Source organism: Zalophus californianus, chromosome 3 (assembly GCF_009762305.2).
Source record: "Zalophus californianus isolate mZalCal1 chromosome 3, mZalCal1.pri.v2, whole genome shotgun sequence".
In the NCBI taxonomy this organism is placed as follows: Eukaryota; Metazoa; Chordata; class Mammalia; order Carnivora; family Otariidae; genus Zalophus; species Zalophus californianus.
Window position 1 is genome coordinate 87,932,729 of NC_045597.1, and position 72,089 is coordinate 88,004,817.

Genomic DNA, 72,089 nt, shown 5'->3' on the forward strand with positions numbered 1-72,089 from the left:
TTCCTTCCAAATTTCCTCTTGTGATTGAGTTAAAGTTTCAAAGCATTGTGGTCTGAAAATATGCAGGGAATAACTCAATCTCTTGGTATCGGTTGAGACCTGATTTCTGACCCAGTATGTGATCTATTCTGGAGAAAGTTCTATGTATACTTGAGAAGAATGAGTATTCTGTTGTTTTAGGATAGAATATTCTGTATATATCTGTGATGTCCCCTGATCCAGTGTGTCATTCAAAGCCCTTGTTTCTTTGTTGATCTTCTGTTTAGATGATCTGTCCATTTTCGTGAGTGGGGTATTGAAGTCCCCTACTATTAATGTATTATTATCAATGTGTTTCTTTACTTTGGTATTAATTGGTTTATATAATTGGCTGCTACCATGTTGGAGGTGTAAATATATACAATTGTTAGTTCTTGTTGGATAGATGCTTTAAATATGATATAGTGTCCCTCTTCATCTTACTACAATCTTTGGTTTAAAATCTAATTTGTCTAATAGGAGGATTGCTACCCCAGCTTTCTTTTGATGTCCATTAGCATGGTAAATGGTTTTCCACCCCCTCATTTTCAGTCTGGAGGTGTCTTTAGGTCTAAAATTCATCTCTTGTAGATAGCATATGGATGGGTCTTTCTTTTCTATCCAATCTGATACCCTATGTCTTTTGATTAGAACATTTAGCCCATTTACATTCATACTGTTGAAAGTATGAATTTAGTGCCATTGTATTGCCTTTAAAGTCCCTATTTCTGTAGATTGTCTGTTTCTTTCTGGTCTGTTTTACTCTTGGGCTCTCCCTTTGCTTACAGAATCCCCTTTAATATTTCTTGCAGGGCTGGCTTGGTAGTCACATATTCTTTCAGTTTCTGTTAGTCTTGGAGGCTCTTTATCTCTCCTTCCATTCTGAATGACAGCCTTGCTAGATAAAGTATTCTTGGCTGCATGTTCTTTTCATTTAGTACCCTGAATATGTCATGCCAGCCAGCCCTTTCTGGCCTGCTAGGTTTCTGTGGATATGTCTGATGTTAATGTGATTTTCCTTCCTCTGTAGGTAAGGAACCCCCTGTCTTGAGCTGCTCTCAGGATAGTTTCTTTTGCTCTAAAAATGTGCAAATTTCATTATTATATGTTGGGGTGTTGATCTGTTTTTATTGATTTTGGGAGGGGTTTGCTCTGCCTCTTGGATATGAATGCTTATTTCCTTCCCCAGATTATTGAAGTTCTCAGCCATGATTTGCTCAAATATACCTACTGCTCCTCCTCTTCCCCCCTCAGGCACAGCAGTAATTGTGACATTGATTCACTTCAGGGCATCATTAATTTCTCAAAGCCTTTCTTCATGGGCTTTGAGTTGTTTTCTCTCTGTTCTTCAACTTCCTTCCCTTCCATCCACCTGTCTTCTAGATCACTTACTCTCTCTTCTGCCTCCTTCACCTTAGCTGTTAGAGCATTTAATTTATACTGCACCTCATTATAACATTTTTAAGTTTGGGCTGATTAGATCTCATTTCGGAGATTCGGAGATTCGGAGACTCGGAGATTCTCTACTGTCATTTATGCTTTTTTCAAGCCCAGCTGTTAACTTTATAATTGCTATCCTGAATTCCACCTCTGACATCTTACTTATATCCATATCAATTAGATCTTGGGCAGAGAACATTACTTCTGGTTCTTTCTTTTAGTGTGAATTCCTCCTTCTAGTCATTTTGCCCTGAGAAGAATGGGTGAGCAAGTGAGCAGAATCCAAAATATCAACCACAACCCAAGCAAAATACACACTAGACAAATTAGAGGCTCTCAGAAACCAAAATGGGAAAGTAAACGAGAACAAAGCAAAACAGAACAAAAAGAAAAAGAAAAAAAAAGGGGGGGGTAAGAGAGAGATTATAATCTCACAGAGTGGAAAAGCAAAGTGATTCACTTATTCCTGAGTGTATTTTGTCCTGTATGTTAGAAGACACTAAATCCCAAAAATGCAAATAAAACAAAACCTATATATATATATACAAAAATAAAATTGAATAGAGTGAAAAAAGGACAAAATGAAGCATATGTCTATAAAATATAGATGTAAAAAAATAAAAGCTAAAAAGCAACTTAAATACAGTTGGTAAAATAAGAGACTAGTTGAAATGGGAAAAAAGAAAAAAAAACGAAATGGAAAATTTTAGACTGAAAGATAAATGAGTCATGAAAGAAAAACCTTGAGCTCAATATAGTATTGTCCCTGGTGCTGGAGTTTTACAGTCTTCTGGGATCCATAAACTAGTTATCCACCTGTTCTTCCAGTTGGTCTCCTGGGGAAGGAGCCTGCTGAGCTGCTTCTCAAGAGTCTTTGCCTGGGTGGAGTTGCACCACCCCTTGTTCAGGCGCTGGGGTCAGTGTAACCTGGTCCTTTGTGTGTTTTTTTTCCCCTGGGGGCTTTCTGCGCCTCCTCAGAGGATCACAATAAAAATGGCCATGCCTCAATCTCCAGCCCTAGAGACGAAAGATCCCTAACCCCACTTCTATAAACTCTCTGGGACAGTCTTCAACTTTTGTGTGTGCCAAAATCCTCAAACTCATGCAGTGTGTGCCCTCTGCAATCCTCCCGGGGGAGTTCGATGGTCAAACGTCACTGCCCTTTGTGCGCACTGGAGCTGAGTGCATATCCACTCTGCTGCTCCTGGGGGAAGGTTGTGTGTTGCCCTACTGTCCTTTCCGGGGCCACTCACCCGAGAGCTGTTGCCCAGTCATGGGCACACCTATTTCGCCCATGTGGGGGGATTGCAGATGACCCACACAGTCCAGTCCTTTTCAGGATGCTCAGGCAGAAAGCAGTCACCCCACCAGCCCAGCTTGCTGTTTATGGTGACCCAAGTTGAGAGTTCCCTCCTGGGCTCTCTGATGGTAGCCAGTTTCCCCCTCCATTCTTGGGCACTCTATTCGCTTAGGCACCCCCATTCCTTCTGTGACTCCTGGGATCCTGAGACCACACTGACCCTAGAATTCTGCCCTTTTCATCCCCTGAGCTCTTTTCAGACAAGGATGTCTCTCAGTGAAGCAGATTTCCTAAGGGTTCTGATTTTGCCCTCCAGGGCCATATCACTTTCCAGTAGCCAGCTTATGGAGGCTCCTGCCCCCCTCCATTTATCTTCCCATATCTTCCTACAGATTTTTTTTTCTTACATTTCAGGCTGAAATCATGGGTGTTCAGAATGGTTTGATAGATATCCAGCTAAATTCAAGGGACCACATAAAATGAAATCCCCTACTCTTCTGCCATCTTGGCTGTCTCTTTACCATTTCATTATTCTTTCCTGTATGTCTTATACCTTTCTGTTGTTTCTCATTTCTTCTGTTACTCCCTCCCTTTTTTTTTTTTTTTGGCTGATTTTCTTGGAGTGACACACTTAATTCCTTCTTTCCCTTAATATGTATTTTGGTTCCTTTGATGGTTCCCATAAGTTCCTTAGTCTCTGTTTACTTTGCTTCTTTATTTTTTTTCCTCCTCGGACTAAAAATTTCCAATGACTCCTTTGAAAATTGTCTATTTCTTTCTTCTGCCAGTTTGAATTAATTCTTGCACTTTTCTATTTTTCAATTCAGTCATTTTATTTTTCAGCTCCAGAATTTCCCTTTGGTTCTCTCTCTCTCTCTCTCTTTTTTAAGATTTTATTTTTATTTATTTATTTGAGAGAGAGAGAGAGCACAAGCAGGGGGAGGGACAGAGGGAGAGGGAGAAGAAGACTCCCTGCTGAGCAGGGATTTCCCCATCTGGGATCATGACCTGAGCCGAAAGCAGACACTTAACAAACTGAGCCACCTAGATACCCCATTGTTCTATTTTTATATTTTGAATTTTTGTGGATTTTCTTGTTGTGTTGATATATTATTTTCTTGATTTATCTTAGTTCTTTGTTCATGTTTTCCCTTATCTTGTTGAATATATTTGAAATAGTTGTTTTAAAGTCTTTGTCGAGTAAGTCCAATGCATGATGTGTTTCTTCAGAAAGTTTCTAGAGATTTATTTGGTTCCTTTGAATGGATCATGTTTTCCTGTTTTTTTTTTCTTTTTTTTTTTTGCATGATTTGTGATTTTTAGTTGAAAATTGGACATTAACCCCTTTACTGGTCTTTGTAGAGTGGCTCTATACAGAGAGAAATCATCTAGCAGGGCATGTTCAGAACCTGGAACCAGCCTTGCGTGAAGGCTCAAGGTCTTCTCAGCACTTTTTAGGGCATACGTCTTTCCTGTGTGTGTGTGTGTGTGTGTGTGTGTGTGTTCCTGATTCCTTCTAGACACAGTTGTTTATAGATGTCTTATTTTCACTGAGAATCTCATCCCTGCTTCTTCTTCTCTAGGTGTTAGGTATGCTATTGTCTTCCTCAATTATAATCACTTGCCCTAGGCATTCATAGGTCTATAGTATACTAGTGGATTCCATGAGCTTTGTCTACTTCTTCTCATGGCTTTTACTGTCCTGAGGTTCAAGCTGCACTGGTTTGACCTTCTGAGCTCCAAGTTAGGTGACACACAAACCAGTTCCTCAAATAATCCCTGTATAGGTTAAGATGTTGCAGATTAGGACTGCTGTACTTTCTCTGGAAGGGAACTGGGAAATAGGCCACAGTTTCTCCCAAACCAAGACACACCACACTGGAGAGGGAGGGGGCAAAAGCAAGTAAGAAACAAATGAAATTTCCTAGTTTTTTAAATTTTTTTCTTGATTTGTCTTTCACGTGGTTGCTATAGATCTTTAACTGATTTGCACAAGTCCCATAAAGTTATTTTAGCCAGTACCTAGTGTTTATTTACTGTTTCAATTGGGGGATGAGGGTGTGCAGTTTCCTAGTCTGCCATCTTGCTGACATGACTCCCCAACTGATTCCTAAAATAAGACCATAACATAGGTTTTATAGCTAATGTTCATTTTTACAGATAAGAAAACCACAATATAGGGAAGATGAGTAACTTTGCCAAGGTCACAAAGGAAGGAACCAGCAAAAGGGGGCCTTGAAGCATGTTCCGTAATTTCAATAATTTATCAGGCTTAGTTTTATTATAAGATAGAAAAGGAGACTTGATGTCCCCATTCTGTTTTCTAATCTTTTGTTATGATCTAAATTTAGAAACCACAGAGGATGTGATATGCTGATACTTAAATTCAATTGCTATGCCATAGCTGAGCAGAAGAAATCAAAGTAGAGCCAGAAAGAAAAAAAAAATGGTGCATCATTGATATAAATAACACACAAAAGGAAAACTAAGTTTACCCTTCAGGTGTGCAAAGCATCTGTGAATAATGACTTTTTATTTTAGTTATTCTTTCACTAAGTGTTTTGAAATCCACTGAGTAAGAAGGGTCACCAGAAGGATGATTTAGTGGAAATTGGAAAACAACAGTTTTAGAAGAGTGTTTGATTTCAATATATATCTTATGCTCTCTGGGAACCTCTTTCTTCTTAGCATTGAGACCACGTCTGGCAAACAGTTGGCAGGAGGCAAAGGTCTGCAGCAAGAGACTACAAATAGACAATTACTGGAATTCAGAAAAGCAAAAAGGCTTTCCCCACACAGAGAACTGAATATCAAACAACAGTTTTATCTTCCACTCTAAATGAAATGCATCTGTCTATTTCTCTCTAGCTTGTGTCTAAATGCCTGTGGTGGGAGGTTTACTCAGAGTAATTGAACACTATTTTTTTCTTAATATTCATTTAAAAAGCAAAGGGTTGCCTGAAATGTGATAGCACTTGTAATAGTGGCTTAGAGGGCTTGCAGTATGATCAATTAATAATCAATCGCTAATCATTATTAATAGCTTATGGATCAATCATTCTCACACATTTATGGATGTCACAAAATTCAGTTTAAAAAATCTTTAATGAATATCTAAAATGGACCTAACTCTTCTAGTTTGTTGGAACAATGTGATGAATAATATATATTTAGTTCAAGTTGATTAATAAGCAAGACTGACATGAAAATGAATAGACAGAGTATGACTAGATTCATGAGTCCAGATGCATTTGCTGAGGGTTTGTTCAGTTCCTAATACTAGGATGGGTGTTAAGCTTAAAAACAAAAGTTGAATAATATGTTGTCCCTGCCCTTAAGGATCTACAGAGAGGTACAGAAGACTAAGACACAGGAGTAAATTAATAATCACAGTGTATGTGGTGCATGTTAAGGTAGGAGTGCATAACAAATGATGTCAGAACAGAGAGGTGAGGCTCTTTTTGCAGGAGGACAGAATTGTGTTCTGGAAAGTATAAACCTTATTTACTGTTGTAATTCAGCTATGGGCTGAATACTACTAGTGAGGTACACAGACAGAGTCTATATGCTAGCTTTAAGAAAAGAGCTTAAGTTAAAGGAGAAGGAAGCTACTAAAAGATAGACCAGGAACAAAGCCTCAGTCTTTGAGATGGCGCATGTGCATAGCCTTATGGAAGCCTGTGTTATGGGTTCTGCAGTGTGGTGGTTATCATTCGCTCTGTCAGCTCTCTGGATACATGTTCTGAAAGAGATGGCCATAAGAATTTAGAAAGTTCTTGCATTAAAGTGCAAAATACCAGTGAGCCATCACTTATATTTGCCCTAATGGAATGAAATTTGAGAGAGTGGGTCATTTTTTAGCCTTCGTCTTAAACTCCAATGCTCACTTGGTGGCACAATGTACCATGATGAGGCTTAGACTCTAGGTGTGTTCAGGGAGTCTAATGAGGTGCCAGTACCCCCGCAGGGATATCTCAAGGCAATGCAGCAGAGACAGAGGTACAGTGAAGAGAAACAAAGGCACCCCACATGGAAGGGCACACCCAGAGTAAGAGCAGCATCAACTCCTAGTAAGACAAGTGGAGCCAGCAGCAGACTATAGAACCAATGGAGCTCTGTGGAGCCAAAATAGCAGTGAATGGGAGATACCATGAACAGGGTAATGCATGGAGGATACCTATAAGGAGAAATCTATTGGTGGACATGTGGAAGAAATTCAGATATATTACTCAGGAACATGACTTTGGAGTTAACCATAGCCCCACTTGAACAACTAAGAACTAAAGTCACAGAGACCTATGTGTTGACATGTCCTCTATCTGCACCCATATTAGATGGTAGAGAAAATTGAGGCAGCATATATATACACACAAAATAAAGTGCCTTACATAAAGTGTAATGCATAGCAATTTCTTTTTCCTCTTTCTTAAACTGCTTTACTGAGCTATAATTCATATATATACAATTCACCCACTTAAATTACACAATTAAGATGTTTTGAGTATGTACACAGTTATGCAAGCATCATCACAATCTAATTTTAGAATATTTTCATAATACCAAAAATAATACCTTTACCCATTAGCAGTCATGCCCATACCTACCCTGCATCCTTTGTCTCCCTGTCTCCTGGAAGACACCACTCTTCCTCTGTCTGTCTTATTTCATCTAGTCTTGACATTTCATATAAGTGGAATTATGCAATATGTATTCTTTTGTTACTGGCTTCTATCTCTTAGGAAATGTTTTCAAGTTCCATTCACACTGTAGCAGGCAATAGCAATCCATGTTTTTTTTGTTGTTCAATAATAGTCTATTATACTGATTTACAAAATGTTGTCTATACTTCCATTATTTGATGAAAACCTGGGTTGTTTCTACTGTTTAGCTACTGTGAATAATGCTGCTGTGAACATTCATGTGCAAGTTTTGGGGTAGAGGTATATTTTCATTTCTTTTGGATGTGTACCTGGGAAGGAAATTACTGGGTCAATGTTTAAGATTTTGAGGAATTGCCAAATTATTTTCCAAAATAACTGCCCCCTTGAACATTCCCAGAAACTATGTATGAGAGTTTCACATCCTCACCAGCACATGCTAATGTCTTTCATTTGTTATAACCACTCTAGTGGGAGTGAAGTGATATATCATTGTGGTTTTAATTTGCATTTCCTAATGACAAATGATGTTGAGTATTTTTTCATGTCCTTATGGAACATTTGTATATCTTCTTTGGAGAAATGTCTACTCAGATGCTTTGCCTATTTTTCACTGGATTATATCTTTTTATTATTGAGTTGCAAGTGATTTGCATATATTCTGGCTATAATTCCCTTATCAGATAGATGATTGGCAAATATTTTCTGAAACCCTGTGGTTTGTCTTTTCACATTCTTGATGATACAGTTTGCAAAAGATTTTTATGTTGATGTAATCCAATTCATCTAGTTTTTTTCTTTTGTTGTTGATTTTATTGTCATATCAAAAAAAAAAAGAAACTAAACTAAAATAAAGTCCAATCCAAAGTCATGAAGATGTATTTTTATTTTTTTTGCTAAGAGCATATTTTTAGCTTTTATGTTTTGCTCTACAGTCTATTTGGAGTTCTTTTTGGTGCACGGGGTGAGGAAGGGGAAAAGCTGAACTCTCTGGCATATGGAGATCCAGTGTCCCAGTACCATTTGTTGAGGAGACTATTAATACCCCCATTGAATGGTTTTGGAATGCTTGTCAAAAATCAATTGACCATAGAGAAATGGCTTTATTTCTGGACTTTAAATTCTATCCCATTCATCTATATGTTTATTCTTATGCCAGTATGATACTGTTGTGATTACTGTATCTTTCTACAGTAACAAATAAGAAAATGTGATATGTATGTGTGTGTGTGTGTGTGTGTGTGTATGTGTGTATATATATATGCTGTACTGGAATATGATTCAGCCTTAAAAAAAGGAACCCTTACATTTTGACCACATAGATGAACCAGAAAGGCATTATACTAAGCAAAACAAGCCAGATAGGAGGTCAATACTGCATGGTTTCACTTATATATAGAATACATACATTTTGAAAAGTCAGACTCTTAGAAACAGAGTAGAATGGTGGTTTTCAGGGTCTGTGGGGTGGGGTAGATGAGGAGAGTAAATGTAAAAAGAACACATTTTCAGATTTAAGATGAATACATTCTGAAGCTCTAATATATAGTTTGGTGACTATAGTTGATAATACTGTATTATATAATTGAAATTTGCTCAGAGTAGGTCTTAAATGTTTTCATTAGTTAATTAATTAATAAGAAAGAAAGAAAGAAGAAAGAAAGAAAGAAAGAAAGAAAGAAAGAAAGAAAGAAAGAAAGAAAGAAAGAAAAAGAAAGAAAGAAAGAAAGAAAGAAAGAAAGAAAGAAAGAAAGAAAGAAAGAAAGAAAGAAAGAAAAAAGGTAACTATGTGAGGTTATGTATGCTTTAATTAAGTTGGTTGTGGGAAACGTTTCACAATATCTATGTACATCACATTATCATGTTGTAGTCTAAATATGTCACAATTTTATTTGTCAGTTATATCTCAGTAAATCTGGGGTAGGGGAAGTCAGGAATTGTGAATCCTCTGGCTTTGTTTTTTTTCCCAAGATCATTTTCGTTGTTAGACATTCCTTGAACTTCCATACTAACTTAGGATCAACTTGACAATGTCTGAAAAAGAGGCAGCTGGGATTTTGTTAGTGAATATGTGGCATCTTCAGATCAATGTAGGGAGTCTTGCTATTTTAAGAATAATAAGGGAACCCCAGTCCTCTTGGCCACATCTGTCTGCAACAATAAAGCTTTTGCAAGATAGAGCTGGGGAGAGGATGAGAGATGCTAGTGGCCTGCCCTTTGTGTGTTTAACTGTTGCCCTAGACTGCAGCTGGTGTGAGTGGGAACCTGGTGTTCTTGGCCACATTCATCCAATATAGAAGCCTCCTTAACACTGAGATGGGAGCAAGTGGAAGTGGGTCACACCACAGACTCTCATTTTACCAAGATTTAATAGATTTTCTTAAATATATGTGGGTCTACTTTCTGCATGCCCTTAGGGAAATTTACAGAGACTAAGTGGTTATTTTTGTTTTCTTTTACTTGTTATTTTTTTTAAATAGTTTTCAGCAGTTAAGTGGTTATTTTACTCGAAAGAGCACCCACTGAGTTTCTCACACCGTCTCTCTCTAGGGTTTCTTAAACTCATCTTCCTTTCCTGGTTTCTCTAAAAAAAGTCATTATGGCCTTACAGTACTGCTATAAACCAACAAATAAAATGTGGGCCTGTCTGGTCTTCCACATAGTAGTTGTACTCCCCTATGTGTATATTCTTGGAACAAACTATCATTGTATTAATCACTTAATAATATTGCAATAGTTTTCTTAGAACCTCAAAGCTATGACTGTGACAAATTCTTCAGTGTGACATGTGTGCCTAACACATACCTGACATGGACATGCTGTTCAAGATGCATTTATTGAATAAACAAATGAATCCATATATGCATGAATAAGGTTAGACAATTGGGACAGGAAAGTAATTAGGCTTTTATCTTTATAGTTTATAGTACGAATAATGAGAATAATATAATATATCATATTATTCATCTGAATACTTTCACTGACCCTTCTTCCATTCAGCGCAAATATAAATGCCAAATCTCAAATGTAATTCTGAATGTAATTCCTTCTCCCAGGGTAACTTGGAGTTATCCCAGCTTGCTGACTAAAGGCTATTTAATGGTAAAGTGTTTTATAATACGGGAAATGAAGCCAGGGAAACTTTTCAATAAAGGGACAATTTGCTGTGAGAGGAAAATTAGAATCAGCAAATTTTTTGACCTGACAAATTAGAAAATATTATTACTATTTTTCACCCAGTGTACTTAATAATTGCCAAGTACTTACTCTAATGTACATTACAGTCTATTAAATCATCTCTGTGCTACCATTGTCTGTATTCCTATTATTTCACTTATCACACTGGACTGTAATTACTGCATTTTTTATGCATTTATTTCCATCATTAGCTGGAGTTCTTTGAGAGTCATCACAAAGTATTGAATATCTGCAACCCCCAGATGCATAGCATATAATCAGTGCTCAATAAATATTTGTTGAATACATCATTTCATGTACTGTAATACTGTGTTTTTATGTTGACTCCTTCAAGCTTCGCAAAGGCAGTCTTTTATCTTCATGACAATATTCTCAGATTGAATAATTGGATTACCAAGTCAATAAATAAATGAGGGAATTAATGACTGGATAAATACACTGAAAACTGTTTTAAAATTCACAGCCTTGGATACCAGAATGGTTTTATTAACACACATGTCAAAATCTCAAAGACTAAATTACCTCCTGCTTGATTACATAGTCTACTTTCTCATGGTGTTGCCAACCCAAAGAGAACTCTCCAAATTCATGCATTGCTGCAGTATTTGGTTCATTTGATGACATTTGTTACCTTGTGGTGAAGTTTCTCTGTGGGCTTTCATTCCTTTTCTTATACTAAGCCCTCTGTTGGGTCGACCGAAGTCTTACAATAATCCAAAGGGGAATCTGACTTATCTGTGTGTTTGTTGGTTGGTTGGTTTGTCTAGATATTTGGCATTTAAATGTTCAAACAAAAAATTTTTTTGAGAGAATCCACAACTATGCAGTCCTGTTGGGAGACAGGTACCCTCTACCACCACAAAACTCTAGGAGCCAGTTCATCTCTCTTCTCAGTTCTGCCAACAAAGAAAAGGACAGACAACAATGTCTTTGCCAATTTTATAGTCTTCTATGGAAAGTTAAAACAGGATTAAGTGAGGTGAGCGTTGGTTAGACTTCATTAAATAACTCACTGTAACATCAGTGTGCAAGGGCATTGATGCCCAATGATGCCAGCATATTTTCCAGACAATTCTTAATACAAGATAGATGTTGTGTTAACGTCTTCTTAAGCATCCACGTCCTCCATGGTGTCTGCCTGCTAACCAACCTTCTTTTCCAGACTTCCATCAATATTGTGAGCTATGCTGTCTTTTTTAATAAATCTCTTGTTTTGTTTAATGTAATCAGGGTCAGTTTATCTTGCTGGGAACCCAACATTTTGACTGACACAACATTTAAACTTTAAAGGTAAACAAAGTTTAAATATTTTCCTTCCCAGGAAGCTACTCAGCCCCAATATAAGTCAATGGAAGTAAATGAATATTATTTTAGAAAAGAATAATTTATCTCAGTAGAGTGGCTGAGTCCTGCTCTTTTGCAGCTGGGATTCAAAATAGTGGCTTGTTCATATTATCTCTTAAATCTCTTGATGGAAAGAAGCGTCTTTAAAACTATCTTCACAAAATATTAGTTTCAGGAGAGTTCAATGAGTACTCTGAGAAAAGGGGATTCATAGTCACATAACTTTGTGGTATACTGGATGCTAAATCCTCCTCTTAGAGATTCACTATGCACTTTAGCCTATATAAGATTTTGGAGACTCTGAAAATAACGACACCATTTTTCTTTGTTTAATTCTGTTCCTGGGTTCAACATAGAGCATATATTTTGCAACACAGTAATTAACATATTGTGGAGCAGCAGACTACTGAAACTGATTTGGAGAATACTAATGGGGATGGTTGGTATTCTTGATTTGCTTTGTGGAGAGAACAGATGCAGAGCCTATGAAAAGGATTTGCCAACAAACCCGAAATGCTTTACTTAGTGCTACTTTCCAACACTGTGTGGCAACATTCCTTGCAAATCCTGCCATATGCCTTCCACTATAACTGCCTTCAGAAGTTGAAAAGTGAAAGGAGGACCCATTTCATTTTTTTTAAAGATTATTTATTTATTTATTTGAGAGAGAGAATGAGATAGAGAGAGAAAGCATGAAAAGGGAGAGGGTCAGAGGGAGAAGCAGACTCCCTGCTGAGCAGGGAGCCCAATGAGGGACTCGATCCTGGGACTCCAGGATCATGACCTGAGCCGAAAGCAGTTGCTTAACCAACTGAGCCACCCAGGTGCCCGGGAGGACTCATTTCAAAACGAACAATAAGAAATACTCATTGGGAAAATATGAAAGATCAAATATTCATAGAAGTCTAATGTCACTTGGAAGTAAAATAAGCCCCATAATTTCCTTACAGATATTAACTGGAGTAGAAACATGGTGTTTCAAATAAGATGTTAGGTGAGCAAGAGAGTAAAGGAAATTTCAATATTGTTCATTTCAATATTCATCACAATTGGAAAGCATTAGACCTCATTTAAAAAAAATGGAATCTGAAGATATTAGTATAAAGATAATCAGTAGGAAAATTATGTATGTATATAGATGTAATTATAACTTCTTAAATAGAAAAATAAATGTCAAAAAAAGGACAGAGTAAACAAAGTAGAATACATAGTGAAATGATATATTTTGTATCTAGTGTGTCTCTGTGTGTCTTGGTTTATTAGCATATACACATATTTTTATCTAGAGACTATGACATAAAATATTAAAATAAATGGAGGGGCACCTGGGTGGCTCAGTCAGTTAAGCATCTGACTCTTGGTTTTGGCTCAGATCATGATCTCAGGGTTGTGGGATTAAGCCCCACGTTGAGCTCTATGCTCAGCATGGAGTCTGCTTGAGATTCTCTCCCTCTGCCCCCTCCTCACTCGAGGATAATAATTTAATTAATAATAAATAAATTATCTATTTAATAATTATTAATTATTAATAAATAAATATTTATTATTTTATATTCATATAAATGTTTAATATTTATAATTAATAAATAATTATTAAATATTTATTAATAATAATTTATTTATTATTAAATAAATAAATTCTTAAAGAAAAAGAAAATAACCGGGAAAATACATCAATCACACTAGTAAATATGTGTCTCAATCTCATTAATTAAAAATTAAAAAAAATGATTTGCAGATTTGCTTAGAAAGTAAAATGAAATACTATACAATATATACAAAGCAAAGAGATTGAGAATTGTTAAAAATAAAAAGTACACCAGACAAAGAAGAAAAGAAGAAAGCATATCTCAATTTTGTTGTATGATAAAAAGAAGTCAAACAGGCATTAACAGAGATGAAGAAGGATATTTTGAAATAATGAAGTGTCACAGTGCAGATATTAAAAGTTTATTAATATTTACTTGTTAAAAGACACAAAAATAAATTTTGTAATGAAGAAATTACAGAAGACACAAACACACAGCAGCATATTAATATTAGGCTTTAATACATTGAAAATATAGTTCCAATTACAAAAGAAATATTCAGTAGTTATTAGAAGAAAGATATAAAAGACCCAAATAAGAAGAAAAAGTTGGGTCTTTTAGATATATTATCAACATCTGAATCCCAATTATAAAGAATATCCCCATTAGTGCTCTTCCCACTGAGGCTCCAGACATTGATTTCAACAATGTGGAGAATGTGTTTGTTTGATCTCACTTAAGAGATTTGGTGCATCCATAATATATATATGATATCCACATGTGGTGGCCCTGAAAGGATGCTCATAGACAGCTGAGTTTTAGAACAGTTAAAACTGAGATATATGTCACATATTAATGAGATACAATGAAAAGAGAAAACAGATTTGAACATGCTTCTTAATTTTCTATTCAGAAATGTAGACTCTCCAAACCGCAAGTCCAACGGGCTGTCACATTAGAACAGTGGTTCTACACCAAGATGGGTATAAGCAGCGGTGTGCTTATTTAACAATGATTAAGGATGCTGCTGGCAAAGGCAGATATAAACATGTATAGTAAAGTGACAACAGTAATAGTAATATTTACACCCAACTATGTTACAGGTATTCTTTTAAGCACATAGCTTGTAGGTGGTTCATCTGGGATTCACACCCAGGCAATTTGGCTTATGAGTCAATTTTAACCACAAACAGTTTACCTTCCATCATAGTAGATTTGATACAGAAATATTATAGATAGCAAAGTAGATACAGATATAGCAATAGACAAAGATATAGAAAATTGCAAAGGCATAACACACACACACATGCACACATAAACATATATAGATATTTATGATAGGAATGTAGTATTTGTGCAGGGACTAACTAATGTAAACTCCTAAATTGTAGTTTGAAAAACACCCTTTTCCTCACTTATCTGGAAATTGTAGGATAGGAAGTCCCATCGCTTGTCTGATAAATCTGTTGATCAATGTCAGCACACTTGCTAACTGGCATAGGGATAAAGGTGAAGCCTTGAGTCAGAAAGGGGCTACACACTCTAACCTACAATGAGTGTGAGATGTGTACAGCTAACACCTGAGAGAGTGTGAAATAGCAAGTGGCTCAACCCACATGCTTCCTGAGCTGCACAGGTAGGAGGTAACCAATGGTTAGAATACTGGAGAATAGCGATTGTTCTTGAAATAATTGGTTTCATCTATTTTCTCTTCTTCTCCCAGGAGGACCTTGGAGGTTAAGTAACTGGAGATACAAACACTTGATTATGTTTTCCAAACTCCCCATGTCTTCTTAGTCTTTGCAATGGTAATATAAGAACACTTAAACTAATGATAGCAATAATAATGATAGTTGTTCTGTAGGCTTGTTGTGATGATTAGGGACAGATAAATGAAGCTCTCATTTTAAATAATTATGGTTATTATTCTAAAGTTAATAAGTTCCTTTTCCGATTCTAGCATATGAAGGAATTCCACGGGGGCTGAAATGTGTCTTCAGTTGGTCCTAGTGCCCTCCCTGGCCAGGGCCCAACAACAATTCAGGATAGTTTTACTCTGCTACAACTCATTTGCCTTTAAATGCATCTGACCTACAATCAACTCAGGAGACTATCTTTAGAGGAGTAATTACATTTTAGCAGGAGGCAATAACTTAGGTCAAAGAAAGATCTCTCTTGGCAGTAATTTGGAATCTGTTTAGTCCAGTTTGAGAGATACCCTTAGGAGAAAAGCAATCTTTAAATAGTTCAGAGTCTATGGAATAGTCATTCTGACAACCAAGGGAGTGGAAGGGTGTCAATCAAATCCTTTTCCTCAACAGACTGTGAACTCATTCTTGATTCCAAGAAATTAACTAGAAATTAACTAGAAATTGCTGGAGATAATTTTCCCTCTTGGATTCCTCCCAAGAATAACTGAATTATCACAGGATTCTTCATAATTAAAAAATTCCTGATTGGGGAATTTCAAGAACTATGAATGGCTGTGGAAGATATATGTTTGAGGAAAGAACTATCCTCATTGCCTTCAAATATAATCTGGCAAAGGAACATTCAATGAGTCCAACATTCACTGAACATTGCACTCATGGGTATTTTCCCATGTGAGATTATCCTTGATTGTCATGAATAATTAAAGAAAGGTGTTAGTATTCTACATAGCTTTTATTGCCACATATTCTTTATTAAGATTGTGACAAGTGAAGAGAAACTATGGATATAAAAATAAAAACATGATTTAATCATGAAGACCTAATAGCTATAGATTATTTTGGTGTGTTTAAGTTGTAATATTTTTCAGCATGTGATATACTTTTATATAATTTACATTATGTAATATGTAAGTTATGAATCCTGCTGCTTTCACTTAGTGCCTATAGTTTAAGATCTCCATAATATTCCATCATGTGGATATATATGAATTTAGAGAAAATTATCTTTCAATAGGAATTGTACAGGAACAATGCAAAATAGATAAATACATTTTCTGCAGGATAACTCAATTTTAAAAGTGTAGCAAATTGGTAGAATTGTTTCTATAATGTAAATTAACATCAAAGCACTAATTAGCTGCTGTCAATGAAATTTATTTGCCCAGAACATTTGAAATTTATTTATAGCTGTCATAAAGGTAAATTTCTGAAATATATTCTCAGAAAGGTTCTGATGGTGTTAATCCTTTATGTGCCCACATTGGTATTTAAAATTTTTATGTAAATGAAAATGCCAGGGTGAAAACCAGCTTCCAAGTAGCTAATTCTACCCCTCCTTCTTTCCATTTGTAATCTTATATTTAGGTATACTTAGGCCTAATGGAGGAAATATCTAGTGTTGAGAATAAATCAACAGAAAAAAAGAGATTTTTGTTGGTCTGATGATGGTAAGGTTCTCATCATGGTGGAGCTCAAGCAAGTTTCCTGTGGGCATGGCCAATGAGTGGCAGCTTTGAAATAATAATCACACATCTGGAATGGACCTCATATAGACTGACATCTTCAGAGAAGCCCACCTTATAGATTTTCTCTACCATCTATAAAGCATCAAGTGAATATGAAAATCTGTTTTAAATTTCAGAGCAATTTTCCCCTAGTGTCCCTGGAAAGAAGTTTATAAATAAAAATTTCTTGATATTTTTATAATATATAATTGAATGAAAGGATTTATATAATGTGTCTGTTTATACGTAGATCTCTTTCTCTCTCTCTCTCTCTTCACCTCCCTCTCTCTCCAGTAGAGGGGGTGCTCTTGGGAATAACTATTACAAGAGTGTTCTTCCTGGGTGCTTATCACTTGTTGATTTGCTGGTAACTGCTTGGACCAATCAACAGCGGGTATGGTTCTCTACACACATCCTCTCTCTTGGCTTTTGGATTTAGATCAAAGAGTGAAGGGAGCATGGAACTAAGGAAGCATGGCTGCTAAAATATCTCCCATATCTCCCCAAACTTATTTAATCCCTCGATAGATAGTCAATGAATCCTATCTCTTATATTATGAATAATATATATGTGGTTAACATTATTTGTGCCTAAATTCTTGTCCACATGCCTTATTACAATGTAGGATAGATATTTAAAGGTGAGCTTCTAATTCAGAAGATCTGAACATAGTTGTGTCCAAATCACTTTCCAGAAAATACATGCCAGTTTACACAGTCATCAGCAGTCACCACAGCACCACATATTAGCTGTTCTTAAAGGCTAAAATGACTTAAAGACTCAAAGAAGATAAGCTTTGATGGTGGACTTTCAAGATCCTGACAGGTTATAGAAGAAACCACAGACGAGAGCACTCCTGGGAGCATTCTTCAAATGAAATGAAATAAAGCTAACATTTTGACACCTACTATATACTGTAGTAGGTGCTTAGGAAAGATTATTTTATGTAATCTTCAAAAAAATCTCCAGAAGATTAGTGCCTTATCCCTATTATTGCATTTTTGGAAACAATTTCAGAGAGGTTGATTGACTTGCCCTTGATCAAACAGCTTGGGTAATGTTGGGCTTCACACAGACACATATCAGACAATAAAACAAAATCAGACCACTCTGCCCCTCAAATCATATGGTATAAAGGGCCAATAATTCAGATGATTAGACTCCCTTCTCTGTGGCCCTTCATCTTATGTTTAATTAAACTGTAGAGTAACAAATCCCATTTCACCAAATTCATTATTCATGCAAAATCACATGAATCACATACAAATGACAGTACAATATTGAGAATTTCTATAAAGCTATTTATCACCATCACTTTTAGGCATTTGCTCTTGTTTAATAAACAGCAGATTGCCATCTCTTGGCATGATGAGCCAAATACACACAAAAAAAGTTAAGAATTCAACAACATTTAATTAATGGCAAGGGTAGCTATTATTTATGTGGGCTCATTGAAAGCTGCTGTTTTTTATAATTAATTAATAATTTTGAAATAATAACAAATGGTATTATTATAAGCACAGGATAAATTTGGTTAAGAGAGAACACTCACAAGTGGAAGTAGATGGAACTATCTGCCCCTAACAAATGAGTAACCATGCAGAGACTGTTAGAAACAGCTGCTTCTGCTAAATGCAATCACTTCTTTCCATTGGCTTCAAATCTTGGGTGACTTGGAGATGAAGGAAATTTCTATAATCTATAATTACTTTCCACAGCAAAGGAATAACAGCTAAATGAAGTCAATTACCAGTTGGAGACAGCTTGTCAGATGAGATGTGGTAGATAGTAATTAATAGTTACTGAAATTACTATGTTGAAACATTGGTGGAGATTATCAGAAACAGGAACAGTACCTGTTTCTATCTAGCCCCTTTGGTCTATATGCACATGAGCTTGAAAATTATCTTTTTGTTTTAAGTAATAACTTTGTTGAAATATTGATGGTGTACAATTCAAAGGCATTTAGTATACTTACAAAGTTGTGAAACTGTCACTATAATTTTAGAACATTTCCATCACCCCCAAAGAACCACTGTACTTATTAGCAGTCAGTCCCATTTCCCCTGCTCCCATCCTTCTCAGTCCGGAATGGCCCCATCTTGTGTTTTGGGGAGCCCCTGGGCTTCATGATATTCAACATTCCCTCTAAAAGATGAAAGCTGCAAGCTCCAATCTCTAGACAGTTTGACAACCTGTGTCAATCTCAAAATTATTACACTCCTGTTTTTTAAATAACTTTTATTTACTTTCCTAACTGCATACTTGATTTTTTTTTCTTTTCCGGACGACTCCAAGGAATAAAAGCACCTTTATTAATAGTGGTAGTCAATGTCAGCAAAGGGTGAAAGAAAATGTAGAGACGATTAGAAAAAACAAATTGAGAATATGCAGAGGGAAAGGATCAAACTCTCTTTTAATATTTGACCCACCAAAGAAGTGTTATTACAACTCAATAGTTCAAGGATGACAAGAGAGGAATATAGTAGGGACCATGGTTGGCTCAAGTAGAACACAATCTGAACTAGTCAAAATCTGCTTTCACTGTTTAGCCTCCCTTGACCATTACAGATCCATAGGATCTTTTTGAATTTAGTAACACTAGTTTTTCTGAGCAAAGGTTGTTTCTTATTCAGACAAAAGTGCGGCAGATTGGTGACTTAGTGCCAAAAGACCATAAACACTCTGAACCTGGTTCTTCACCCGTACAAGAAGGGAGTTGATCTGTACGAGATGATCCCAAAGATTGCTTTCAACTTACTGTCTATAACTGTGTGACTACATTGTCTGTGTTGCCCAACTTTTATCCTAGAAGATCCCTGGAAAAGAGCAGCATTCACAGTTTATAACCATCGGGTTCTTACAATGCAATTTTATCACAGGATCAGAAAGAAGGAATGAATTTTTTTTTTCCTAGAAAGTAAGGACACTACCAAGCCAGTAAGAGGCTGCATTATCCAGGCCCCCAAATAGTAGGCAGACTGAAAATTATTTAAAGTATATGATTAAAATATTTGTTCACCCAGTAAAATATGTGATCCCCGTTAAGTGGTTTGATGGAGATCAGTCTTCTCCCAAGACAGGTTTTCCACCTTCATCAATCAGTACCCTTCACCCTAATCTCATACATGAATGCACACATATGAGTGCACACACACACACACACACACACACACACGTGCAGCTCCACTCCTGAACTCCTGATTATACCCTGCTATCCTCTTAGACCATCCAGGCCATGTCTTCCCAGGATCCAGAGCTGGCCAGGATGCCCAGTATATGTGATAAAAGCAAGGCTTCCAGAGGAGGTTGAAAGCTTGACAAGTAAACTGAAACCCAAGGGAAAGGGGAGTTTGGGATGAGAAAGGATTCAAAGCAGAAGGAGAAGCCACGGGGAAGATCTAAAGCCTCAGAGAGTACATGTGGCTCTGCTAACAGTTTAGAGTTTTACATGTTGTGTGCATACTTTTGCGTGTGTTTGTGGTGGGGGAGGAGGATGGTGAGGCTAGAGAGATAACTGGCCTTTAGGGGTCAGATTTCACTTACTGGATTCTCAACATGTGTATTACTTTACACATGGATGCTTCCTCTTAATCCTTATAATCATAAAATTTGAGGATCGGACAAAGCAATCTACCTCAGGGTAGTGGAGAGCCTCTGAGAGCTTCAAGGGAGCTCATCCATCCTGAGTTAAATTTTTAAAAAATCACACTGGATGGGGAAAAAAAAAGATTACACTGGCAGTTTTAAAGAGAAAGCTTGGAGAGGTGATGCCTCTCAAAGTTAATATATATAACGATCATCTGGAATGCATGTTTAAAATGCAGATTTCTCATCTCTCTCCAGAGACTATGGCTGGGAAGACTGAATAAAATTACCCCTATGTAAAGCATGAGAGTGTCTGGAATATAAAAGGTGAAAGTGAAATAAAAACTAGCTATCCTGCTGCTGCTGCTTCTTTCTATGGTGATGATGCTATGATGATTAGCCAATTAGGATCTAGGAAGTGGTGTCACACCTGAATAGGCAGGTCCCACCCAATATAAATTACCTGCCAGGGGTTCTTAATCTCATTGTTCTGGTTCTTTAAAGGCACGACACCTCAACCCTGAATGTATCTTAGAGTAACCCCGGTGGCCATTCAAAAATACGATTTCAGAAGGAATTCAGTTAGAATTTTGGGTATGGGGAATAAGCATTGGAATTTTTATAAAGACCATCAGGAAATTTTAATATGTAGATAGGTTTGAGAACTGCTGACCAAGTTACAAAACTCTTATTTTACCTTCATCTGGGTCTTCTGTCACTGATGTTGATTCCCAGGATTAACCCAAATGTAGTGAACCATATTACCTGGAGGGTGGTGGTGATGATGGATGATCTCATGTTTCCAGGCATCTCAGTTGGATTTCTATGCACATTAAAGCATAAACCACTGCCTTGAAGTATAGGTTGCATACAAATAGTATCTTACCCATCATTTTATCTCTTTTTTAAAAAAGATTCTTTTTTAAAAGATGTTATTTTCTTATTTTTTTAAAGATTTATTTATTTGAGATAGAGAGAGAGCATGGGGGCCAGGGACAGAGGGAGAGAGAGAATCTCAAGCAGACTCCCCACTGAACATGGAGCCCAAAGCAGGGCTCCATCTCACGACCCTGAAATAATGACCTGAGCTGAGATCAAGAATCTGATGCTCAACGAACTGAGCCACTCAAATGCTCCAAGATTTTATTTTTGTGTAATCTTTACACCCAGTGTGGGGCTCAAATTTACAACCCTGAGATCAAGAATAGCATGCTGTAATGACTAAGCCAGCTAAGCACCCCTTCTATCATTTTATCTTCTTTTTTCTATTTTAAAGATTTTTATTTATTTATTTGACAGAGAGAGAGAGAAAGCGCGCATAAGCAGGGAGAGCAGCAGGCAGAGGGAGAGGGAGAAGCAGGACCCCTGCGGAGCAGGGAACGCGATGCAGGGCTCTATCCAAAGACCCTGGGATCAGGACCTGAACCGAAGGCAGACGCATAACTGACTGAGCCACCCAGGTGCCCCATTTGATCTTATTTCAGGAAAGGATCTCTGTCTTACTCATTCTTGAACAACTTTTATTGTGATGCTAGACACATAGGGCCGTAAAATAGTTGTAGACTGCTAAGTTATCTTACAATGCATTTAATGCTTTTTAAATTTAGTGAAATATAATAATATGCATATAGGTTCTAATACCAGACATGTTTTAAATGTTTTGGTTTTTAATCTAAAAACAATAGGGATGCAGTTAATTTTAATGGAATATTCTTTATTTTGCTTTTTCTTCCTTCAGTGTAAAATGAAGAGGTGAGGGTATTTAACAACTATTTGGTATATCCTATTGTCTAGGATGCTGTACTTTCTACTGGCAGAGCCTACCTAATAGCCATCAAGTTATAATAAATCTGAAATGTAGGATTTTCTATGGGTTAGTTAAGTATATCCCAACAAGAAGCTTTTTTTTTTTTTTTTAATCTTTTCCATGCTATGCCCACTTCATTTATTTTTTCCGGTTTGAAGTAGAAACTGTGAACAGCCATACAAGCAGAAGCTCAGTGCCTGGATAAAGGCTAATACTTTGCAATCATTTTTATTTCTCTTTTTTCATGGTGGTGATGTGCCAGGGATCTTGTCATTTCTTTGCAATGGCATTTGTGCAGATTAGCCACTGCCTATCTCTCAACCTCAACTGCAAGGAAAGGCAATCAGACTTGTTATTAAGGTGTGCACCTTTGTTGTTGTGTAGTAGTATGTTCTTCTTCAGTCCAATTTTATGGTTCTTAATTGTCCCATTAGTGATGTCAGTGTAAATCAATGAACTACCCGGGGGGAAGAAAGGCCCATCACAAAATGTAGAACAGTAATCCTGATATGCTCAAGATAGATTATTTTTGGAGCTTTAATATATATTTATATAAACATATTTTTCTGTATTAAATCTAATAAACTTTGTCTTTCACATTTTATTTAATGATGCTTTTGAGAGTTTGATGATCCATTCTATCATATTTTGCACAAAAATCAGGGCAACATTAAAAAAAGGGTTGAGACATAAAACAAATGTTTTAAATAGCTTGATATATAACTCTTGTTGAAATTTAGTCACTTTAAAAAGAATAGAGTTTATGATCTGATTTTTAAAGCTTCTGCTCATATTTTGTCAGCACATTTAATGCCCTTGAAGGGCAAACTTTTCAAAATTTAGTCATATGATTTGTGAATTCATATTATAAAGCTCTATCCCTCCCTGGATAGGGAAACCAGAGAAAAAACTCAAGGGCACCTGGGTGGCTCAGTTGGTTAAGCAACTGCCTTCGGCTCAGGTCATGATCCTGGAGTCCCAGGATCAAGTCCCGCATCGGGCTCCCTGCTCAGTAGGGAGTCTGCTTCTCCCTCCGACCCTCTTCCTTCTCGTGCTTTCTATCTCTCATTCTCTCTCTCTCTCAAATAAATAAATAAAATCTTTAAAAAAAAAAGAAAAAACTCAAATATTCTGCCTCTATGAAACTATTGCTTCCATGAAAAGACTAAGGCACAGTGGCAACCTCTTAGGACTTTTCAGGAAGGAAAGAGGAGTTGGGGGCAGTGGCTCCAGTTAGCAAACTGTGTCATTCAAGAGGTATTATCTTTTTATTGCTTGGGCTTTCTCATGCCCTACCAGAGATTGGCCACAGAACTTCAGATTATTCAAACCCTAGAGAAATGTGGATGTATAGAAGGTGATAGAGAATCTTCTGTTGGAGCCTTGTGGGGCCTTTGTTCTACCTCTGGATCTCCATGTACTTCTTCCCCTCCATCTACAGGGAACCTTGCCTACCTCTCTTTGTCACTCCTGATTCTCTAATAGATTCTTCTCATTCTCTCTGTCATAGAAATAGTTCCTCTACCCCTTTATTCCACAAGTACTATTGCAGGTATCAAATGATTATCCACTCTGACTTTCTCCAGTTTTTAAAATCCAGTTTGCTTCTTCTGCTCATTGTGCCCCACCTGGGTGTTTTGCTTCCCTGCTGCCTTCCAATCCATTCCCTTCATGGCCATTATGTTATGATCAAAACCTCCTGTAGGTAAGATCGTTATCTCAGTTTCCACCACCCCCACCCGTTGTCCTTTCAAATCTTTTGTGTACTTTCTGAACAACTCCTGTGTGCCAGGATTGTACTAGGTACCATTGATTCTAAGATAAACAGAGAGGTCTAAACTTAACTCAAAATGGAGCAGGAGAAAATGTGTTTGGACACAGGGCTAGGGGGTTTCGTAGAAAATCAGAAGGTCAAGGAAGATAGGACTCTATGAAAAAATACTCTGGAGGTCTTGCTCATGCTGCCCTGGTCCTGCTACTGTCTCCCCTCATACATTTATCTTCTGTGGTACAATTAGGAGCAAAACTTGAATCCAATATGAACCTACTGGAAGCTTCTGTGTACAAATAATAGTAATAAAAAAAAAGTATGCTCTCTTTTTTCCATAGTCTGCTTCACAGAGCCCATTTCTCCCCTCTGATTCGGTATTTTCCCATCCCTTCTTCAGTATCCCTATTTTTCTCACAGGAATATTCCATCAGTCTAAGAGGTTTCCCGGAGGGGAGATGCCATGTGTTTGTCTAAGAAGAGTAGCCACCCAGCCTGAAATAGAATTCAAAGGTTGGCTGTGTTGACTTGTATCTTCACTGAGTTCCCATGACTTATCTCCTGCCTCATCGGTGTGCACATGGTGCTCCCACCATTTCAAAAACTGTAGGTCTCCAAAAGAGGCAAAGCTCCTTTTCAATCCTTTGCATACCCTGTATTCTCTGCTTGGAATGTCATATCCATTATGATTTGTACTCAACTCAGGCATTATATCCTTTCCCAAGAATCCTTTGATGACCTCTCCTCTTCCCTGAACCCCATCACACCAGCTGCCCTACCCATCAGGAAAGTTTCCTTTCTGTATATTTCTGCACACATACTTCTCTGTGCAGCTCTGCACAGCTCTCCATGGCAATGCCCACTGCTGGGTTACTGACTGCTCACCTGTGTACCTCCTGCTTCAAGGGTAGCCTCCATGCCTTCCACTCCCATAGCTCCATCACCCAGTCTGGCATCTCACACACAAGAGTAGAAGACCTGCTCAATTATAGTATGTATACATGCTGCATTGACTCATTGAAAAAAATGAAAAAAATGGGACCAAAAAAAAAATGCCTAGAGAGAACAGTGTTTCTGGTGAAGTGAAAACATGAGAATATGGATAGTTGATGGGATGGATTTGAGACAAATGAGGAAACTTAGCATCAGCAGCGAATTTGAGAGGGTGAGAGAAACTGACTAAGGCTTTGTGGTCTCCTGAATACAATTCAGGACCCTGAGTGGAGATAAAACAATTCAACACAACAAATATAATGACAAAAGCCTCTTCTTTCTCCTCTTGCATAAGATAATGACAATGGGCCATTGTCCACAGATTTTCACAGATACATGTATCCGATTCAACATATTTCTTCCTAAAATCAAACTACATTTCCTTATTGCTCAGATTAAAGAACCTAAAATATAACTCCTCTTCTTCATTGATAAGGAGCAGTATTTTCTGAGAACTTTATAGAGGAAGGAATGGATATCTTACTCCTTGTGAAGAATATTTGGTATTTATCCCCAAGAACTTTACATTAAAAAATAAGTAAATAAGAAGCATTAGAAAAAAATGGCTCAACTATTAACTTCTTATAACAAATGACATATGTGTCATTAACAGATAAAACTGATATGTGTAACCTCCTGTTTGAGCCAAATAATTCATAATTACTTACCGGTCAGTTGATTCACATAGAAGTGAGATAAAATAATGTCAAGGATTAAATTTATTCATTGAGATACCAGCAAGAGGAAATAGAAACATCACAGAATAATAGAGAGAAAAGAAAGTGTGAAACTCTTTTATTTTTTGAGAAAAGACACTGCTAATGAGTTTCTAACACACCATTAGCCAAGAAATAACCAGCATAAGAGGCATGTGTTAGGCCTTTTTTTCATTGCTGTTGGTTGACTTTTTTATTTTGGCCAAGAGAGGACAGGTTTGGAATACTACCAAGAGTAATTACAACTCTTGGGGACTCTAGAATTGCAGTGTTGGGACGGGATCTTGTTCATCATAGAGCTCAAATATTCATTCATGTGTTCTCATTCATCTCCAAGCATCACTGACCACATTCCCCCTAGGGCAGGCACTGTCCTATATACTGGGGACACAGTCATAAAAACACATTTTACCTCACACCTAGTAGTCCAATTAGATGTGTTTGGTGAATTTACAGTGACGGACCAGAAGAGTAAAGGATTCTGTAGGGGGCAGTGGCAAGGGAAACAGGGGAAAAAAAAAAAAAAAGAACTGAAGTCTGAGTTTACTGAATTAATTTTTTTAAAAATATGAAATATGTTCAGTATAAAACATTTGAGCTTTGGTAAAAGTGAGTATGAGTGTGCATTATGTACAAATATATAGCTTTAAAAGACCTTGAGAACGCTGTATCCTAAAGATCACCATCATCATTTGATAGTGATTGAATTCCACAGTGTACCTTACCCAGCTTCTGTCAGTCCTTAAAATCAGGTCAGCATTCAGTAGCTAGCTGCTCAGTACACTGAAACGAACCCTGGAATGGTGGCAGCCAAGAACATGTGGTTCCAGTTGCTAGAACTTTTATTTTTTTATTTTTATTTATTTATTTATTTTTTATTATTTTATTTTATTTTTTATTTTTTTATCTCCAAAAAAGTTTATTAGCATGATTAAAAACATTTTTTGAATAATGACAAAGAATTTCTAAACATGAAAGAGTATCAGTGGCTATACCTTATAACCAAATATTTGCAATTGAATGGACAGCTTTATTGCCAGTCTTCATTTTATTAAAAACAATCATCCATATTTATTGGTTCCATGTGAGGTCGTGACTATTGCTTTGACTGGGGAATGAGTCCCTACTGTAATTAAGTATAAAAAATATCTTCCATACTTGGAGTGTGACCTGTATACTGAGTAAAGAGTTGATAAAAATCCTCAAAGAGTTGGGTTTTGTTTTTTAAAAACGTTCCTTTTACACACTACAAAGAAATAATTAGTATTTTGGCTTTTTAAATTCCTACATGATATTCAGAATGGCAGTCCCCAAAGGTCCTCCCTTCACATAATCACAAACGCAGACCCTTTTCTGGAGTGTACATTCTTGGGGTGGGCGCTGAAGACTCGGGCCTCCACGTGTTTATACTGGTTTGAGAACAAAGACAGCATCATCCAGAACGTAGTAGTCATTATACATGTCGCCTTCACACAGGTATGGTAGTCTGGTGAAAGCTTCAATAACAAAACCAGCTTTTCTGAAAACTTCAGGCAGACTATTCACTTGTTCTTCCCAATTCTGTCCCTTGATTTCTAAAATTTCTGATGGTTTCTCCCACTTGCCACCTACGTTTTCCACATAGGGATGAAAGGGTAAAACCAAGGCGAGGATCACCCTGCCTCTAGTTGGCTCCAAGACACTTCTGATATCTTTTAACAAAGTCAGGGGCTGATCACAGCGGTCCAGCAAATTCAAGCAGCTGATGACATCATACTGGAACCCTGTATTCTGCCATTCGTTTATACCAAGCACTCTGTATTTCTTCTTCTGAAGCTGCCATATCATAGTTTCAGACAGCTCAGTGGCATAAATTTCTTCAAAATGAGGGCTCATGATTTTTGTGACTTCTCCGCTTGTCATGTTCACGTACAGGGAGCGGGTGAGCGGGCTCCGCAGCGTCCACATCCTCTGCGCCAGCCACACGGACGCCAGGCTCAGGCACAGCCAGCCCACGAACAGTCTCATCGGGGACCGCGGCCGCTCGTTCGGATCACCGCCGGCGCCGGGGCGAGGAGGCGGAGGCGCCGCCGCCTCCGGCCGCCGCCGCCACCGCCCGGGCTCGAGCCATCGCGCCCAACTTGCCCATCCAGCCCCTTCAGGGCCAAGGCGGGGGGTGGGGAGCTATTTTTTATTTTTTAAAATGTTTTATTTATTCATAAGAGTCAGAGAGAGAGAGAGAGAGAGGCAGAGGCAGAGAGAGAAGCAGGCTCCCCGCCTAGCAGGGAGCCCGATGTGGGACTCGATCCCAGGACCCTGGGATCATGACCTGAGCCGAAGGCAGACGCTTAAACATCTGAACCACCCAGGCGCCCCCAGTTGCTAGAACTTTTAGTCATGTGGCCTTAGACAAAATACATTCTGAGGCTCTGTTATATGGCCAGCAATACCTGCTCCACCTACCCCCAAAGCACTGACATCAAGAAAAACAAAAACAAACAAACAAAAACCCTCAGTATTTCTGGGCTTTCTACAGGATTACCAGAGATTAATAATTCAATACCCTCCACATTCCAGTGGACTGGGTTCAGTTCGGGAGCAATCCGTCTCTGTGACTACTATCAGTGCTTTCCCTCTAGTCACAAATATTAGCATGGAACTTTCACAGTGCTGGGGATTGGATGAGAGTGTAGGGAAATTCTAGAATTATCTTAAGGATACAATGGGCACATTTGTCCTGAGCTCCAGGCCAAAAGCCAGGTTGCTTAGGTTGCCCTATTCTGGGTCTCTAAACCTCACCCACTTTGACGTAGTCTGCTTCTTTGACTATCTTCCTTGTTCCCTCTTGAGGCTGTTGTTCCCTGAGATTATACCTTGTTCATTTTAGTGACCCCGGTTCCTCTAGGCAAGAAACTTCTCCTGCACCTGCCCCATACTGCCATTCTGTCTGATTCCTACTCACCTCAAGATTGATCTCCAGTTCTCCACTCTGATGATCTCAGGGCCACTCCCCCTCCAAAGACTCTCTCCTCGGGTCACTTAGAGCACTTGATTTCCTTGTAGTTTTGCAAACAGATTGTGTATCACTATGCATTCCTAGTTATCTGTGGTAAGCATGCCTCATTCCTCAATCTGTGTTAATCCTCTTGAAGGGAAAAAATATACCTTGAGGGTTTTATCACCCATAACACTTAGTACAGTGTCTTGCTGGTGGACATATACAAAACAGATATTTTTGACTGATGGCATGCCAGTTAGAAACATCAGAAATTATTTTTTTTGGTGTGTGGTTTATATTCATCTTTGATATTTCCATTTATAAATGAGACTTTTTCTTTTTCAACTACAATGCAGAAAGTAAAATAATAATAGTATGAAATTTGTTGAAATGACTCCTCTTTCATTGAAATACACATATATTAATGCCACCCTGGCTGTTTCCTTCTGAAATGAATATGTCTTCTTTTTATTAAAATATCACTTTCTAAAAACTTTATCAGCTCCTGAAAAGATCTTTTTTATCCTTTTTTCAATTAAGAGATTATATGAGAAAGCCTCATCTCTTTCCCCTAATACTATTGTTTAAGGAGGACATGAAGCTACAGGGTTGCAAGAGTTTTCAAAGTATAAAGGAAGCAGCTTCACAAAAGACAAACTTTTAGAACTGAGGCTTTATATGGAAATTTAAGGCTGGAGTGCATATTCTTCATTTCTTTATTTTAAAATAAGGATAAAATATGTTCTTCCTTAAATAAATGAATGAATTACCAGTCATCATTTTATTGCAATCAGCTTTTTGTTAGTTGTACAAGAATAATGAATTGTTTCTCTTATGCGAGTAAAAGAATTAGCCTCTGTAAATGGAATGATTGCCCTTGTCAGAAACAAATCAATTTTCATAAGGACCCTTATAAAGACCTTTCATAATTCAGTTTGGCTGAGCATTGTAGATGAAATTAATTAAATGAGAATGTATGAAAAGTACCTAGTGCAGATATTGATCATCATCATTATTACTACTAATAATAATACAATTTACATTTAAAAAATATACAGGGTGAAAAGAACCAGACCAAAAAAGAAGAGTATTTACTATGATTCCATTTATGTAAAATTCTGGAATATGTAAAGTAATCTTCACTGAGCAAAAGCAGATCACTGGCTCCCTAGGGACAGATGCTGGAGTGAGGAATTACAAACAGACATAAAGAAAACTCTGGGGAGTGATAGATATGTTCACTACCTTGATTGTGGTGATGGTCTCACAGGTGTACACATATGTTTAAACCTTATAAAATCATATACTCTAAATGTTAACACAAATATATTGCATTCATTACAGTCCAACAAAGTTGTTAAGTAGTACTCTTAAATTATTTTCAATGATACTATATACAGTTATAGGGTTGTGACCATCTGCTTCATAGCCCCTAACTCTGCTGCCTGCACAGTGTTCCCTGCCCACATCCTCAAGGACTCCGGCTCACACTCTGTGTCCAAATGAAGCTGTGGCCCATTGGAGGCATTATCTTCCCTTTTTAAACTTCAGAGCCCTGGGCGCCTGGGTGGCTCAGTTGGTTAAGCGACTGCCTTCGGCTCAGGTCATGATCCTGGAGTCCCGGGATCGAGTCCCACATCGGGCTCCCTGCTTGGCGGGGAGTCTGCTTCTCCCTCTGACCCTCTTCCCTCTCATGCTCTCTATCTCTCATTCTCTCTCTCTAATAAATAAATAAAATCTTTAAAAAAAAATAAAAAAAATAAACTTCAGAGCCCTGACTCAGGCCCTTTTTCTATACAAACCTGTTCTGAAGCAAGTATTAACATTATAGCCAACACTCAAAAAAATTCAGAATACAAAATACATTCAAACACACACACAGGCACAATTATTTTGTTTCAAGGTATCAAGATGCTCAGTCAAAGGCATTGAATTACCTAACCGGACTGTCAAGCAATAGGATGGATGGAAAGTTTAGAGTATGGTAGTGTGTGGTATCACATGATACATTACACTCAAGATCAGCTCTGCTTAGATCTTTGTCATGCATTTATTCACTTATTCACTCATTTATTTATTCATTTATGTAATATATGTTATTCAACACCTGTTATTCAATACCTAATAATGCCTGTAGCTCAGTCCTGAGAATTGAGACAGGAAGAAAATAATGCCCCTATCCCTCTGCTCTCATAGAAGAAGAGGGCAACAAATAAATAAATATTTCTAATATAATGTGAGTTATTAAAAAAAGAGTTCTGACAAAAGTCATATCTTCATCCAAATGTGTCCTTTCCTGTTTTTCATTCACATACACATCATTATACATTTTCTTAGACTTGCTTTATGTTTTTAAGATTTATAGGAAAAGAATATGGAAATATCTGGAATAAGAATTTCAAGCACTCGGGGCACCTGGGTGGCTCAGTTGGTTAAGCGACTGCCTTTGGCTCAGGTCATGATCCTAGAGTCCTGGGATCGAGTCCCACATCGGGCTCCCTGCTTGGTGGGGAGTCTGCTTCTCCCTCTGACCACCCCCCTCAGGCTCTCTCTCACATTCTCTCTCTCAAATAAATAAATAAAATCTTAAAATATAAATAAAAAGAATTTCAAGCACTCAATTCTTTTACAGAAGTCATAGAGGCTTTCTGGAGCAGATAATATTGAATGTGAGGCTGCAATCTTCAATGTCACTATCATTAACCTGTATTTGTGATGGTATAACATTTTTTCTTCCTCATAACAGTAAAACTTCTAAATAAAGGTCCCCATATTACTATCCATATCACACATAAAGTTGCCCATATCACCAAATTATTTACATTGATTAATATTACTTTACTCACAAATTTCTAGGAACCTTAAGACTACCAGAAAGCTGCTGAGTTTAGGGAAATAAAAACAAAACCAAAACCAGCATATCACTTCCCACTTGGGTGAGGATTTTAAGTCTGGGAAGAACTGAAGTAACATCAATAAATATGAATCAGAAATGGGCATACTCCTTCTTTTAACTTAGGTATGTTTTAGTCTGCCTATTCCTTTTATCATCTAGCCAGAAAATATTAAAACTTTTTTTTTGTAACTTGGCTATCCAGGTATAAAAAACCTGCAAAATTATAAGCATGCCTACAAAAATATGATGATATGACAAGCTTCTTTCTCAAGACTCCAATTTGGTGAAATCTACTGTGAAGAAAAAAAAAACTTCAAAAACAATGTCAAAAATATACTATATTTATAGCATCAAATGCAAATTTCCCCAAAAGAAGAAAGATTGAAAATCAATAATCTAAGTTTCCACCTTAGGAAACTAGAAAAATAAAGAAAGCTTAACTCTAAAATGAAGGAAGAAAAACAAAATACAAAGAATTAGAACATAAATCAATGAAAATGAAAACAGGAAATTGCTAGAGAAAATCAATAATCCAAAAGCTAGTTTTTTTTTTTTTAATATATATTTATTTATTCAAGAGAGACAAAAAGAGCATGCACACAAGTCAGGGTAGGGGCAAAGGGAGAGAATCTTCAATCAGACTCCCTGCTGAGCAAAGAGCACAATAAGGGGCTCAATCCCAGGACCCACAAGATCAGGACCTGAACCAAAACCAAGAGTCAATCGCCCAATCAACTGAGCCACCCAGGCACTCCTCAAAAGCTAGTTCTATGAAAACATCAATAAAATCAATAAGCTACTGGGCAGGCTAAATTATTTATTTATTTATTTATTTATTTATATTTTTAAATTTTCATTTGTTTTTTTAACATCTTCATTTTTAAGTAATCTCTACATCCAACATGGGGCTCCAACTCACAACCCTGAGATCAAGAGTTGCATTCTCTACTGACTGAACCAGTCAGGTGCCCCAGGCTAAATTTCTTAAAAAGTGAGAAAACACAAATTATTAATATGAGAAATGAAAGAACAAATCACTACCAATTCCATGAAAATCAAAAAGGATATTAAAGGAATACTATGAACAACTCTGTGCCCACAAACCTGATGAAATTCCTTGAAAGACACAAACTGCCAAAATGCACAAAAGAAGAAATAGATGATCTGAATAGGCCTATATCTATTAAAGAAATTGAATCAATAATTAATAACCTTCACAAACAGAAAGCACCAGGTTCAGATGGTACAAAGGTAATTCTACCATATATTTAAGAAGGAATTATATCAACTCTCTACAATCTCTTTCAGAAGATAGAAGCAGAGAGAATATTTCCTAACTTGTTTTATGAGGACAGGATTACCCTAACAACAAAACCAGAGAGATATTATAAGAAAACTATAGACCAATATATCTCATAAACACAAATGAAAAAATTCTTAACAAAAAATTAGCAAATTTATTCCAAAAAATGTATACTAAGAATTATGCACCTGGCCAAGTGGCCAAGTGGGATTTATTCCAGTTACATAAGGCTGATTCAACATTTGAAAATCAATTAAGGTAATTCTTCACATCAGTAGTCTGAATGAAGAAAATCACATGAGTATATCAATAGATGCAGAAAAGTATTTTAAAAATTCCACTACCTATTCATGATAAAAGCTCTCAGTAAACTATGAATAGAGGGGAACTTTTTCTCAGCTTGAAAAAAGTTATTTCAAAAAAGCTACAGCTAACATACTTAATTTTGAGAAACATGAAGCTTCCCCATTATGATCAGGTACAAGGCAAGGATGTTCTCTCTCATCACTCCTTTTTAAATATTTTTTCTGGAAGTTCTTGATAACGAAATAAGGCAGGGAAAGAAAAACAAGACATGTACAGATTGGGAAATAAGTAAAACTGCCTTTGTTGGTTGATGACATGATCATCTACATGAAAATTTGAAAGAATTAACCAAAAAATTCCTGGAACTAACAGCAATTATTTATAGCAAGGTTACAGGATATAAGACAAATATACAAAAGTATAATGCTTTCCTATATAATGACAATGACCACATGGAATTTGAATTTAAAAACACAATATCATTTATGTTAGCACCCCCAAAATGAAATAGCTATAACTATATTAGGAAACTTATATTAGGAAAACTGCAAAACTCTAATAAATGCAATCAAATAACTAAATAAGTGGAGAGATATCCATGGTCATGGAAAGGAAGACTCAATGTTTTCAAAATGCCAGTTTTTCCCAATTTGATCTATAGAGTCAATGTAATTCCAAACAAAATCCCAGCAAGGGATTTTATGGATATGAACAAACTGATTCTGAAGTTTATGTGAAGAGTGATGAGAGAGAATATCCTTGCCTTGTACCTGATCGTAGTGGGGAAGCTTCATGTTTCTCAAAATTAAGAAGTCACAGAATGGCCAACACAATTTTGAAGGAGAACAAGATTGGAAGACTAATGTTACCAAGATTTCCTATGAAGCTACAAGAATTGAGAATTTGGTATTGGCAAAATATTAGACAAATAAATAAATGGAATGGAACAGAGAGCAAAGAAATAGACCCATGTAAAAACAGACAACTGACCTTTGACAAGGGAGCAAAGGCAGTACAATGGAACAAAGGCAGTTTCTACAACAAATGGTGCTGAAAAACCTGCAGCAATAGGAACTCTCCAAACTTGCTTGTGGAAATGCAAACTGGTACAGTAATTTGGAAGACATTTTGGCGTTTCTTACAAAACCAAACCCCCTTACCGTACAATCCAGCAATTGTATTCCTTGATATACTCAAAGGAGTTGAAAATTTATGTTCACACAAAACTCTGAATATAAATGTTTATAGCTGTTTTAGTCATAATTGCCAAAACTTAGAAGCAACCAAGATGTCTTCTATAGGTGAATAGATAATCCATCCAGATACAACCAGATATTGAAATATTATTCAGCACTAAAAAGAAATGAGCTATCAAGCCATGAAAAGGAATGGAAGAATATTATTAAACTCATGCTTTTAATTAAAAGAAGCCAATCTGAGAAGGCTACATACTTGGTATGAATCCAAGTATACAACATTCTGAAAAAGCAATACAGTGCAGACAGTAAAAAGATCAATAGTTGTCATGGAGAAGGGGGGGATATAAATAGAGCACAGAGGATTTGAAAATACCCTGTATGACATTATAATGTCAAATATGGGTTATTATATATTTGTCCTAACCAAAAAAATGCACAACACTAAGTGTGAACCTTAATGTAAACTATGGACTTCGGGTGATTATGATGTGCCAGTGTTGGTTGATCAATTGTAACAAATGTACCAACCTGGTGGGAGATGTTAACACTGGGGGAGGCTGTGTATGTGGGGATGGATGCACGCATATAAGGGATATATCTGTACCTTCCTCTCAATTTTATTGCTCTAAAGAAAAGATTCTTTAAAAATCTAACTACATGCTATATACTTCAGAATTTTGGATTTTCAAATTGTGGCATATTTTATGTGGATATTTAGGCCTTTATTCATGCTATTTAGAGAGAAGAAAGTTTGTCTCCCATTGGCATTGCTGAAAGTTTTTTTAAGGGCACAATGTGAAACTCTTTTCCTTCCACATGCTTCTGACTCATATATTCTTCTAATGAAGGATGTTGTGAAGTATTTGTTGGTTTTATTTTTTCCTCCTCCTGTGGCTGCTGTGGGCAAAAGCACTCTGACATTGATCTCATTTCGGAGATGCCCTGTCCTAAGGCTTCTAATCAGCATGGAGCTGCCAGTTTAAATTCCCCCAAGAAAGTCAGGAGCTTGTAAGAAATGGCAGCAGGAAATGGAAAGCTCAGAAAAAGAGACATACTGTATTTCAGACTCATCAAGGAATCATTTTCCACCCAAATCTCTCATCAGGTGGCCTGGTAATTTCTCATGGGGTCTTGTAGTGTCCTTCACTAAGTGACCCCTTATTTAGGTTTCAGTTTCAATTTGCTTTTCGGGATAAAACAACAAAGTCATGGTGCAATCTAGAAACAGTGTAACTACAGTACTAAGGGAGAAAAAAACATGGCCCTTTATGTATTTTCTTTCTATTTTGCCTTCTTATCTCACTGTTTATTACCTATAACCAAAGATAGTTAATGAATACTTAAAATACTTAATTATTTGAGAACCAAATATAAAGACCTATGCATGACTCTAGCTGAAATTCAAGGTCCCTGCTTTCCTTCTTTTGATGAGCTTAAGATCCACTGAGGAAGGTAAGTATACACACACACACACACACACACACACACACACACACATAATGTATAGTGAAGTCAAAGTTGTGAAAGGTGCCAAGCTCTCTATTCAATATAAAAATTCTTGTTAATTCAGTGGATTGAACTCATAGAAAATTTCCTTTCTTCCACTTCAAATAATACAAAACCTAGAAAATATCTGAAATAGAGGGTCAAGCTTCACATCAAGAATGCTTTCAGTAGTATGCCTTTGAGTAACAGATACTCTGAAATAAGTCTTATCATAGGTACACAAATTGATATAACTGTTATGAAGGAGAATATGGAAGGACTGAGTAAAATGAAAAATAAATTTAACCTTTATCTCAATTCTAAGAATCTATTCTGAAGATACTTCACCAAAAATATAAACATACATAAGCACAGGGTTATTCACCACTACACTCTCTGTAATAACAAAATATTGAAAACAATGGTCATATGTAAGAGGTTGGTAGAATATGCTCTGGCTCATCCACCTGTTATGGAATGATTTCCAGGATATATTGATAAGTAGAAAAGGCAAATTAAAAATTATGCTATTTTGTGTAATGTGTATATATATATATATACTCACACCCACCCTTCACAAGTAACCAAACCTCATTAATGTATGTTTATTTTCATAGTGTTTCTTTCAGTGAAAATAAGTTTATATATATATAATGTATTTTATAATATATAAATAATATCTGATATACAAATAATGCATAATATATAATATAATATTGATATATATGAAATATAAAATAATATATAATACATTACATATTATATAATATAAATAATATGATAATATATATTATTTTATAATATATAAAATATATTAGTTACATAATATATATATAAAAACTTATTTTCACTAAAAGAAACACTATGAAAATAAACCATACATTAATGAAGTTTGGTTACTTACGAAATTGGGGATGTGTGGAGTAGAAATATTGGGGATAGAGGGTGGTCACTTCCTTGATTATACATTTTTGTACCATTTTACTTTAGGGAACCAGGTTAATGTCTTATATATTCTAAAGTATAAAATAAAATCAATAAAAATTGTTTAAAAATGAATGTAAACAAAAAAAATTATATAACCATGTTTCAAACAAATATTGTAACTCTCCTGAAAAAATAGAGGTATAACTCAAGTAGCTTTTGAATGCAGTGTTTTGACTATATATCCTCAGACTAAAGACAAAAATAACTGTGAACAAACAGTGAACTCTAGTTAGTAACTCCTTTCAGTGTTGTGAGTTGGCTGTTCGGCAAGTACATTCTGTGCATTACAGGCTTGAGAAAATACTTAAATATGAGGGGAATGTGGACTAGAAACTTACAATATGGTAGGGGGGTGAGTAAAATGAATAATGTGAAGTTGAAATGGTATTGAAGGTAATGGCATGAAGTCGAGATTTTAGATAGAGATAAGGATATAGAGATATAAAAATATTGATAACTGTCCATCAATCTACATTCCCTAGGTCCACTGAATTTAGAAGAGTGGCACACCACAAGTAAAAAAATACTAAAATCCCACATCTTTTTTTTATTATGTTATGTTAATCACCATACATTACATCATTAGTTTTTGATGTAGTGTTCCATGATTCATTGTTTGCATATAACATCCAGTGCTCCATTCAGTATGTGCCCTCTTTAATAAAATCCCACATCTTGGTTTCTAAATACTTCTCTCCATTAAAAGGAACTAGAGTTCCTTGGGATTCTTGTAATTTTTTTTTATCTGATTTCAGATCTAGGACAGAGAAAGTCCAAAATGTCTTGTTGGGCAAGAAATATGGAACATCTCAAGAGTGGTGGGGACACACCATAAGGATAGGAGCTTGATTGAAGAAGCTCTCTGTGGCCTAATGTGGGCAATTCAGCCATCAAAGTAGATAATGATAGCCACAGATTATAACCCACTTAATACAATGAAAATATATGTGTACATTCTGATATAAACCGAAAATAGCTTCAAACAAAGACATCAATATATACTAAAACTAACTGGTGCATGGTCTCAAAGTATACTCTTATAAAGTACCAATTCATTTCAAAGGGAAGAATGGCAACTTTTCAGCTGGAATCCTGGTAAACACCATCTTAACTTAAAGTTAACTTCACCAATACATGAACCTGTCTCTACTTGGGTCTATGAGACCTTACTCAAGGTAAAAAGTCTTTTAGCTAGTCTGTAAAATGGAAAATTTAATGAAATAGATCCTATTAGTCAAGTTTACTTTATGTTATTCTATGGTAATAACAGTCCCCAATTCCCAATATCTTACTACAAAAATGTCTGGAATCTCATTCATGCCATATGTCTGCCATTGTGGGTCTCCTGTGATTCTGCTCCACATGACTTTTTCATTCTGAGATCCACATTAAAGAAGAAGCACCTTGCAGGGACATTGCAGTTCTAGGACCTATGAGAATGGAAACAGAGTGGAACCACATAGAGTCTCTCAGAAGTCCTCCTCAGCAGTGGCACCTGCCATTTCTGCTCTCATTCCATTAATCAAAATAAGTTACATGCACAAGCGTGGCATCCAGTCAGCAAATGATTAGGGACAAATATTGCTGAACTTTTTCTAAGTGTAAATGTGTAAAATATTCATGGTAGATAATTTGAAAATCAGGAAAAAAATTGTTAAAGAGGAAAAAAAAAACAAAAAGCTTAAGCATTCATGCAACATTTTTGCTAACAGTATGTTGGTTCATTTCCTTTCATTCTTTGTCTCCATATACACATATTCACACAAATAACATATACATATACATATTTATAAAGGATTAAATTATACACATAAATTTGTATATAGCTCTTTACATGCAAGATTATATTTGTAAAACACTTGTAAGGTCATCAATTTATAAAGATAATTTTAAATGGATGCACAATAATCTACCATAGTGATATGACACTATTCATTAAAATTTTAAAATTACAGATGTCTGGACTATTTCAAAATTTCCTCTTTAAAATAATGTTATGATAAATTTTGTGCTTGCAGTTTGATTTTTATATATGGTTATTTCTTGAGGATTAATAAATGCAACCTTCAAACTATTTGAAGTTTTTTGATTCACATTACTAAATGGATTTTCAGAAAAGAATTGCCCAATTTATTATGTCTTTGTTCCCAGATCTGCTATTGATCCATTTCCCTGAGGCTAAATAAGTTCCATTCTACAGCACTTCTTTGTTAAAATACCCATAGCCTCTGAGATGAGACCAAAAGGTGGGGATACTCAACTCCTCTTCTACTGGGCTTTTCCATACACACAAACACCAATACTTCTCCCTTTAAATGGACTTCCATCTTTGTATTTTCCAGGACATAAAAAGTATCTTGTCCTTAAAAAACATTTGCTTTTGCTTGTCTTAAAATATCAGTTCAAGTTTTGAAATGTTGGAGTCTTCCATGCCTCATGTCCTTCAATAAAAGAGAAATGTACATGCAGAAGTCCATCAACATGTTTGATGAGTCTAGTGATGGGACAATACTAAAGAACATGCTTCATACCTCTGACTATCCAAGAGACACCTAAAAGCACCTGAGATCCAGCATCTTCTCCTGTAACCACCTGTCAAATGAGCAGCAGAGAAGGAGAAAAGGGAAGTGTATAATATTCTCCCAGCTTTTCATTCACCCTTCCCTCCAAAACCAGCTGCCCTAGCACTCCCCTTCCTGTTGTGATTATTGATCTCATTTGTAAAAAAACAACATTTGAGTGATAGTGGACACTGCATGCTGCGATTCAGTATAAGAAAGGATTTCTTTCCTGAAAGTAATTGGCCAGAACAGGAGAAAGGAGATCTTATAAGAGGCAAGGGTCATAATACTAGCTTTCAAATTAGGTACTTGAAAGACACATATTTGGTTCATTAAATTATTTGTGCATGACTGTCTTCAGGAATCTCATTCTCCAAAAAACTACACAACAAAGTTCAAATTTGATGAGACTAATATGCCCAGCAGATCCTATCAAAAAGTACAAGTTTTCTCTTTTTAAATGCCCTTGGTAACATCTCTCATTGGGACATATGGTTACTTAGTGTTAGTGAAACACTTGTCTAGTGAGATATGATTTGGGTGGTTGTTTTCACAGAATAACGTCCTGAAGAGTTGCTTTTGTTTTTGATCTTTGTCAGTGACTAGAGAATGACACATGATTGACTACCACTCTCCTGCCTAATTAAGGAAATATATTTAATTCCTATCTCTATCCGTAATCACTGAAGAGGAAAAATAGACTTTGAGTGTCTATATCAAAATCTATTTATGTCAAACTCAATCATTAGCATTTGCCCCTTTCTTCTTCACTTTTCATACTGGCTTCAATTCCATGAAATGTATTTTTCTACCTTTGGGGATTGGATAATTCCTTCTCTCTTCTCATAATCAGGATATGCATCACCTTCTAACAGCCCAGTACATTTAGGCGTCCTTTTCTGTCTGCTGCACTATCCTGTTTGTGATTCTATCAAAACATTCATCAGGCTGTTGGTAGAGATCATGTCCTGTTCACTTATATATCTTAATCTACTGACTTGAAATCAAGCAAGGACACAGTTCTAAGAATCAATGTATTAATAAGTATTCTTAGAACTGTGTCCTTGCTTGATTTCAAATTTGTACCTGACCCAGACATTATCAGTCATTCCACATATACCTGTTATGTGCTTGCTGTGGTTATTCCAACCTGACCATAGAGCATGTTCCTTCCATGTGAATGCTTCATAAATTACAGACACTTGGATACTTGAGTCTCATTCAATATATAAAAACCTGAATGTCCAGGGTGTGGGTGTTGACATATGACATCTTTATTTTTATTTATTTATTTTTGGCCATTTAATAAGTATTAATAAATTCATTCTTATATCCCTGGACATATTAGGTCTTACCTCCCTTGCAACTAGTTAAATGGCAGAAAATGTTGGATTTTTGCATATGTTTTTCCTATATTTGATTGGAAAGCTTTGGTTTGATTCCAAAAGGAATTAGAAATACTTCCATCATGATAGAACAGACACTTTTATGGTGAATTAAACTGCCACTGTTGAAAAATTAATGCAAAGAGTTACACCTAGGAAATATAAAGCAATAAATGTCAGCTAATGTCCCAAGGGAAGATATGACACTCAAGAGTCTAGTCTTCAGGGGCAAAGGGGGATTGGCAGAGCACAATTGTGAAAGTTACTGGAAAAATAAAACTATTTATAATTATCCATCACATATTGTGACTCCTCAGTTAAAACATTTGAGTGTCTTCCCTGACCCCCCCCCACCTCCGGATTCTAAATATAGTGGGTATGTATTCCTTGTCTTCCTAACTTCAGTGCCCAATATGGCCTCAGAGTACTCAGACTCAATGCTTATTGAGTTGAAAGATACAGACATTATTTCCAAAAATAACAAGCTACATCAAAGAAGGCTCTTTGTAAATGATTTTTTCTTATAAAGAATGCCACCCTACATGGGTTATTCTTGTTAACTGTGAGTTGGCAAAAAGAAGAGGAATGACAAACAATAGAAAAAGGAGTAGTGGGAAAAGGAGAAAGAAAGAGGAGATAATAGAAAGAAGTCAAGAGGAATTGGGAGGAACAGACAGATCAGGAGTGAGAGAGGCATGGAGAGGGAAGGCAGGGAGAGATGGGAGAGAACAATGTCTGATAAAGTGAGAGGTGCAGGGGCAGAAAGGAGGGAGCCGGGCACCAATGGTAAGGGAAAGACCAATGGTAAGGGGAATACTCCAGACACCAAAAGCTGCCCCAGATTCTATGAAACACATGGATTATGGTGTCTCTAATCACTATTAAAACAGAATCTAGAAACAATTGAAGAAAAGTTAAATCGGAGTAAACACAAAGGTATGGGGCATACATAATTATGTGCATATTGAAGAATCATCTCCAATTTCCGGCTTGCTGGTATTGTGCCTTTTCTTTTTTCTTCTAAACACTTGGATGTCTTCCAACCAAATGGAAAATAAAGCCTGGCAAACAGGTTTCAATGAATTGCAAACACATCATTTTTTGCTAATTTACTAAAATAGCACATTTACAACTAAAATGAGAGAAAATGGTTAGAGGCAAAAAAATGGCGATGTATTTCCATGGCCCTCTGAGCATTTCAGCTTGTGTATAATCAGCTCACATTCAAGAGGAAACAGTGTTCAGCTATTCAGTTGGCTCTCTATTTCTTGAAAATCTTGGTTATTTTGTATTTTTTTTTCTTAACATAGACTTCAGGCTGCCCTAATTAAATAAGAGAAGTTTTATTATCAGCAAAGATGGCATTAGACCTGGGGCAACTTTAGATGATAGACTTGTTTTTCTTCACTTGGGAAAAGTAAGAGTAGGGCTAGAGGAAAAGAAGGGATTGACATTTTACTTAAAAACATCAAGGAGACTTTCAAAAACACTACTCTAAGCACCAGGGCTCCTGGAGAACAAAGGCAAGAGTTCAATGTCTGTCTCCTTAGGCCTATCACCTAATTTTTAAAGTTCCCCAAATTCACCTGGCTTTAGGAAATCAGCCCATGAACCACATTGAAATCAATGGTTGTCATGGTGAGAATATTCCTAGAATTATTTCCAGGAACTTTTTAAGTCACAGCAGCAAAATTGCTCACAGACAATAGCTAAATGTTTCAGCATTGGCAGCCTTGAAGACTCTTTAGATCATAAAATATACTTAAAGGAAATTTTAGAGATTATTTCATCATCTCTCCTGAGAGTCTTTTAAAGATGGGGATATGGTGACCCAGAGTAAAAGAGAGACTTATCCCAGGGCCCAGGGAGTTGGTGATCTGGCCAGGACTACTCATATCTTCCAACCTCCACTCTCCTTTCATAGTGGAAATAGGAACTGACTGGAAAGAGGAACACAAAGCAGACAAAGAAGAAGAAGCTTTCTAGCATTGAGATTGTCTTCCTTGGACATAGACCAGTAGAGTGCTTAAAAGATGATTATTTTCTTTTTATACTTCATAAGGCCAAAGGAAATCAGTTCTTCAGGTCTGCATGGTGACCCCTGTGTCTCCCAACAGGCAATTTTCCCCCTTTCTTTGAGTTTCCTCCAACTGGCTCTGTGTCATAATATTTCACATGGCTGATGCAATGAATTTTGACCTTTGTGGAGGTCTGTTTTGAAGAGGAATGTGAGACAGGAAGAAGCAACATAAGATAAATAAACAAATATCTGAGAAGTGGTTCTCTATCTCCCCCTCTAAATCTGTTAAAACTTTTTCATTTTCTCTCTTATTAGAAACAGCAGCACACACTTTATCCTCTCTTTCTTCTCCAATTCTATCAAATGCAGTCTCAAAATGAGTCAGATCAGAGTGACAAATAGATTTGGAATTGATTTGTGAAAATCATCCTTTGGAAAATGTACTCCAAAAATGCAACAAAGAAGAAAAATGAAAGTGGTCTGTGGTATATATCTGTCCTTGTATTCACTTCAATAAATGTTCACGAGGACCCACTCTGTGCCAGGAGTTCTGCTAGAAGCTGAGAGCACAAATTGTACTTCTGCACATTGCCAGCCATGTAAATTCTTTGGGCTTCAAAACTGGGTCTGTAAAATAGGGTAATGATATTTCTCTCATGGAGTTATGAGGATTAAAGGTGCCAATATTCTAATCTATTATGTTTCAGGGCTTTTTTTTTTTTTTTTTTTTTTTTTGTACTTGCTTGCTATCTAGCTTTGTTCCAATGGGTAATGTTGCAATCGTCATGTTCATGAGTCTTCACCTATCTGCACAAACCAGAAGATGTCTGGTTACGTTAATTAACAAATGCTCTAGTGAGGATAATGAGTATGATTGATTCCATGTAGAGTGAGTATATGGCTGGGACTTACAGAGTTTCATATAGGAGGTGACAGCTAATTCAAATGGACACTGTGACAGGAATGAGAGAATTCAATTCTGATGTAATCAAGTGTGGGGGGGTGTCTCAGCCTGTGCTATCACAGAAAAGATTTGAAGTATAGAAGAACCCAGAGACAAAGACTACCACCTCATATTGCCATAGCTCCCAACGATGATAAATTGGAGAGAGCATGGAATTGGCTTTAATCAATCAATGTACACTGGTAAATGTTTAACAACTAGCCCTTTGAAAAAAAAATAATAAAAACACTGATTTATAACATTTTTTATTTAAATAGTGTAAGTCATTCCACCAAGGCCAATTTTGAACTACCCGTGTGAGGTCATTCTGGGTGGATTTGGGTAGAGAAGCACCCTGTAGAATCCGCTGGGGCCAGCTCGGGCACATCACTGTGGCACTGTCACACTGCCTCTCCCTCTAAACTTGGTAAATTAATGAACTCAATGCTTCTACTCCTCAGTTTCGTGGACTGTAAAGTGGAGACTATGAAACCCACCTGGGGTATTAACAGAAAGGCTGAATGAGTTAATAAATAAAAGTTCCCAACATAGTATTTTGCATGCAATAGAAACTCAAAAATATTCCTTTTGCTCCTTAGTTGAAATCTGGATTTCATAAATCCTCTGGCTACTCAGAGGAGGAAATGTTGGCACCAAGGCAGAACAATACCAGAAAAGGGTCACAGACTTCCAAGGATTCACAAACAGTTACCTAATTGGCCTAGTTGACTCTAATTTGTATTTGAACAGAAAGCACCCCAGCAGAGGCTCTTTTGTTTGAAGTGTCTTTACATAGGAATGTTTCATCTATCAAGATGGTAGAATATTCTCTCAGGGCAAGGACCACATAGCTTTCTTTTTTAAAAGCCTGCGTATATTAAATCCATAACCCGTGCCTTTGAATGATTGATTAATTGGTTTGGAAAACACATCACATATACTAATAGAAATATTTTATTTCTGGGTTTGTTTATTTTTCACTTGATTTTAAATGAAGACTGTTCCACTTCAACATTAGTAACAGTGAGCTGTCCATATCCTGGGCTGCTTATTCAGCTACACTGGGACCCTTACTTTGTCCCAACTTTGCTTTGCCTCTTCTCCATTGCCCTTGAATTCTTTTCTCTTACACTGTACCAGGGTCTCCCATTTTCATCCTAGATTGCCGTTGGAAATACACATCTAAAAAACCCTTTCTAGATTTGACCCATTTTGTTCTCTAGTGAGGAGTGGGCTCGATACAGACTGACTTTCCATTTCTTGCTGCTCCTAACCAGTTTGAGTACAATGCTTAAAGTATTCCAATGGGTTGCTGGAATAATACCCACTAGATTTTTTTGGATATGTATGCCAATCATATAATCTCAATCAACCCTGAGATAGAAATTCTCAAATTTATTTTACATAATCCGGAACTGAGGCTCTGAGATAATGATCTCTTAAATTGGCACAGATACGGTTAGCCTATTCTATAATATTCAGCCTCATCTTGTCTTCCTTCTCTTTCCTATAGACTCAAAACTGGCAGTATATACATACATACATAATTAATAATGGCTACTACATACCAGTCACTAGGCAACTGGTAGATAAAATAGAAGGCAAGGTTCCTTTTTCAATCCTTATTTCTTTTGATCTTTAATCTTCTACACTTTTCACAATTGTGTCCTTGTAAAGACATTCAATTTCCTTGGCTGCTCTAATATAGTTCTCCCCTAGTTCCTCTCTATGATTTCGTTCCTCTTTCACATTCTTCCCTGCAGTGTTGGGTTCCTCATGTTGCAACCTAGGCTCTCTCCTCTTATATATTTTTCCTTTAAGCAATATCATACCATATCCACAGCTTTCATTACCCATATATCATAGACTGAGTTGTGTCCCCCACCAAGTTCATATACTGAAGTCCTAACACCCTCCCCAATACCTCTGAATGTGGTTGTATTTGGAGATAGGAATTTTAAAGAGTTATTTAAGGTAAAATGAAGTCAGCTGGGTGGGTCCTAATCCAATAAGATTTGTGTCCATATAAGAATATGGGTTAAGATTCAGACATGTCCACTGGAAAAGACTATGTAAAGACAGCTGACTCCCGGGGTGTCTGGGCGGCTCAGTCCTTAAGCGTCTGCCTTCGGCTCCTATCGTGATCTCAGGGTCCTGGGCTCGAGCCCCGCATCGGGCTCCCTGCTCTGCGGAAAGCCTGCTTCTCCCTCTTCCACTCCCCCTGCTTGTGTTCCCTCTCTTGCTGTGTCTCTCTGAGTCAAGTAAATAAATAAAATCTTAAAAAAAAAAAAAAAAAAGCTGACTCCTGCCAACCAAGGAAAGAGACCTCAGAAGAAACTGATCCTGCCAGCACCTGAATCTTGGATTTCTAGACTCTAGAACCGTGAGGACGTAAGATTCTGTTGTTTAATCCCCCAGTCAGTGGTATGTTAAAGCAGCCTGGAAAGACTAATATATACTACTTATATGTGTCTGAGACCCAAAATTATGTTTCTAAACCAGATCTCTTGTCTGAGCCCTTGATCTGGTTATACTACTGTGAGATATCACCTCTGGGATATTTCAAAGGTACATATGCAAACAAATGGCTAATCTCTCCCATTCAAATGTAGTCATATTTCCAGTATTGTTTTTCAGCATCTATGTAGCTACAAACCAGTTTTATACAACCAATTCCTTTACTCTCATATATACTACATGGTGGAACCCTATCATTTTCCTTCCTAAATATCTGTTGACTCCTTCCACATCTCTCTTGTTTATGGTCACAACAAGCTGACCCTGGAAAACATATGCAGGCAGGTAAAACGCAAGGGGGGATGAACACAGAGACAGGGGCAGGACTAAGCATTCAATATGCTAATGGTCAGCACATCTATTTCAAAAAGTCCATTCTGGAAATGAATTTCTGGAGATTTGTCCTATTTCCTCTGTTCCCAGAGGCTCTGAAAGATACGGGCATTACCACTGTTGTCAAGTTCATGTCATTCCAGTGTCTCCTCCCCCACTCTGTTCATCACATTTAAATACAAGAACCTTTATTAAGACCTACATAGTGGTTCTTAATTGGAGGTATTAGTCTGGCTTATAGATGTTTCACAATATGGGTAGGAGGCTCATTTGGCTGGGCCTTAGATCCTGGCTGTTGGTAGATGAAGGCCAGAGATGCCAAATATTTTCCAGTTCAGGCAATAATTCCACCCAATAGCACTTTGTTGATAGGAGTATTTTAGGAGATTAGGAGTATTTTAGTCATATCACCTTAGGCCTTCCCTTTTGGTCCTCTTTTCTGCTCCAATGCTATTCCCTCCCCTTTCTTTTTTACCAACAGAATTCCTACCTGACTTTCAGAACTTGGTAAGTTGTTACTTCACAGGAAAGTCTTGACCTCTCTAAATATAGGAAATTATACGCTCATAGCACTGTGTGCTCACAGTTTTGTAGTTAGATATTTATTCACGTGATCATTTGATAAATGTCTGTTTTGTCCAAAAGTCTGTATAGCTCCATGTGGTCAAGAACTGCATCGGGTTTTGGTGACAACTGTATCCCTGGCACCTGACAGTACCAGGAATATGGAAGCACTTGGTAAGTGTTTATTGAATGGGCAAATGAATGGGTGCATGAATGGTGCAGCCCCTGATCTTGAGGGACTTGCTGTATGACTGAAAATAGGGAACAAGGTGTGTGATGAAACACCTTAGAATGGCCTGTGGGCAGAGATGAGGCACTTATATCAGTCTTGGCACAGTGAACACACTCTGCTGAGAGAAGAGCTAGATTTCACATAGACATGTATTTTATTGCCCAGAATCCCTCAGGACTAAAATTTTCTTTTGGAAAGGTGACACTTGAGGTTACCTATTTTAAGTGTCTGTCTTGCAGGGCTTCCAAATGAACTCATTGGCAACCACATATGCCTTATCTGTGGAGGGGCTGGAACACCCATGGACTGTGGAATTTTGCTTTTTCTTTGCTTCCATAGCAAAAGGCTTAGGGGTCTCTTAGAGAACAAAAGAAGAAGGTAGCCAGAGGTCAGTCAGGCTCTGGTCAGAGCAGGCTTCAGAGCTGGAGAGTGAAAGGTCAGAGAATTATCGAGAAGAGAAATTGAAGCAACTGGAGATGAAGAAGAGCAGGGAATAAAAGCAGAGTCAGCTTTAAAATTATTCCCCATAGTTGAAAGAAAAAATCTATTTCTCTCATTTGCAAAGAAACCTGGGGCAGACAGATACCTCAGGATATTCATTATTTCTTTAAATATTTAATTGGGCACTTCAAAAGATCACAATTAAACTTTTTAAAAATATAAAGTTTAAGTTGAAAGGAATCCATGGAGACCAATGCTACTGAATCTTCTGGTGTGAACAAGTGACCTTATTAAAAACAGGAGGGGGTGATGGTACAAAGACAGGTTCCTGAGTCATTGGTTAAAGGAAGCATCCTGACTTTCCTCCCTCTGTTAATGGGCTAAGAAAGAAAGACAAGGAGAGGCAGGAGATTCTACTCTATTCAACTCTAACTCTACCATGGAGATATGCACTCTGAGGCAATGATATTCCAAATGCTTCTGAAAATAAAAGTCAAGGAAATCATGGTCCATGCCTTGAGTTCTACCTCTGTGCTTGCACACATGAGTCCTTCCTATTAACACATGAATTCTCTGTGAATTGGCTCATCCATTCATACTTTCTGAATCTAGACAGCTCACATCTAACACTGGCCATGGCTGCCAAGGCCTCAGCTTCCCAAAATCCTGATCAATGGCCCTGCTCTCTGCTGGAAACTTTGCCTTGCTCCTGATCTGATGCCGTGGTATCAGCCCCTGCTCTGGTGCTCCCTAGCTGGTGCTTACTTTTATAACATCTATCTTTTCTCCCTGCCTTTGAGTCCCACTAATTCTCACAACCAGGAGCACCCATTTCCCTTCTAGTGTATAGAACTTTGCCCAGCCCTGACAAGGCAAAGGCAAATGAAGGAATCTCAGTCTAGCAAATTGGAATTCCAACACTGTCTCACTTGCTGTCCATTGTGTTTGTTCTGTCACATCTGTTATACTCGTGTCTTCTTCAATGTAACCAAGCCCACAGTGGGTATTCTAGGGCACCTCTTCCCACCCAGTGCTCTAGATAAGGTAGGACAGAGGCTCTGTATTGTTGTTAAAATATATTTAGGTTCAAATTCCTAATTCTGAATTGTGTATCCCAGAACTGAGCAATCACCACTTTCTCGGAATCTTCTTGAATATTTGTTGAGACTTCCACTGCTTTCTGAGGCCAAGATGGCCTGGCATTGTGCTCTACATCGGCAGCCAGCGTAGCCTGATGTCAGAGCCCCATTACACCGAATTACAGCTTTCTTGGATATCCTCTCAAGGGGCTCCATAAGCCTCTTTGACTCCCACCTACAAGCCTAGTGTTCTCATTATGTGGTTTTCCAACAAGCCTGATGCAACTTAAGTATCTTTACGATCAAAGATCTGGCACTTACTGGGTTTCTAATGGATACCTCTTGGCTCTATACAGGATTGGGTGATTATTTGGTATAGTCTAATTCTATTCATTGTCTCTAGCTTTTTTCTCCAGTTTTGTTTTATCTTGGTTGACTTGTGCTGCCATCTATCCATATAATTCAGCACAGCTAACACTTCCAGCACAATCCTAGGAAATTACTTGAAGGTAGTGAAGGGAAGCACATGTATTGTAAATTTGCCTGAAGACAGTCATGGCTTCTTTAGGAATATCATATTATCATTATCAAGAACAAAACAAACTAGGTATCCAGTGAATCTTCTTCCAAACTCATTAGGGATAACTCTTCCTTAGAATCATTTTCTTTAAGGTTCTTCAGATTTCTCTTGGTGAGAAATGTCACAAGAAATTAAAGTTTTATTGTTACCACATGTGCACCAACAAGAATGGAGATTAAGAAGGCTGGTTGAATATCCAGAAGGTTATCCCTTACAGAATTATTGCAATAGAAACCATTAGGCACAAGAAACAAGATTGATTTCTATCAAATGATAGAGCATGATTTATTGGATGTAATTTTTTTTAAGATTTATTTATTTATTTTGGAGGTGGGGGGAAGGGCAAGGGGAGAGAATCCTCAAGCACACTCCACACTGAGCGTGGAGCCCCATTCAGGGCTCAATCCCAGGACCCAGAGGTCATGACCTGAGCCAAAATCAAGAACTGGTAGCTTAACTGACTGAGCCACCCAGGTGCCCCTGTTGGATGTATTATTAAGTGAAAAAAAATCAAAGGGAAACAGAGTACATATAATACGTTATCTTTTGTATAAAAAGAGGGGAACTGATTATATACACATATTGTAGATGCTTATATTTGCAAAAAGAAATATAGGAAGGATAAGACAGAATCTAAAGAAAAAAAATTACCTGTGCTGAGGAAAAGTAGGGAGGATAAGAGTAGAAATAAGAATTTTCTGGGTATAACTGTATATTTTGTTTTGACTTTAGAACTATGTGTATTTTAACATACAGAAAACCTTAAAGCTAAAAGCATGAAAAGACAAACTCACAAGTAGATTTTTTTTGTAAAAGTTGGGAAAAGAAATAAAAGAAATAAAACTATAAGAAATAAAAAGAAAAAAATTATAATTCAAATTGTCAACATAATCACTAAAGAAAGATCAGTGATCACTTGTAACTTTTTTTTTAAATCCCTCTATTAACTTCTTATCAAATTTTTATAAGTATTTTTTCTTCATTGAAAAAAACTTAGAAATGAAGACATCCCATTACCAATTAGCTCATCTAGCCCCCAGGTCTTAGTTTTTAAATATTTTTTTCTTATTAAAAGAACCAGGGCTTCTTAAAAATAATCTGGTCTTTTGGATCAAAGAAACATTCCAAATATGAATTTGGAATATCTTATTGTGTTAGAAAACAAATCAGCCAAGAATGGTGTAGAATGCCAACAGGTCAAAAGAACTGGCTTTAAAGGCCTTGGGACAAAGTTTAAACAATTTGAGGAAGAAAAAGAAGAAAAAGGAGGAGGAGCGGAGAATGCCAGTTAAAAATTTAAAAGCAATGATAATTTTTCTTTTCTTTTTTAGAGAAGGGGGTAGGGGCAGAGAGAGAGTCTCCATGCCCACCGCAGAGCCCAGTGTGGGGCTGGATCTCACAACCCTGAGAACATGACCTAAGCCAAAATTAGGAGTCAGATGCTTAACTGACTGAGCCACCCAGGTGCTCCAGCAATGACAGAATTTTTTAAAATCAGAATTTTGCAGCCCCACTACAATAATTGACTAAGCAAAGATTGATAAATGCTGAAACTATTGGGTGTTTCAAGGACATCATTAATCACCAGTCCAGAAAGCTGATAAGAAAGTAAAGAAAGATGAGGACTAAAAATGTTACTTTATTTTATATAAGGCATCTGTGATAGTAGCAAGATCCCTGTCAGCAGAATGATGGGAAATAAATTACTATTGACCTCCATCCATCCCTTTGCTTTGTACTGTCTAGGCTGTCTTTGTGTTGTTAAAAAACAAAAACAAAAACAAAAAACTTTAATTCAAGTTTTAAATTTTTCACACAATTATACATCTTTCCAAAGTTTTGCTTTGATCTAACCTAAGGACTTGGCTTTCTAATGATCTCACAAGCAGGATATGTTCAATTTCCAAAACCCTCAAAATGTGATATTCTCTTACAGACTTGTTCATGTTTCAGATCCCAACATGACCAGGTTTCAGATCCCAACTTATCCAATCTCTTTATTATTGTATTATTTATTATTTTCTCTTTACATTCATCTGGTTAGTCTAATTGTTGTATCTCACCATGAACAATGATGGGCTAAGTTTTGGTGCCTCCCGTATTTCATAGTTACTAGTTCAGTTATTTCACAGGTAACTGGCTTGTGTCTCACAGTATTTTTCTTTTAAACTCCTACCATTCTAAAGGGAAATTCCAAAATCCATATGGCTGAGCTGAACATAAGGCTAACCATAAAGATTCTTGAGCTGTTCAAGTCCATAGATATTATAGTCTACTTGGTTAACCTGTGTATAAAATAGTCACTCTCAAAAAAATTAACTCTAAAATTTTACTCTAATGTTCAATTGTCTGACCTTTGTCTTTTATGTTCCCTTAATTTTCATTACCTTACTTCTACTTTCCAGCTTTCAATTACCATCACATGGAATTCCCCCTTTCTTCTCCAGTCTATATACCCTGTGGTGCATGGCTTTACTATTTTTTTTTTTTTATCATGGTTCTCCATATATCTGGAAGACTAGTGAAACAGAACAACTAATAACCTAATGGTTGCGCTGTAATTCCTAAAACTTTTCCAGTGTTTTGCTTCTTCTTGCCTTTCTTCTTGCTTTGGCAGTTCACAGAAAGCATACTAGTTTCCAATCTCAGAGGGTAAGCTTCTAATATTTCATCACTATGTATGTTGTACACATAGATTAGTAAACATTCTTGATTATGCTAAAGAAGAGCCCTTTTATTCCTGGGATTCTAGGAGATGTTATCAGGAATGGCTTATGAATTTTGTCACATGATTTCCTGTATGTATTGATTATTGTCCTTTATTCTGTTAATGTAAAGAATTGTACCAGTTGCTTTCAAATACTATACTAATTTCACATTCCTAGATAAATCCAACTTGATCATGATTTATCTTTTTATATAGTTTGCTGAATGCTTGCAAGTTTTTAAAAGGATTTTGCATCTATCTTCATGCAAGAGATTAATTTACTCTTTGCTTTTCTTATAATGTCCTTGACAGATTTTTCTAACAAAGCTCATAAAACATGTTGGAAATGTTCTTTTCCCATATTTGCAAATGCATTTAAGATTGGTGTATTTATTCCTTAAATGTCTGTTAGAATTCACTAATGAATTCATCTGGGCATGGAGTTTTCTGTGGGAAGTTTAAAATATTTGATTAATGTCTTTAATAGATATAGGATTATTTAGTTCTTTATTTTTCTCATGTCAGTGTTGATAAACTACATTTTTATAGGAATTTTTCCATTTGTTCTACATTCTAAAACTTAATAAGCAAAGTTTTTATAATATTCTCATAATATGTTAGTATCTGCAAGATCTATAATGGTGTATATTTACTCATTTTTTTTAAAGATTTTATTTATTTATTTGTCAGAGAGAGATTGCGTACAAGCAGGGGGAGTGGCAGGCAGAGGGGGAAGCAGGCTTCCCACTGAGCAAGGAGCCTCTTGTGGGACTCTATTGTTGAGATATGCTTAATTAGTCATTATTTGGTTAATTTTTGTAATTGTTCCATGTCACCTTGAAAATTCTATGTAGTGACATTGGCAGTTCAATGTTTTATATATCAAACAGACAAAATTTGTTAATCACATCTTTCAAATTTTCATTTTTCTTTATTTTTCTGCTTCTATCAGTTACTGAGAAAGATTTATCAAATATTCCATTATGATTGTAGGATTCATCTGCTGTAAATTGAAGTTTTATCATTTTTTACTTTATATATTTTGAGGCTATACTTTTGTTGCATATGATTATAAAACATTTTACTTGCCTGGTAATTTTAACTTTTTTCATCAGGAAGTTTATTTTTTTTAATCACCAGTTTTCTTTTGTCTTTTTTTCTTGTTGAATATTCTCTAGTGGTCCTTCTAGATTCACTTTACGTCCCTGCAGTTTAAAAAGTTGATGCTATGGACTACATCAACCAGGCTTTCTGTTGGATATGGCCAAAAGGATGCACTGAAAGGATATGGAAGTTTGGCAAAAGAGAGAGTTCAGTAAATCACTTCTCTGCTGCTTTATGGCTAGACATTGGGTGGTCACACCTGAAATCCTCTATCTCTTTTGTATAGCTATTGTTATAGTTTTCTTCAAGTTCTAATAACCATGCTCCTCCCTTGATCCTTCTTTTGTTTTTTTTTTATGTTATGTTAATCATCATACATTACATCATTAGTTTTTTTTTAATTATTTATCTGGATTCCTTACATTTCTTTTTTTTAAATTTTTTATTGTTATGTTAATCACCATATATTACATCATTAGTTTTTGATGCAGTGTTCCATGATTCATTGTTTGCATATAACACCCAGTGCTCCATGCAGTACCTGTCCTCTTTAATACCCATCACCAGGCTAACCCATCCCCCCACACCCCTCCCCTCTAGAACCCTCCATAGTCTCTCATGGTTTGTCTCCCCCTCCGATTCCCCCCCTTCATTTCTCCCTTCCTGCTATCTTCTTTTTTTTTTTTAATATATAATGTATTATTTGTTTCAGAGGTACAGGTCTGTGATTCACCAGTCTTACACAATTCACAGCGCTCACCGTAGCACATACCCTCCCCAATGTCTATTAACCAACCACCCCGTGCCTCCCACCCCCCACCACTCCAGCAACCCTCAGTTTGTTTCCTGAGATTAAGAATTCCTCGATCCTTCTTTTGTTTTTAATTTAATCCAGTTTTTAGTTGTTTTTTTTTTCAGCTGAAGAGTCTATCTGAAGTAGTATACCAATTTCTGAATGTATAACTCTTCTTCCACTTTGCATGACTTCAAATGAAATAGATGTGATGCCCACTAATTCATAGCTAAAATTCAACCTGCTACTTAAGTTATAGACCCAAATATCTAATTGCCTCCTGGAAATCTGCATCCCGATATACTATGTATCTCCTCTATATTCCAGACTGAGCATATGTTCTAGACTAAATGTTCTATATGTCATTCAAGTATGTTCTTTATCTTCAATTTCATACCAAGTCAAATGATTTTATTTTTTTATTTTTTATTTTTTTAAAGATTTTATTTATTTATTTGACAGAGAGAAACACAGCAAGAGAGGAAACACAAGCGGGGGGAGTGTGAGAGGGAGAAGCAGGCTTCCCGCCAAGCAGGGAGCCCAATGTGGGGCTCGATCCCAGGACCCTGGGATCATGACCTGAGCCGAAGGCAGACGCTTAACGACTGAGCCACTCAGGTGCCCCTAAGTCAAATAATTTTAGTCAATAAAAATGTTTGGATTTATGTGGCATGAATTCAGGACAGAAAGGGCTTAATGGTGGTTCTCAGGTCATTTTTCCCTTTCCAGCCAAAGAAAAGTATTATTTGATCCAAGTGGAGCAGTGAAGATGGTTCATTCTCCCCTATTTATCTTATGAAGTAGTCACTGAGAGGTAGCTGAACTTCCATGGACTGACTACACATTCCAGGCTTCCTTATCACTAAATATGGTCCTGTCATTTCTCACGGATTTGTAAGATGCATGTCTGCCTTCTTCAGTATTATTTTCTTCTTCCACCAGCTGCATATAAATGATTCTATGGCAATAAAGATAGCTCTTAATATCAACATTGTGTTCTTTGTTATTAACAACATTATGTTTCCCTAGTAGTGCTTTTCGGTTGATAGCATATTAGAAAAATAACTATGTGATGCCCATAGAAATTTGGTAGCTGACTAAGGTTATCTTCCTACTCTGATTTTATTCTATTATAAATCAGATACACACTCAGGCTTGGGTTCTCCTCCTGTCCATTGCCTCAGAGAATCTCTGTGGGCAATGCATCCCGAGCATTTATCTTCATTTTATGTGACCTCTGAAGCAGTCTCTTAATTTTTACTGCAGTTTTTGTCCATGGGGTTTGGCTTGGTGTTTCAATTGGCTGTTTCCCAGTAAATCAGGAATTCAGTTCAGCTTTGCACATTCTCTACAGATGCCCCACTCAGTCCTATGCCAATTTGTAAATCCTGATATTCAAGGACTCTTCAGGGCCCCAGAAACTTTCTTCAAGTATTTCAAGCCACATCATCATCATGTTATATTTAATTAACCACTTATCACATCCCTAAGTGCCTTACAACCTGAATATCTACCATTTATTAAGCAATGACAATGACCCACACATCACTGTGATTTACATATATTGACTTATTGTATCCTCACACAATCTCTGTAAGAAAGATATTGTCATTATTCCCACTTTTAAAAGATGAAGGACATAAGGTACAGAAAGGGCAATTAACCTGCCCAAAGTCATACAGCCTGTAAGTGGCAGTGCTGTAATTTGGACCTTGGTACTATACCTTGAGGCTCTAAGTTCCTCATTGCTGGGCTATGCTACAATATATATATATATAACTACATTTTATCATGATTTAAAAAAAAAACATGCGTGTGGGTTTCTATCCCAATTTTAAAGCTGAGGACAAGAAAACTCAGAGGAATTGAGCAAACTTCTCACAGTCACGCATCCAGTAAGTGCTAGAATTAAGGTTTGAATCTAGGTCTAACACCTAAGAACATGCACTTTCCATTGAAATCTAGAAATATTTCCCATAGTCCCATAACTTCGAAATTCATAGTTGGTATTGACTGTATTCTGCCTCTAATGGGATTTATCTCTCAAGTAATTGTAGGAAGCAATTAGCTCTCACCATAAGCCAAGCACTGGATAGATGGAGAGTTGGGCAATTTCAGTCTCTGGCCTCAGAATATCAGAAATGGAACTATCACACTTTCAACAGAGACTCTGGACTATTGATGCACAGTGAATATAGGAACCACATTTCCTAGCTGCATTTGTGTAGGATTCTGTAGCTAAGAATTACCAGAGAGCAAAGAGATGGAAAAGAGAACACAACTCTTTCTACTAGCCCTTCCCACCTTACAAAATGGGGTTATACAGTTTTCGGTTCATTTATTGAATGTCTCAGAAAGAGAAAAATTTCAAAATTTTTTGAAAACTGTAATTTATGAACAATTTCCTCAAATCACTTTTGTGGCTTTATATCCAATTTTTGATGTTTTGGAGGCTTTCATAATTCCTGGCCCAAGAAGCTCTCAAGGCTGACAGTCTGTCTTTCTGGCCTCCCTGCTTTCTGTTAGTCTAGCAATGCCAAATGTTTTATAATTGCCCAAGGGGCCACACTGTTTCACTCTTTCTGGGCCTGTGGCTCTATTTTTCCTTTATTTGAGGTAGCCTTCTCTTTGCCTAGGAAAATCCTAGCCATTGTTTAGAGACCAAATCAATTTGCTCCACCTGTAGAACATATTTTGATTTTTTTAAAGATTTTATTTATTTATTTTTGAGAGAAAGAAAGAGCATATGAGCAGTGGGGAGGGGCAGAGGGAGAAGCAAACTCCCCACTGAGCAGGGATCCTGATGTGGAACTTGATCCCAGGACCCTGGAATTATGACCTGAGCTGAAGGCAGACGCTTAACCAACTGAGCCACCCAGGTGTCCCGAGTATATTCTGTGTCTTAAGAAACTAGCTAATGAAAATAGAAAGCAAAATCAGTGGCACAATACTAAAATATATATTGATTATTTCATCTTTACCTAAAATTTAAACCTTGTTGATTTTACTTGTTTTATAATACATATAATGTAATGACAGTACTATATATTTTTGGATATCCTTGCATTTGTTTTTCTGATAGGATGTGCAATCAAAAAATTCAGTGATCATTTGTCTACCTCCTGTGACTGTAGAGTCACAGGATTGTGACTCTACACAATTGCTTGTTCTACACGATTGCTTCATCTACCTCTACGTTCTCAACTCCACTTTGGACTCAATCCCTCTTCAGTTTGCAACTTTGATTATTTTAGCTATTTTAGCTACAATTATGTCTTTCCCCTTTGATTTGAAATAGTCTGAAGTGACCCAGTTCCAAACCATTACTAAGATACCCTCACAAAAAGCATCCAAACACAATAGAATGGTAACAAGAGTGAAGGATTTAAATATCAAATCACTTAGGTCAAATGTAGGTTTTCCCTATCTCTAAAAATATAATATAAATTCCTTAACAATGGTTAAGTGTTTCTCACACACACACAAAAAAATTGAAAATTGCCAAGTCTCATTCACATTCACCCATTAAAGTTCTGGAGTCTCAATGTAAAGAAACACTGAACAGGTGTCATTTGAACACAATGCTAGTGTTCCATAAGACACACTATGGTGGAGGGTGATGTAGATAGAAAGGTACCTGAGAGATGAGAGACTTTAGCATCGGTTGCTATGGTAACATTCTTATCATTCATCTTAGGGATCTATATTCCTGAAGATTTTTCCAGGGTGAGTGTTTCATTATTCAGTGTAAATGATCTTTGTTTAGTTGAAACTGTGAGTGCCTTTGTACCCAATTAGAAATCTATATTAGAGAGGGATTGTCACTCTTGGTGATTTGTATCCAATCATTGCCCGCTGATGTTGTTGCAGATTAAACAACTCTTCCCCGTGCCCCAGTTAGCAACACCCTGTGTGTTGGCTCATGGAAAGATGGTACTGAGGTGCAGGGAAGATGTACAGTGTAGCACCCCAGAGCGGACCAGGCATTTGCACAGATTTGTCACTCTGTCATCTCAGATGTGGGCTCCAGCTTCAGGGCTAAGTTATGGCTTGGGACCTGGGCTTAAGACAGATTTGTCTGAGTCAAAGTTTAATTTCTTACTGGCTATGTGACTTTCCTAATATCTCTGAGCCTCAGTTTTAGCATCTAGAAAAATAGGATAAATTTCTATCAATGAAATAAGGAAGAAACTCCCAGAAAATGCCTCCCCTTAGATTTCCTACCTACTTGCATTTCTGCTTCCTTCTTACTAGATTTTCAAGAGTTGACTGTGAACTACTCTTTTCAATATGGTATTTACTTTATTCTATTTAAAACATTTTCTTAGGAGTGCCTGGGTGGCTCAGTAGGTTAAGCACCCAACTCTTGATTTCAGCTCAGGTCATGATCTCAGGGTTGTGAGATTGATGCCTGCATCAGGCTCAGCGTTGGGCTTGGATCCTACTTAAAATTCTCTCTCTCCCTCTCCTTCTGCCCCTCCTATCCTGCATGCACACACACTCTTTCTCATAAATAAATAAATTCATTAAACTTTTTCTCCCATAATCAATCCTCTCAATATTTGACTTGTCCTGTAAACTTCCCTGTGTCTTCCAGGGAGTAAATAACAAGACTCGTGGTAGCTGTTGAGAACATTCTCATAAAATGATATTAAAGAGGCAATAATTGTATTAATGAAAATAGGTACTATTTATTACATCTTTATTCTGTTCCAAACATTGGGCTGCTTTATCTAATTATCTCATTTAATTTTAATAGATTTGAAGATTGGAATCTAAAGGGTTTGAGTCAAACTTACCATGTAAAATGTGTGATGTGATGAGTAACAAGTTAAAATATACAATGCTTACTGAGAGATAAAATATAGATGAAACTGAAAAAATGAATAAACAAAACTATTATATTATTTTATTGCTACTTGTGAAACCAATTTGACTAGCAATTTCAATGCAAATTAATATGTTTTTGTTGTAATGTTGGTTAAAAATTATTTGCACTGGAAAAATACTGGACTGTTTAGAAAATAGTTTCAGAATAAACAGATTTTGAGAACTCTGAAGAGTTTTATAAGAGGCAGGTTGGAAATCGTGTTGGTTGATAAAATAACCACTGAAGTGTGAATTTTGATTTTATTATTGAATCAAGACTAGGTGGACTGAGATTTAAAAAGAGGAGAGCACTGAAAATTCTAGAAAGAAGGGATCTAATTAAAGGAATAAGCACCTAGAAATTTCCCAAAATATAGAATCCAGTGTACAGGTTGTAGTAGATGTACCTGTCCTGGTTTAATGGTTTTGCTAGTATGTCAAGAGATATAGAATTTGCATATAATGGGGATTCAGGTACATTTGAAGTAGTTCAAAAAATGTCTGATCAAGGAAAATGCCATTCTATGCTTTACTTCTATAGTGGAAAAAAAAGTGGGATTATTAGAAGGAATTGTGTCTTCAACACATAGTCCCAATTATAAACCGAAAAGACTCTTTCTTGTTTATTTATATAAATAGAAAATAAATATTAAAAGTCATTGAAAAGTAAAAAAAAATATTGTTCATATTCTTTTTATGCATAAATAACGTTTCTAGAAACTCAGAAGTAAAAGTATTTGCAGATGGTTCAGAGGGTTAAAACTGCTATTCTGAACTGCACAGCATCATAAAGGGAGCAAGACAGACTGGGTCCATCTCCACAGCATCCCTGCCCCAAATTGTTGATTAAAAAATTTTCTCTCATTGTGCAGCTGGGGTAGATGATCAAGGTGTGTGTTTGTCTGTTCCCTGCTCACTTCACCACAGGCCATTCTCCTCTGGTACTTTGCTAGCCACCCGGGTCTTTGGAGCGATCAGAATTTGCCAGGCTCTTCTCAGACTCAGAGACGTGCATTTGTTGTTAATCTTGTTTAAAACAACCGTGTCCTGCTAATCCCATGGCTCTTGTAATTATGTCATTCAAATCTTAGCTTAAATGTAGGTCTTCCCCGGTTATCGCCAAATCAGCACCTTGATTATCTTTTTCTTGGCATTTATCTCAACATGCAAGAATGGTTTTAACGTATTTCGGTTTTTGTCATTGGACTGTGAGCTTCATGAGGTCAGGAACGTTCCTTTCTCCTTCACTTATATAACCACAGCTTCTGGCACAATATATGGCCAGTTGCTCCACCATGTTGCAGAGTGAAGAGAGGGGACTAGAAGAACACACACAGAAACACCTTATAGAGATGCCAACCTCTGGTTATCAGGGCCACTGGGGAAATTCTTAGACATGTGTAATTCCTGGAGTAGATTCTGAGAGATTCTGACTCAGGAGGCTCATGGCTCAGCACTCGGTGTGCTTTCAGTTGAGCAGCACACTGATCTCCCTGAAGCTTGCTAGAAAAATAAAATACCATAGATCTACTGACTCAGAATATGCATTTAAACAAGATTCCTAGGTGATTCTTACACACGTTAACATCTGAGAAAAACTGGTCAAGCGTATTTACTAAACAATATCCAAGTATTTTTAAACTTCAGACCTATCTGAGAACCACTCATCAAGAATATGGTTAAACCAATGAAAATAAGAACAAAAGGGCCTCTGGGTGGCTCAGTCAGTTGGACATCTGCCTTCGGCTCAAGTTATGATCCCGGGGTCCTGGGGTGGAGCCCGTTTTCGGGATCCCTGCTCAGTGGGGTGTCTGCTTCTCCCTCTTCCTCTACCTCTCCCCCACTTGTGCTCTCGCTTGCTCTCTCTGTCTCTCTTTGCTTCTCCCTCAAACAAATAAATAAATGAAAATCTTAAAAAAAGAAAAGAACAAAAATCACACCCCTCCCCATATTCCAGCAGAACAGATATTACAAATAGCACTTATTTATTTAACATAACATTTATAATGACCAACTACTCTCATGAGGCACCGTGGTCGCTTCAGAAAATACAAAGTAAAATCAAACATATTTCCTCCTCTTGAGATGGTGTAAGTCCACAAGTGGGAGATACAAGCAGTTGACAGCAACGAAGTGCTAGACTTCACACAATAATGAACACTTGACTTAAAGGCAAAGAAAATAATTTCTACTTGGAACCTTATCAAAGTCCTTAGGTAAACTAACCTGGTGACAAATCTGGACCCATGAAGAAGTGTTCACCTGTCAGGCAGAAGTATGGAGAGCCATAGCAGCCTGGCATGATTGGAGAATCTTTGACATCTTGGTAGATTTGGTGGGAGACAGATAGAAGACTTGGAAAGGCTCCAGAGCTGTATGATTCAGGACAGAGCTTTCACTCTGGCATGAACAGTTTTTGCCCTCAGGAAGCCCAAAACCCAGTAGAAGAGACTGGTGAGTGAAAGGACAATTAAATTATAGAATAACAAATGCACTGGCAAGCCTTGTGGAAGGCCAGGAATCAGGCCGGAGACCCTCAGCTGTGTTCTCAAGGGTACCCAGGTGTCAAGAAGGTGAAGGAAAAAGGGGGTTGCTGTTCTAGGCAGAAATCGCGACACATTTGAAGGCAAGGCCTCGTTTTGTTTTTAAGGAAAAGGAAGCACTTCGCAGTGTTTTCATTAGGGTGTGAGGTACGTGTGACAGATACAAATCTGCAAGATAGGAAATAACCAGAACATGTAGGACCTTAATTGTCATGCAGAGGAGTTTGAATTTTATTGTTTGTCAGAGGAAAACCTCCAAATGATTTTAAGTTAGAAAACACCATGATCATGTATGAATTCGCAGCCGCGCCAAGAAAAAATTACAGAGAAGCAAACAGATGTAGGGATGAGATAGGGGGGTGTTCTCAACAGTTCTGGTGGGAGATGTGGAGAATTGAATCCTGGAGGTGAATAGGAAACAAATATCACTCAAAATAGAACTTGCAAAGTCTTTATTTAGAGGCTTTATTTCTTGTCTGATATAATTCTCTGGAGGTTGGTTGTTGGATTTCCCAGCTTGTGGAATAAGTTATTAGAAGCATAAGTTAAAATGCAATGGGGATGAGTGTGAGGTAAACAGGTCTGCTTATTGGCAGTTCAGATTAAGGAAAGGGGAGGGGGAAGAAAGCTAAGAGGAAAATCTAATAAAGAGAAAGAATAACTAAATGAAAAAAAAAAGAAACAAACTAAAAGCAGATCCAGGGACTCCAAAATCACATCAGCTGTGTACAATTTGGTCTGGGCAATCATCTCTGGCCAGCTCAGTGTATCAACATACATAGCACAGACAACAAGAATAACAGATATTCTTGAGGACCTCAAACATCTTGGAGAAAGAGTAAACTGGGGTGTTTTGGTGGTTCAGTCAGTAAAGTACCCAACTCTTGATTTCATCTGAGGTCATGATCTCATGGGTCATGAGATTGAGCCTACCTTGGCTCTCTGCTCAGCGGGGAGTCTGCTTGAGATCCTCTCTCTCTCTCTCTCTCTCTCTCTCTGCCACACCTCAAATAAATAAATAAGGTCTTTAAAAAAAAAAAGAGTGAATTGTGTTCACTCTTTTGCAAGGGGGTGCCTTATATTTTTCACCTTAAGCACATTTCCATTCAAAAGAATTCAAGTTGAAGGTTCTTTTGACTCCAGTGACCCCTAAACTGCTTCATTTCCCTTTGACCCTAATTCTGGAAAACAGCACAGAGTTTGGGAGCCAATCAACCGGGGGAACTCTGCTCACTGTTGTACCTTGAGCCGAGGCAAGAGTGAAGAAGGGGAAGGTTGAGATATACCTGTTGAGATACAGAAGCAACATTTCCCCCAGAGTGACCTGAGGTGATTTTGTGATTACAGTCACCATGAACAGCAGTATAAACTTAGCAAAGAGGACTGTTGCAAATACCGGGCCTCCAATAAAAGACAATAGTCAAATTACAGCTTTTTTGGCTTTTGGATCAGAAAATAAAGACTAGTTGCATAGCTTTTGTGCTTTCTCAGGACACTCGGGGATATGATTGCTGAGTTAATTTCCTAAGTTAACAGAATTTTGAAACTTTGAGAGAGAAGTGGAGGTAATTTGGTGAAATGTATGCATATGGAGAAAAAGACTAAGAACAAGGAGATCAAAATGCTACAAAAATATTTAAGTTAAAACTTTAAAATATCTAAAGCTTAGGAATTCTGGTATTTCTGAGAATGTATCTCTTCTTTTTTTATGAGAGAGAGAAAGGGCAGAGGGAGAAGGAGAAAGAGAATCTTAAGCAGACTCATGCTGAGCACGGAGCCCAGTGCGGGGCTGGATCTCATAACCCTGAAATCGTGACCTGGGCAGAGATCAAGAGTCAGAAGCCCAACCAACTGAGCCACCCAGATACCCCAGAATGTATAGCTTCCTAAAACACTATGAGAGCATGAGTGGAGACCTAAATTTCAAACCCAAGAGACTATATGGAAGGCAAATTTCCCTAAGAGAAAGTCTTGTGGAAATACAGATTGTTGACTAGAAAAATTCCAGGATTGCAATACTATCAATACAAATATGAGCAAAGCTCTCTGTGCATTTACTGTGTGCGAGGCACTGTTATAGCATCTGTTGGCTAATTTAGCCTTCCCTCAAAAGAAGAGTGACATTAGCGTTCCCATTTTAGAGGTAAGAGTGCCGTGACATCATGCAGTTAGTCAGGGGCAGTTCTTGGTGGCCTTGCTCCAGAGGTCCTTCTCTGAACAACTAACTTGGATTCTAGTTAGCTTCTAAAAATTAACCACAGAATATGATAAATGCAAGAGGAAGAAAAGCTCCTGAACTTGATGTTACAATTTCCTTGTGAAGCTGGGAAGCATAACCAGTTAATCTGATCAAATCACTGCAGATAAACAACCATTATCAGATTGAGTCTTCTAAAGAACATCACTGTCATATTGTTCTTCTCCAGTTGAGAATCCCTTAATAGCTGTGACTTCCCTGCAGGAGTATGCATGCACATCGGGACCTGGCTTATATTCCCTCCATGGTCTGATTACATTCTATCCAAAATTCAATCCTCTGTGACCTCTTACATTTTTTTTTCTCTCTTCCTACATCCTCTCTCAAAATCTCTGCTCCAGCCACAATGAATTCCTCTCCATCAAATAGACTTTTTGTGGGTGCTTTATGCTTACTGCCATTAATTGGGAGTCTTCTTGTTACGAAAAAATAAAGATGCATTTTTGTTTTCCAAAAACATCATGCTGGGCTAGAACCATGGTAGATACAAACATAATCTAATTCATAGGATTATTCTAAGTATTGGCTGAGAAGTTGCATTTCGTATACTACCTAGCCAAAAAGTGGTGGCTTATTATTCGTAAATATTAAATGATTTTGTACACAAATTCTGTGTACATAGGATGAACATGGAATTCAGTTCAACCATCTTCTTCCTGAACCTAAACTGTTTGGTTTTGTTTTTCCATAATGACGTTCAGCATCTCATCACCCCACTTAACAGGATGATTGTAATTTTGTTACTTTTTCCCGGGCCATGTCTGATTCTAGAATCTCTCCAGCTCCTCTAAACTGTCAATGATTTATTGAAGGGCCTGTGACCCACATACCACACCAAGAACCTCAAGTGTACCAGCTCAAATATCATACTCTATTGATATTATGAATTCCACATTTTTACAGATAGAGAAAACTAAAGTTAAAATAAAACAAGTAACTTCCTCATTGCCATAACTTGTAAGTAGGAAAGCTAGCATTTGAAGAAAGCCTTTGTATATCTAAAACTGTGATTTTCTAGTAAATCAGGTTGTCTTCCTTTGTCATGCTACTTATCCTTGATTGTTATAGCACTGGTAAGTTCCAGCTCACCCATTCTGGAAAATAAGGCTCCTGGACAAGAGAGATTTTCTAAGATCACTTTTTAAAGACAAATTTGTTTAGGTTTTAGATTAAACATGATGGTACTTGGGGAGATTATTCCAGCCCAAGACTCAGCATTTCTAGTGTCTTTCCTATAAGCCTACCCTCCAAATATGAATTGCTGAATAGTCAAGCCCCAAAAGCAATGATCTGAGAATAAAGAATTGTAGAAAACTAGGCAAATGCTAGTTTACAATTCTGGCAACTCTTTGTAAGAACTATTTTTGGAGGGGCGCCTGGATGGCTCACTTGGTTAGGTATCTGCCTTTGGCTTATTTCATGATCCCGGAGTCTGGGAGATGGAGTCTTGCGTTGGGCTCCCTTCTCAGCAGGTAGCCTACTTCTCCCTCTCCCTTTGCCCTTCCCTGACTTCAGTGCTCTCTATCTCCCACTCTCTGTTTCTTTCTCAAATAAATAAATAAAATCGTAAAAGAAAGAAGTATTTTTGGAGGACTTGCCCTATGCCAAACTTCTAGAAACAGAAATTAGAAAGGTTAACAACACAAAGTGTACTTCCTACAGGAGCTAACAGTCTAGTGAGGACTTTACTGTAGAAACCAACATGCTGCAAATTAGGATTGGCAAACAACAAGACTGCAAAATGGTTCTTTAAAGGGAATTGTCATTGTCAAACAGTTTTGGGGAAACTACATGTTATGTTAGTCTTCCTCGATATTTCTGCGCACATTAGCTTGTTAGATACCTTGTAGTGAGGAAATCTGTTTTACTTTATTTAGGTCTGTTTTTACAAAAAAAAAATCTATGACTATAGAAACTTTATTTTTCCTCTTACACTTAGTAAAATTTTAATTTAATAAAATTCTGTAAAATTAGAGTTCCTTCAAACACACTTTAAAAAATAATAGCCTAAAATATTTTATCATTTTCATAACCAATTTCTCTTTCTTCCTCTCTCTCTCTCTCTCCTCCCTTATAAACGGTCTTTTACACGACTGTCAAATCATCCTCCTCAAAGAATAATCAGGTTATGTAGGTTATGCTAGTTTTTTTTTCTTTTTCTTTTTTTTTCTTTTTTCTAAATCAAGCCCATTTACAATCTAGAGGCTATCATTTTACAGTAAATTCAAAGGCATTATCAGAGCTTTTTTGTTTATTTTTTCCTGTGAAAAATATTTCCCCAGCTTTGTGGCCTACTGTTCTTTAACCAGTTAGACTCAGTGAAATGAAACTATCTGCATTCCCACAAAGCCACCATAGCATACTCATATCCTTGATATTGGTCACTAGAGTATTCCCTCCCTCTATCTCTGTCTTGAAACTCTCCTTACTCTGTTACAATCCAGGCCAAGAACTTCCACGAAGTCATTCTTGATTTTTATGACCCTAGGTAAACACCATCTCCATCCTTTGTCTCCATAGCACCTTTCTCAGATCTGCCTTCAATAATGCAGCACATTCATGCTGTATTCTATGAGCTTTTCGGCCCTTTGAAAGGGTAAAGTGATTGGGTAAGCAATATGGTATCCTAGCCCCACTGCCTGTCTTATTGTCAAGGTTCTCTATCCTGGGGGATCATAGGCTCCGTTGCCTACTATGCTTGTCCAGAAAGAGTCTTGCCTTTAGGGTAATGCAGAATTTCTGCCCCAGAGAATATGCATCATCTCCTTTCCAATTCCCAAATAACAAAAATTGCAACCCTTTAATCTCTAAAATAAAAAATGCGTTATATTAGGTTTAATAAATAAGATATACTAATATAGGAATGCAATGGATATTAGCTTTGATCAAGTCAAGTCCTGATTGGCCAGTCAGTTCTGTTGCTCTCCTGGGAAGGCCCTTTTATTCCACTGCTGTGCAATGACCCTCCAGTCCAGCCTCTGTCTTTCAGACAACAGCCAGAAAGACAAACAAGGTCAGGTACCTATCAGTGAGACAGTAACTTAAACATAGTTGTGCACAGAAACAAGTCCAAGAATAAAGAGGTATGTCCTTTGTGAGGTGAGACTTCTGTTACTTAGCTGTCAGATCTTTCCTTCTCACAAAGTAGCCCACATCAGAAAATATTTAGTTTAACAGAAAAGTATAAGCTAGAGCTTATTGAGTGCTTAGTCATATCAGAAGTGGAGGCAGAAGAAGAAAGAACTCAAAACTCTTAGTTCAAAGAGCTTAAATCATTTATTTAAGATCACAGAACTAGTGAGTGCCAAACTGGAGTTTAGAATCCAGTAGTATGGTTCTAAAGTCTCAAAATCATCATCCTCCCCATGGTTAGTACAAATCAAAGGAAGAAGAAAGGGATGCTCCAAAATATGCTGATTTAATCTGTGAAGACTTTTTGGAGCAAATTAAATTAAATATTTCTTTCTTGAAATTTGGCTAAACACAATTTTTACTGAGTCATTTAGTTAGACACATGATTTTGCTTTGAATGCTGTATATTATACTACCAAAAGAATAATAATAATAATAATGGATTGAAAATGTCAGTGGTCTGTTTCAATGTAGGTTCTCCGTATGTTTGGAAAACATATTGATTTCCACATAATACTGTGCTTTTGACTTGATTTATATTGACATAGACCTACCAGGGACTTATTGATTGTTTTCAGTAAATACTCTGAAATGTTCTCACATTTAGCTAAAAAAAAAGCTCAGCTTTCAGCAAGATTTTTTTTTTCTTTTTTAAGTGGAAAACTTTGTTGATCATGGTGCCTATTCTCAAAACTGATCTGAAACCATTACTTTTTAAGTGTGTATAATCTGAAGACCTGAGAGAAAAGTCTTATTTAAAAAGCAAATAATGCTAATTTAGAAGAAAATACCATGATAATATAAGTAAACTTATGTGTAATATTATCCCAACTATATAAACTTAGCAAATAAAAATGGATGTAAAAAAAAAGAAAAAAGATTGGAAATTGTGGATCAACCTCAACATTCATCAGGATTAGTATCTGATTAGTATCAATTCATAAAGAAACTTTTAAACTAGATCTTGGCTTAGTTCCAAGGTGTGTTTCCATCCAGAGCTTTTTGTTGTTTCTCCTCATGCAACATGAACCACCTTCAAGCATTCATTCACATTGCATTGATTGTGAAAATACTATATTTTCTACAATTAAATAAAGCTTCATTTTTTTCACATTCATATAACTACAATTACTATGTCTGACATCAAATAGACAAAAAATAAATTACCATATTTAAATAGGCATGTCAGAGATTGGTTCAGCGTCCATGACAAAAAAGAAATTGTGTCCCCATATTGTAGCATAATTCAAACTCTAGTCCCAGGAAAATTACAATTATTAAGTCAGGATGCTATTGTCATATACCCACATAGCTACAATTATGTGAATTTGGGAATTAATAGTAGCTCTCTATGAATAATGCAGGAATGGAATAGATAGATTATATATATATATATATATATAAATTTTTTAGAAAGATCAGACCTTTCTGAATATTCATTATCAATTGATTTAAACGAGGGCATTTTTAAATAAAGATTAAAAAAAACCCTGAAGACCTTACATTTTAATTAGGAGAGAGCTAAGAGCTTCTTCAGTATGGCTTATTAATGTGTATATTACTGCACTGTATATAACACTTATAGACCATTGCATTAGAAACAGGTATTTTACTTGCACAGTACAGCTTGCGTTTTCGTGACTGCTATGGAGATGGGGTGCAGCCTGCAAAATGTACTTGCAGCTCCTAATGAGCACGGAGCTGCAATTAGCATCTCTATTTCTACTAAAAAAGGATTTTGTAGGGGTTATTTGCGAGACTGCTCTCAGTTTCTTTCCCTGAATTCCTGCCACTCTGTCATCACAGAAACTGTATCTCTCAGGATGTCTTAACCACTTGGTTCAGCCAACAGGAGGCATAAGCAGATGATTTGAAGGCTAGGGAGAGAACACATGTTTCCTTCTCTCTCTTTCTCCACCTGTGTCTTCTGTAGAAGAAGCTGTGAGCCCTCTACGGTGACTCCCAGACCTTCCAAACGACCGCACTGCAGCCTGGTTTCCACCAGGTCTCATTTAATGCTGTCTCCTCTCTTGGGACCTCCATTTTAGCAGCAGTGTTTTCATGTTTTGTTAATAGTGAGGTCCCTGTTTTCGCAGGTCTTCCATCACCGTATGACCAATGCTCTGCATTTTTTTTTTTTTCTATTTGAAATACATAGATTGGCTTCTATTTACTGGACTGGACCCTCACACCTATAGTGGTTATTTGTGTCTCTCTCCACAGCCACCCTAGAAATCCTTCCAACATTACTTTCTTCTGAATTTGTGAAACTGTGCTATCTTGGGTATTTGTATTGATTGTTTTAAGGCTACTATTTATTGGGCAGCCACTATACCCCAGACATTGTCCTAGATGTCCTCCAGCTTCCCTGTTTGTCCGGTATCATCTTTTTTTTTTTTTTTTTGAGATTTTATTTATTTATTTGACAGAGAGAGACACAGTGAGAGAGAGAACACAAGCAGGGGGAGTGGGAGAGGAAGAAGCAGGCTTCCCACTGAGCAGGGAGCCTGATGTAGGGCTCGATCCCAGGACCCTGGGATCATGACCTGAGCCGAAAGAAGACGTTTAACCAACTGAGCCACCCAGGCACCCCATGTCTGGTATCATCTTGAGAGACAGTCATCCTCATGCTCTTGACTCCACCCATGCTGGTTTCCTTTCAGGTCACCAAACACACAATTTATTTTTACCTCAGTGCATTTATACATGCTCTTCATTGTGGGAAGTGGGTTTCTCCCACCCTTGACTCCTGACGTCTCAAGTTAAACATCGCTTCTTTGAGCCCTTCCCTGAGTCCAGATCATTAATGTTTCCCCGTCACACACTCTCAGTTCACCATTTACTTCCTCCTTGTAGTATATGCCAAAATAAATAATTTATGGTAGAATATGGTAGCAAGTATTGATTTGTTAGCAGGTCTGTGTGACCCCAGTCCTATGCTTTATTTAACGCATTACAATTTCATATTCTAGTATCTAGGATATAAAAGCATTACAAAAAGTTCACCACAACCTACTTCAAATTGAACCATTTAGCCATGTTCGATATATCGGCTTTCACTGTGCTAACATATGTCTCAAGACAAGCAGCAGGTGCATACAGCATTAAGGATATAATCCCGGTGATTTTAGGCCATTCCAGCTTAAAAAGTTATTTTGTCAAAGTTTGTTTAGCAGTGGGGTTAGGACACCATTGATGATAAAGCAAACTATGGATATTGAGCTCTAGAGAAGCACTGAATTCTGTACTATTTGGGGCTATGGTCAGATTCTAACCATTTATCATGAAGGGGGCCATGCTGGTTGTATGAACATCTACAATGCTGTTGAAACCACTTACACACATATGTTACTTTCACACCCAGAGGGATTATTAGGCTATCAAAATGATGCCTTTGAAGACTTGACTAGTGTGAAGTTTGTTTAGTTCTCTTTTAACTGTAGCATTTCTTGAGATCCTTTTGATGTCTTAAGAAGTACTAATGAAGACAGATGAATAAGAATGGCCTCTGCAGGCACAGACTATGACCATTTACAGCAGATCACTCAATTGTAGAGTGCCTTTAAGGTTCAGGGATATCTTAGTGACTATTTTGTGCATGACCTTTCCTCTGCTGCCTTTGAGTCTCGAGATTAAGAGAAGATATCCAATTTAAATATAGTGATGAGGTTGCAGGTAGGGTGGAGAATGGGAATTGGTCAGGCTTGGATTTTTAATTCTAGCTCCCACATGGACTAGTTTTCAATGTCTTATCCCTCTGGACCCCACTCATAAAATGCAGAGCCTTGTAATTTTTAAATTTGAGAATTAATAAAAAACTATTAGTGGTCCTTATTAAGTATACAGATATTATCTGTATTAGATCTGTGGCAAAGGGGGGGCCCTAATTTATACATTTTCTCCTTCCAATTGACATTATTTAGGAGAAGCAGCTCTTTATAGGAGGAAATCAGAAGATACTGGAAATAAATGAGCTAAATTATGTCTTTGCTCTTCCAATAAAGAACACTAAGTCTAGGGCCACAAAATGCAACCCCCTAGACTTACTTGTTTTTGGTTGATAACTAGGAGGTTAGAACAGAAAATGCCAACTTCCTTTTCAGATTAACAAACAAACAAACAAACAAACATGGTTTTCAAGGTTGCATCCTCTATATATTTGTATCTTGTGTCATACAACATTTACAGGAAAATGCAATCTGAAGTTCTTGAGAAAGTTTAACATTCCATCCATCACACAGTGGAATAAACCTCCATTAACAAGCACATTACATTTGGAAACAGCATCATTCCCAATCCCAAATAACATTTGATTCAATCTGTAAGATTATCCAGGCTAACAAAGAAGTTTAGTAGTACTTCTTCAGATATCAGATTGCTTTGTTTCCCTCTAATATTGATAGAACAAAAAAATACACTTTTTTAATAAATAGTAAGATCAATGAAATCAGAGCAAGTTCCTCCCTGAACCAAGATGAGAAATCTAGTGGGGATTTGTCTTCCCAATTTTCACTCAAAATTTCTATCTAACTTTTAAAAAACCTGTCTATATTAATGAGGTTGGAAACTTCAGGTGCATTTATGTCTATTTGCTTGAAAATAAATAGCATTTATTTGCTGGGAGTTCTGAGAGTTCTGCTTTTCTGTGTTGCTGTTATGCAGGTCATTTGACAGACCTATAGATACATTCGTGCTTCTCAATTATTCTCTCTTCTTATAAGCACTTTACTCCTTCCTTTATGATCCCTACGCTCCCATAGTTAAATCTTCCAAAGGAAAGAGAGAAAAAACCTACAAAACATTATTTTCTCTACTTCAAGAACCCCATAAAAATATAAACTGCAGGAATTTGGACACTCCCTTTGGAATTTCTGTTCTTTTTCCTGGAAGACTGAACATGCCTTGTTTTATAAATTTAAGCAACCATAAGCTCTAAGGCTTTATACTTACATGCATCTTCACTTTTGAACTCTAGTTAAACTTATGTTCTGGAAAGTGGGTTTTCATTAATGTCTGCCTGTCTGTCTTTGCTTCTCAGTAGCATTAATAATGAAGACTTAAATGTGGTAATGGAACTTCA

General features: G+C 37.0%; 1 protein-coding gene across 1 annotated transcript; it reads right to left on the reverse strand.

The window, feature by feature from the left end:
* Positions 1-26,701: 26,701 nt before the first annotated feature.
* Positions 26,702-27,683, reverse strand: LOC113920075 (methyltransferase-like protein 9). The gene has a single exon (XM_035726755.1). It carries the CDS (start codon positions 27,669-27,671, stop codon positions 27,201-27,203), a length of 471 nt encoding a protein of 156 aa, XP_035582648.1. The 5' UTR covers positions 27,672-27,683; the 3' UTR covers positions 26,702-27,200.
* Positions 27,684-72,089: the final 44,406 nt, after the last annotated feature.

Coding starts and splice junctions, on each gene's coding strand:
- LOC113920075 (XM_035726755.1), bottom strand. CDS start 27,671: ATGAGCCCTCATTTTGAAGAAATTTATGCCACTGAGCTGTCTGAAACT.